This window comes from Felis catus, chromosome X (assembly GCF_018350175.1).
Source record: "Felis catus isolate Fca126 chromosome X, F.catus_Fca126_mat1.0, whole genome shotgun sequence".
In the NCBI taxonomy this organism is placed as follows: domain Eukaryota; kingdom Metazoa; phylum Chordata; class Mammalia; order Carnivora; family Felidae; genus Felis; species Felis catus.
This window is the reverse complement of record NC_058386.1, coordinates 109452764-109517832: the sequence shown is the minus strand read 5'-3', so window position 1 is coordinate 109517832 and position 65069 is coordinate 109452764. Positions and strand designations below refer to the sequence as shown.

The 65069-nt window shown below is 44.9% G+C and overlaps 1 non-coding gene and 1 pseudogene across 1 annotated transcript; both read right to left on the bottom strand.

The window, feature by feature from the left end:
* Window positions 1-4577: 4577 nt before the first annotated feature.
* LOC111558683 lies at window positions 4578-33151 on the bottom strand (annotated as a pseudogene).
* Window positions 33152-37755: 4604 nt separating this feature from the next.
* Window positions 37756-37841, bottom strand: TRNAR-GCG. The gene has a single exon. It is a non-coding gene; the product is annotated as a tRNA-Arg (tRNA).
* Window positions 37842-65069: the final 27228 nt, after the last annotated feature.

The window sequence follows — 65069 nt, the reverse complement described above, 5'->3', positions numbered from 1 at the left end:
TCCTTGATGATTGATTGCCCTCTACAATAGTCCTGCCATGTGGTTGCCCGAGCACTGCTTGGACACGTCCAGTGACAGGGATCTCACTACCTCCGGTAGTGTTCTATCTCCGGGCATCTCTAAATGTTAGGACAGGTTTTCTGCCAACTCCAAAGTGTACGCACGTGGACTGTTTGCTCAGTGATTAGGTGGCAGAGCCTTTGAAGTTGCTGTCAGTGTTTCCACTGGAAATGGAAGTTTTCAGACGTTTCTAACTAAAATTTCCTTGCAGTTTCATACATGTTGCCAAGAGATACTTTAGAAAATAAACAACCAAATAACTCCGGGAAAATTTTGGCTTGTCTGCGTTCAGATTTTTAGATATTTTTCATAATTCAAACCCATTTTTGGTTTGAATGGTTTAAATTTTAACAAGAGATTAGACCATGGCATAACCTAATAACTAACATTTTGGGGGGAAATGTTTTTAAGGAAATGCCTTGCAGTACTAGCCTTAAACGCAGTTGTTGTATGTAGGACCCACGTGGGTCCTTCCCCATTTCGACTGGAGAACCCTAGCTGAGCTCCTGGTTGTCCTCACGGGAGGAGGGGATGATTTCCCTTGGTGTCACCTCGCGACGAGAGTTAGGATGGTGTATTTGGTGTGATCACACGAATCCAGATGAATGCGGAATAACAACAGCTTCCACCTTGGCCAAGACAGAGGAGGGGCTTGGTAGCATTCACTGCAGAGTTTCAGCAGGTGGGGATTAGAGGCAGTGTCCAAGGGAGCGCCAAGGGACCATCTGTGCCCCAGTGACTCTATTCTTCTCTGACTATATGGATCACCCCTGCCTGACCAGACCAGAGGGAGTTGCCTGGGTTCACCAGCGTCCTGCATTCTCGTTGGTCGTCTTCAAATGTCAGTATGATGCTATGGAAATATTTTTTTTTCCATTTCCAGCAGGGAAGAGTCCCCTTCAGTATGCCTGCATGGTCAGAAGTGCAGAAAGTTTTTATTTCAAGGATGATTCCATCTATACTGCTACCCCCACTTTTCCCCACCCTCCTGATTCATGTTCCCTTTTCCCACCACCAACTCTGAAGCCACTATCCTCAAAGCAGCCTCTCCCCTCCTCCTCCTCCTCCCTTCTTTGGGCCCACCCGCCCCCCTCCCAGTCCAGACATGGCTTTGGATTTGGTTTTGGTTTTGTTAAAATACAGTTAATGCAGATTCATACTTCTTTAGCAGTGGCCGAGAGCTTGACATAGCCTGTGGAATCAACCTTGAGAAAACTGCTCCCACTCCCCAATAGTTACCCTTGACCTTTCTTCTTTAACAAGTGTGCCCTCATTTCTCCAACGGTGCCTGTGTAGGCTGATTCCTCAAAAGGTTAGCTGGTGCTCCTACAACCCACTAGAGAACATTGCTACACTACAGGAAAATCGGTGCTGCCAATAAACATTATCGTTCAATATCAACCAAAGTCTTTGGGGCATATCCCCTGCCACTGACGATGGATATAAGTTTTTTTTAATAGCCGGAAGTTAGTAAAGGCCACATCCGGAGCATTGGCCAGAGGGTTCCGTCACCAACCAGATCCGTTTGCATGTAAGACAAGTGCCAAGAAAGCCAAGTTCTCATGAGCTTCGCTCAGCCTCAAGGTCAATAATTTCGCTCAGAAACGAGATGTGGTTATGAAAGAAGGAGAGGGATTTTCTACATGGCTCAGAAACAGCGCGGAAGTCAGGTCCCGTGAACGGTGCTTCAAGTCACGTGAGTGTGACAATATGGCTGGAGCTAGTGGACAGCCTTCCAAGGAACCTCCGCACTTGGAAGGAGCCAGCACTCCTTGGAAGGGCAAGTTCTGCTCTTTTGTTAAAAGTCACGGACACACAGTGACTGATTCGAGGATGCATCAGGAAGTCCTAACAGCATGGTGGTAAGCCTCATCATGAGCTCTTATCCAGCTTCCTTAAACCCTGGGCTCTGTCCGCTTGTCCTCCATGATGCACTTCTGTGGCAGTCACTGCTGGCTTGGTCAGACCAATCAGAGATGGCATCTGTGAGATCTCTCACCGACAGATTCTGAAACGCTAGGAAAAAATGTGAGGGAAGCAAGCTTTGTCCCGGGTGCCCTCAGCCTCTCAGATATCAGCCTTTTCCTACCACCCACTCCCCAAACCCCAGAGGCTCTGATGGCCTGCTTTCCCTCCCGGAGCCTCTGCATTTTGACTGGGAGCAAAGTGTTCAGCTGAAGCAATGACATCGTCATTTAGGGATTTGAGGCAAGGGCGGACAGGAAGGTCAGGGCTCGGGAGGTTCCTTCCAAGTTTCCCAAATCACTCAGCTCTGAAGAACCCCAGCCGCTGGACTGTTTCACATCCTCAAGAGATCGTACCGCCAAGAAGGTCTCCAGAATCTTGTCACGACTGGCCAAAAGGAAGATGGTTTCCATTTAGTCTATACTTTCAGCTGTTTCCCGGTGGGAAGGCGCGGCTCGTCCCGTTCACTGCTTTAATAACCGGCCGGACCCCGTCTGGTGACGTGGCCAGACTTGTCGGGTGGCTATGTGCAGGGAGCACTCAGGGTTGAGGGCACCATGAGTGGATGCCGGCCAGACCACCATGGCCTAGGCAAGCTGATTATACAGGCGGATCCCTGCTCTGGGGACGGCTGGGCTGGTGGGGAATTGGAGGCTGGTGTCGCATTCGACCTAATTTGAGGCCTAAGTTAAAATGTGTGTTTGGTAATGGAGACACTCATATTGAAAACAGGTGGTGTTTGGGCTTTTGCCTACGCTCTAAAACGGTTTGTCTGAGGTCCATATGCTTTTCTGGTTCCAAAGTCTCAGGCTCCTCTGGGTTTGGATTTCCACTAAGGACAAGGCCTACTTGAGCCTCTGTTCTGAAGGGGGCTCCTTGAAAGTCGCCAAGGATGTGGAACTGTGGTTGAGCGGCGGCACTTGCCTAATGGTGAAGAGCAGGAAGAGAAATGAGGGGAAAGAAAGGAGGGCTGCCTGTATGGGCAGCAAAAAGCTGAAGTTCTGTCCTCTTGGTCGATACATGTGCCCTGAGATTGCTGGGGGCAAATTGGTAAAGCACCTGCGAGAGTTGAGCCCCAACCCTATGCCAGGTGCCATGTGGGCATATGAGATAAGGCCGGGCTTACCTGCTAATGGGAGACATCAGACGTCCAAAATACGATACCAGTAGAAGGTAACGCAACCACCAGCCAAGTAGTACTGAGTAGGGCTTTTTAGACTATTCTCCAGAAGGTTGCTCCAGTGCAATGAGATGTTTTGTAAGCAGAACCGATTCATTTGTGCATTCCTTGATACATTGATTCATTCATTCCATCAACTCTTCTTCCGTGGAGAAAGATGTCAGTCAGATAAAACAGTATTGTTGTTTTTTTAACTGAGGGCTGGTTATGATTTATTTTAACATGTTTATTTATTTTGAGAGAGAGTGAGAAGGGGAGGGGCAGAGAGACAGGGAGAGAGAGAGTCCCAAGCAGGCTCCACACTGTCAGCATGAGGGCTGGCTATTATTTAAATAACGCATTCCTTTCTTTGCAAACCATAGTCTCATCTTTACCCAGTAGTGTGTTCACTTTCAAGTGCAGTCAAGAATAAGAAAGTGATCTGTCCAAGTGCTACTACCCATAACGTTTATTTCATTTGTATGCCCAATAAGCCACAATACCCTTTGCTAGCCAAGGTGACCTAATAATTTTTTAATATTTGATCATTTCTTAAAAAGAGAAAAAACCACTCATCATTGTGTATGGGTTACAACTGGCCAATGGAGGGTAGGTAAGTCTTGGGTGTTTGGAACACGATATCTAAAGTTTCTACCTACTGTAAATTTCGGTGATTTAAAGACAACTCAATGGGGGCGCCTGGGTGGCGCAGTCGGTTAAGCGTCCGACTTCAGCCAGGTCACGATCTCGCGGTCCGTGAGTTCGAGCCCCGCGTCGGGCTCTGGGCTGATGGCTCAGAGCCTGGAGCCTGTTTCCGATTCTGTGTCTCCCTCTCTCTCTGCCCCTCCCCCGTTCATGCTCTGTCTCTCTCTGTCCCCAAAATAAATAAACGTTGAAAAAAAAAATTTAAAGACAACTCAATGGATTACACTGAGTTCTACATAGTTGGGAGAGAGAAGCCAGGGGCTCAAGAGTAGCCCTTAAGTGTTGACATAACTTTTGATCGTGGCTTATTTCAAACGGCTTTGAATACGATGAAGAAAATGAATTTACCATGAGACTTTCCAGTGTGTCGGGCCACAAATAGCTATCTGTTGGGAGGAATGGGATTACTGGGAAAATTACTTGCGAGATTTTACATTGTTCTGGCGTCAGATGCTTCCTGTAAAAATCGGGACCCACGTGGTGTGGCTTTCTGGTTCCCATCAACATGCCCTGCAGCCTTTCTGCCTCTCCGCAGTCTGCGGCTCTGAGCCTGAAGCTGGGTAGCTGTGTAGCCTGAGGGGAGCTGAGATTGGAGGCCGGTTAGTTGATGACCATTTGGGGGTCTTAAACACTCCTGTAACTGAATGGGTCTGGTTAACTTTGTTGCTGAGCTCGTTGGGTAATTGCCTCAAATTCCGTTTTGTTCTGGAGGACTGTACTCGATTTTCTCACTTGAATCCGATAAAGGTGCGCGCCGCAGTGTCTCCCCGGGGGACCATTCTTCGGCCATGTTCTCTGACACCTGGTAAACAACTGAAGAGTCCTGTTCCTGATCAGGGACTGAGGAGGAGGGGATTTTGATCACTGTCGTGAAGTTTTCGAGACTCTCCTGGGAAGCCTGCCCAAACTGGTTTCTGGAGGACACCTCCTTGTTAAGGGGGGACCGAAGCTCTGAAGGTAGCCATGCTGTATGTGAGCAGAGGGAGGAAAAATGGGTGAGAGGTGCTTCGTATCACTTTTGGGAAGATTTCTCTCTGCCCGTATGTGTGTGTAAAACTACACATTGCGGGGGCGCCTGGGTGGCTCAGTCGGTTAAGCGTCCGACTTCAGCTCAGGCACGATCTCACAGTCTGTGGGTTCGAGCCCCGTGTCAGGCTCTGTGCTGACAGCTCAGAGGCTGGAGCCTGCTTCGGCTTCTGTGTCTCCTTCTATCTCTGCCCCTCCCCAGCTCACATTCTGTCTCTCTCTCTCAAGAATAAAAAAGCATTAAAAAATTAAAAAAAAAATACACATTGTGGGGGCATCTGGGTGGCTCAGTTGGTTGAGTGTCTGGTTTTCTATTTCGGCTCAGGTCAGGATCTCATGGTTTGTGAGTTCGAGCTCTGCTGACAGCAGGGAGCCTGCTTGGGATTTTCTCCCACCCTCTCTCTCTCTCTGCCCCTCCCCTGCTCTCACTCTCTCAAAACCTAAAAAAAAAAAAAAAAAAAAAAAAATACACATTGTGGATCAGCCTTCTCTAGCATGAATTCACCAAAGTCACCTAAGAAATGAACTAAATAGAGACCATTTGAGACCTTTTCTGGTTTCTTTATGCTTTGTTGAAATCCCCATGTCATTCGCCACTCATTTCTGGACCCAGGAGAAATTCGTCATATGTGTAAAAACAAAGAGTAAAGAGAAAAGGTAGACTAAAATCAGGTACAGGCACAGTACATGGATTTCCATTTCGTTTTCCTGAGACTCTGAAAAGGGAAATAGTTTTGCATCTACCAAGTTTATTAGGTTTTCTGATTTCGGAACAAGATAAACTGGGTTTTTCCTTCCCAACTGTAAGCTAGAATTTAACTTGAGGCCAACCTCATCTTCCTGGACTTAGAAAGTATTTTCTGGGCAGAGTATTTTAAAGCACAACTTTCCTTGTAACTGATCAGTATCTACAAAAATGTTGGAACAAACGCCTTCTTCATTCCGTGGCAAATAAGGTGCTGATAAGATACAGGAATAAAAATATAACCACCTGCTCAATAAGGAGTTCCAGAGGGAAGATACAGAGGAGGAGACTATGTGTGTTTCTGCATCCTCAACCCAAGGGCTTTCCCACTCCAAATGACCTAAGTTACAAAAGGAAAGTTGGCGAGTCCCATCCAGTATATTCGTAAACTTTCTTGCTTTCCTCGCAAGAGGTTGCAAGCAAACAGTGGGCAATTCTCCTTGGCCTGGGTGGGCATTGTTCATGTATTCGTAAAGTAAAGTGAAGGAAGTAAAGTGAAGGCGCTGCTTGAATGTTCTTTGAAGAGGGCTGAGTCAGCCAAAGCTTCGAGGAGATTTATCAAAGTCATCAAAGTCGCTTCTAAAACAAAGGAGGGGGGATGTAATTTCTAAATTGTATAAACCTCAGGCACTTGGGCTGGAATTGAGGCCGCTCCAGAGAAGCCAGCATTTTGCATTCAGGTGCCCTTTGTCCTCCTTCTCCTACCTTCTCGGTAATAGATTTGGCAATGACAGGACTGACCTAAAGAATCTCCTGAGAGCAGTGCCTTGTGATTGGACAAATAATTATAGTTAAGAATGTTAAGATTTGTGCCCACATTGTATTTGGTTACACCGACTTCCTTCAGACCGAAAGGCACAACGGTGCGTACAGCTTTAACATGAAATGATCCCTACGCAGAATTTCATTTTCCCAGGCTCTTTGAATGAAACGGATACCTGTCCGCTTTTGTTTTCTCCCAGGGCTTACCTGGAGGGAGAACAGAGGCTCTATAGAAGTGTGTGCTCTTTCTTTGGAGGAGAGATCGAGCAGATAAGAGCGAGGGATCTGCAACCAGCAGGGACTGCACCTCAGAGCAGGAATGTGAGTAGGGTCAATTAATTCTTCCAGCTCTTGATATCCCAATGTCTCAGGTTAAGGGTTTGGGGTAGGAGTTTGCGCGTATGCACGCGTAGAGAATTGGGCAAGTCTCAGCTTGGAGTCACGAACAAATTTGATCAAGAGACTCTTTTTGTTTGCATCTTTCCTTGACAAAGTATGTTCACCAACACAGGGCTGGGATTCTGGAGTATCCACTCTTCCCTCCAGCCTGACACGGCCATCAATCAACTCCCAGGTCGATAAACGTTATCAGCCAGCCCACACTTCACCATTTTACCGATGAGACTATCGTGGAAGACAACACACAGTAGATCCACAGAACTTAGAATATACAAGTTAGAGGCACCTGGCTGGCTCAGTCTGTGGAACGTGTGACTCTTGATCTCAGGGTCAAGAGTTCAAGCCCCATGTTGGGCATACAGCTTACTTTAAAAATGTATGCAAGTTAAAAAGGGGTACCTATTGGACCAGAAAATCTGGAGAGGGGACTTCACTGTTTTGTAAGGGAGGAAGGAGTTATAGTCAGTTTCAGAAACCCGCTATCTGTTTATACTATATACTATGGTTTATACCGTAAACTATTCTAGGTTGTTGTTTGTATTTTTTACATATATTTGTTGCAAAACATAATCCATGCCATAGGTTCAGTCATGCTCCATCCTCCCCATTTTCTTCGTGACGTCCTGTATTTAAAACCTCCTCCAGGTCAACGTTGTCACAGAAACAGCCCCGCTGGCCTGGCGTGGCCCTTTCTGCTCCTTCCCATCATCAAACATCGCTCCTTTGCCTGGAGCTGCTCCGAGGTTTCCTCTTTAACCTTTTCAAGCCCGATCGTGTGTGGGCTCCACATTCTTTTCTAAATATGCAAAAGCCACCTGTTTGATAATGTGGTTCAGAATCTTGCTGGGGCTCAGTGTCAGGTTCACCGCCTTGCAGTTTCTGGAATCCACCCATATGTGCGTCTATATTTAGTTGCCACCATCAACATTTTCCATCTCTTACATGTTTAGCCAACTTTTGTGTGGGCTGTTGCTTTGACCTTGCAGTGAGGCTCTAAGCATGCATGGGGCCCAAAATAAATAATTAAAAGATCACCTGTTCACGGCAGTCAGCAACCTCTCCAACCTATTTCATGTCAGCTATGGTGTTGGGACCCAAGCAGGGCATACTAGAGAGAGAAACAGCTCCTCCCCCAAATGTCCAATGGGCAGCCGGTAAGCCAGTGGCTTTTGGGTGGCTGAGGGTCCTATACCTGCACTTTAGGTCCTTGGCCCCCAGCAGAACTGCTCCCCTACAGATGCACAGAAGCACCCTATTCTCAATAGGTGGGGTACAGGCTGCGGGGATGGGGACTGTCACAGACGCCAGGGCCGGAGCATTCTAGAAAAGCCCGACACTTTAGCTGCTTGAGTGGGACAGATCGGTGACAGGGGTTATTCCTGGGAGATCCAGAAGGGGAAGGAAATGACACTGTATAGATTCCTCTTGTTTAATAATTTCTTCCATAGCATCTGCTTAAAATGAATATCAAGGGCACATTAGCAGGGAGAGAGGATGTTCCAAAAGGTGAGGCGTTAGGGGCAGGGGAGCATAGTGAGAAGGACCTGAGGATAACCCCATGGCCATGGAATTCCTGGATTATTTAGTGAGCTCTGTGTATGGACGGCCCTAGACTGTGAACTGCACCAGGGCAGAGCCCACGTCTCTCGCGATTGTAGTCCCAGGGTCTAGAACAACGCCTGACACACAGGAGGAGACCAAAAGGGAGACCATGCCGAGAAATAGGATGTTGCTTAAAGAACAAAACAAGAACAAGACAATAAACTCATTGATCCCTTGTGAAGATGGCAGGCAACTAACTCATTTCAAAAGTGGTAAGTGAAGAGAAAGAATCAAGCCTTTATCTTCCCTCCCGGCATAAACCCTACCCCAGAGGGGAACCAAATTTTCATGAGGGGAAGATTCATTTTATAGAAAGCATTGCAGCTAATAAAGGCAGAGAGAGTGACAGGGTTGGGATGTCAACAGTTTGCATCCACTAATCCATCAGCGGGTCTTAGGCATTGATTGCCAATTGCATGATAGCCTCATAGGAAGAGTGACAAGCAGACAATGTGTGCTTCCTGGTGACCCGCACAACACTGTCTATGAAGTAGCTCGGCTCAAATAATCACACCTGAACCTGATCAAGCTTCTAATTCCAACTTGCTATTGACAGGAAATCTAGGAGCAAAGGAGTATCTGGCAGTTGGTAAAATCCAACCTGGGAAAGCAGACCAGACACACACAAGAGGGAAGAGGGGAGAGAGAGGAAACGGGGACCTTACGGATTTTCAGTCTTAAGAAACGTGCTGACTAATTACAATTAATGAATTTGAGTTTGATCCCGATTGGAACAGGTACATTCTTTTAATATATATCTTTTAAGATTTTTTGAGAGGCAGAGAGACAGAGTGTGAGCAGGGGAAGGGCACAGAGCGAGGGAGACACAGAATCCAAAGCAGGCTCCAGGCTCTGAACTGTCAGCACAGAGCCCAAAGTGGGGCTCGAACTCACAAACCACCGGATCAGAACCTGAGCTGAAATCGGCGCCCCTACATTATTTTAAAATGTAAAAAAAAAAAAAAAAAGATAAATATTTGTTGACAAATGAATGGTGGAAAGGTGAAGGGGGAGACCCGTAGCTTGACAAGTGAGCCTGTGCTCAGGGACTGGCCCGAGCCACAGGGAAGCTGCCCTAATTTTAGTTTCCACCTGCTGGTGGAACCAGGGCTCCAAATACTCTGCCAGGCTTGATTGGAATTAGTATCTGCTCCATTTCAATGCTGCAAAAAAACAAACAAACAAACAAAAAAAAAAACCAATAGATGGGAAGCTTCGAGTGAGAGCAGAGACCACATCTACCTTATTTGCTGCTGTCTTCCAGTGCCTAGAAAAAACACGAGGCGCATAGTAAGTGACCTAAAAGGTTTGCTGAGCCAGGAGAACTGGATTCCCGCCCCACCCATGCCACTAATTTGCTGTGAGATAGGCAAATTATTGCTCTTTCTGTGAGCTTCATTTCTTCACAGAAGCCATGAAGGGGCCGGTCCTGTAGCTGGCAGAAACTCTTTCCAGTTGACCTAGGCTTGTGATTAGAGAGGAGGCACTCCATTTTCAAGAAATCTGACCAAGCTTACGCACAGATCGATCCACGGGAATTATTCAAGTGACAGCGAACACTGTGATGCTTCCTGTCTTACACCATTAAACGTCCTGCTTGACTGCAGAAGAAAGACAACTGCCTTTGTCCAATTATTGTGCACTGATGGGACTTGGGTCTTCTTGTCAATTTCAAGTTTGCTTTCTGTTAACGGGAAAGGGACCACACTGACCCAGAGGCATTTCAGTTTGTTTCCCCCCAGGGAGCCAGCTGAGCGAATGTGGAACTCCTACCTGCTGGGGCACCGTAAGCTGGCAGGAGCTCATTAAACCACGGGGCGAACCTTTAGAGTTTCCAGAACTGCTCAACAGCTGAGTGAGTTTGTTCTGACTCATGGAGCATGCTTACAGGGGTTTCCTTATCGGAGCTTCAAGGTAGGTCCGACTCTGTACCCAGAAGCAGCTCTCTGGGTCTCAGATCAGAGGCATTCCCAAGGAAGAGGGAGGATCACAAAGCCCTGTGACGTAGACAGGGCAAGCAGTCCCGGTTTTCCCCTTTCTGGAAACAACGGCAAGCCTCCCACCCTGCTCCCCAGCCAGGCACCGGCTCCCAGCTCCTGTTTGTTCGTGGGCTGGGAATGGGATGAGGCACAGGGATTTCTCAGTAGACCCCCTGAGGGAACAAGGACCTGTTGGTGATGGTGGTTTAGCTGCGCCCCACCTAGAGGCTTATTTCAAGGCCAGTCATCAGGTCACCCAGAAAAAATATATATTTATAACTTCCAAGGGTTCTGTTCGAGAATGCGTTGTGGGATGGATCCCTCTACACCAAATGTTACAGAGGCTGCAGCATGACGAGTGGCCCAGAACCGGGCACCGTTGGCATCTTTGAGAGTCAAGGGCAGTCAGAATTGATAGTCTAAAAGGGAAGGTTAAAATGGAAAAAAGGCGTCAACACGAAGCGTCCAGGGTCACTGGAAAGCTCATACAGGGTTAGGAGAGAGAAAATGAGGAATTTGCCCAGCAAGTGATCACTCCTGACTCACCCCACCCATTGGGGTGCACCTTTCGGAAGGGTTACCTTCCAGTTTGGTGAGGGAACGTCACATGATGGTCTGAATCGCGCTGGTTCCTAACTGATTTCTCACTTCGTCTGCTGATTTGTCATTTGGTTTCGACCCCATCCGCGTCCCCCAGAGGATTGGAGGCGGCTTTCTTCCCTAGTTAATTTTCAAAGCAGAACCAGTTTGAAAGACCTTTTCACACTGCTGGCAGCAGCAGGAGCCGGGCCCCCTTTCTGGTTACTGAACTATTCAACATGACGAGTATTTGTGGGGCACCTGTGTGCATAGCTCTGGGGGGCTACAAAAGATAGAGAAAGGCCGCCTCTGTCCTTTCTACTTGGCCCAATCTACGCCCGGGGGCCTCGGGAACTTTAAGGGGTGGGGAGCAAAGGTGAGAACCTGAGAACAAAAGGGGACATGTGGCAATTAGGAACTCAGGAGTTTCCTATAGAAACTGAAAGACGGAGGGGCCCTTTTAGAGCTCACCACCTGTGTTTCCCAAACTGAGGTCGGTGGACCCCCAGGACTCGAACACAGTGTGCCGGGGTGCGGTGGGGCTTGAAAGACAGGCGAAACTTTATGTCTTCTTACTGAAAGATATTGATTGGTGAGTGGAGGCAGGGAGAGAACTCTTTTTCTTTCTTTTAGACCTGTCGTTTTTATATTAAAACACGCACATATCCATCTTAAAACAGAAAAGAGGAGATTTCAAAGACACCCCCTGCTTTTAGCAGACTGCTTCGTATTATGCTCAGAGCCTGCCTCCCCCACCCGCATTCAGCGGTACTTGTATGAGCTTTTGGTGATATTTCAATGGGAAAATTTAAGAAGCTCCAAGACGATTGTGCAACCCAGCGCCGTCCAGTAGAAATACAATGCGTGCCAGATGCACAATTTAAATTTTCTAGTAGCCACGGTAAAAAGAAAAAAAACAACAACAGGGGAACTTGGTTTCAGTGGTATATGTGCTTTAACCTGCTATAACCAACATATTATCATTTCAACACGTAATCAGTATTTTTGGACTTATTAATGAGATAGCTCCCGCTCTTTTTTTTTTTTTTTTTTCATACTAAGTGTCTGAAAGCCAGTGGGTATGTTACACTTACCGTACAGCTCACTCCAGACCAGCCACATTTCCGGTGCTCCACGACCCGACTGGACAGTGCTGGCCTCACCTGTTCATTTTCCAAAGGAGGAAATAAGGCCAGGCCCTGAGGTTACAGTATCCGGGCTGCCTTCCTGAACTTTCCCTACAAAACTTGGAATTCTTCTCCCAGCCCTTCTCTCTTCCTTGACGGTGTGACGGGTCCCAGGCTCTGAAATCAATGGGTTCGCGCATGAAACCCACTCCCCTACCCCAACTCACTCCACACACGCTCATGCATTTTAAAAGGGGCCTTCCGGAAGTCAGACCCTTATCCCAACCCTCGGCCGTGGGAACTCTTCCGCACGAGGACTGCAGTGTGGCTTTTAAGGGTGGAGTTGTTAAGCGCTCTTACGCTAGCAGGCACGTCATTGTTAAATGAGAAAGTAGAGTGAATATAAGGAAGAAAAGGAAACTCACCCACAATCCCTCTCCCCAAACATAATCACAGCTCATAGCATTTCCTTCCTGCAGGAGGCCTTTTGATGGACCTCATCCACTTACACGGAGGCCCGGTGGTGACCGGTGACCGGGACCGTGGTGGCAGTCACGCGCCCTCGTGCATTTCCCACAGCACGGGCTGCTGGCAAGGGCTTCTTAAGGAAGTGTAACCCTCCCGGCCCCTTCCCACAGGGCTCCCCTCCTTCAAATCATGAACTAAGATTGAGACTCTCCCCCTCGGCTTCCTCGCTGGCTCCAGGGCTGGCTGAGGCCGCCCGGTCCTCGGCAGGCCGGGAGCCCCTCTCGCGGGGGCAGCTGTGCACATTCGAGCCCGAGCTGCTGAAGCAGGAAGCGCTGTGGCGGGGGCTTGCATTGTCAGCCTCCTCCAGGCAGGGGCGGCCTGTGGAGGTTCCTTGACCTCAGTGGCCCCGGGCTGACCCCCTGCCAGAGGAGAGGAGCCCGACTGCCAAGAATGCAGTGGAATCCCGCTGAGGCTGGAGCCGTGGCCGAGAAAATGTGCGGAATGCCATTTGTTAAGACACACTGGCCTTTGCACAGAAAAGCTCTTTGGGCTCCAACAAAGGTGGGATGCATTGTTCCAGGACTAAGGGTCTGATCCAAGTTCACTTCGGCCTGTCTCAAAAGGAGGACGCCTGCTCATTAAACACAGAGCAAAGTAGCTGCAGCGATGAGTTGAACTTGACAAAGTTCCCACCCGGTCTCAACGTTGAGCCTGATGTCACATCTCATGTTAAAAAATAACAGCGAAAACCCTCGGGCTGTTCACAAAAGGGGTATTCTTCCACGAATCAGTCCCCTGTAATATACAGTGTCAGGAAAAGATTCAGAAATTACTATAATGTATAGAAGTTTTATTTCTGCTGAGATATTATTAATTTTCATCACCTTGAGGCATTCCCGTTTTGGTGGCGGGGGAGGGTGGGTGCCGGGGAGAGGCACCTGGTGGAATCAAATCATAGCTAGGACTGAAAATGCGTGACATTTGCTTAACGCTTTCCAGCGTTTCTGAACATTTTTCAATAAAATGGCTTTTCCGTACATTTAAAAAATTTTTTTTTCAACGTTTATTTATTTTTGGGACAGAGAGAGACAGAGCATGAACGGGGAGGGGCAGAGAGAGAGGGAGACACAGAATCGGAAACAGGCTCCAGGCTCTGAGCCATCAGCCCAGAGCCTGACGCGGGGCTCGAACTCCCGGACCGCGAGATCGTGACCTGGCTGAAGTCGGACGCTTAACCGACTGCGCCACCCAGGCGCCCCACATTTAAATAAGGTGTAACCCTGGAAATTTTGGTGACATGGGAAACTGAGGCCACTAGGAGGTGAAGGGGACAGGCCCGTGCTGACAAGGCTTAGGGAGGAAAGATACTGTTAATGGCACACTCATCACCATCACATGCCTCCTTCCTGCCAGAGAGCGTTCTAAGGGCTTTGAACGACTTTTCTCATCGGACTAACCACAGTCCTACCAGGGAAGGTGTCAATACCCTTCCCATTTTATAAATGAGGAAGAGGCAGCACAGGGATGTTGGGTACCTTGCCTGAAGTCACATAGTGAATATGTGTCAGGACGTGGATTGGAACCCCCGGCCCTCTGCAACTCCTAATTTTGGTTCCTATCACCTTTTCTCCTCAGCAGAATGGAAAGAGCGTCTGAGAGCTATGCAGACTGTTCCCCTGCAGTGCTCTCACTGTGCTGTTTGACCCCAATACGTATTCCTTCTTGCAGCATTTATTGAGTGACTACTATATGTATGGCTGTGTGTGTGTGTGTGTGTGTGTGTGTGTAGGGGAGGTGGTGGTGGTGGTGAGAAGTGAAAGAGAAGAGATCTTCAAGAAATGTACTTATTTTCTGGGGCACCTGGGCGGCTCAGTCGGTTGAGCCTCTGATTTTGACTCAAGCCATGAGCTCATGGTGCATGAATTCGAGCTCACTGCTGTCAGCGCGGAGCGCGCTTCAGATCCTCTGTCCTCCTCTCTCTCTGCCCCTCCCCAGCTCCTGCTCTCTCTCTCTCTCTCTCTCTCTCAATCCAAAGTAAGTAAAACAAACCCCCCACTGCATCCTGAAAAAAAAAATGTACTTATTTCCTTATTATAAGTGTATTTATTTTTTGCTCCCGTCCTCACTGTGTTGATGCGTTAGGGTGATAGACAAAATGCGTGAACACCTAGTGAGGTGGAATGAGGAAGGGCTCCAGGGAGTTACTGGTAACCTACTGGGGGAGCCAGTGCCTCAGCTAGATGCGAGAAGGGAAGGAGGGAAGAAGCCCTCCCCTCCCCGGAATCAGCCTCAGCGACAAGGTGGTGGGCGCAGGACCACACAGAACAAGACAAGGGCACAGGAGGAAGCTCCATGTGTGGAAGCTCGAAACAGTGAAAGGCGAGTCCAGAAAGGCAAGTTAGGGCCAGAGGTTTGAGGGCAATGCTGAGTAATTGAACTTTTATCCTGTAGGTGATAAGGAACCATTGAATGAGTTTGTGGAAGAGGATCGGAGACACAGGGCTGCATTCTTTCCGGAAGCTTCACCAGAGAATCTGTTTCCTTCCCTTTTCCAGCTTCTAGAAGATGCCCGCAGGTCTTCTTAGTAAACGGTCCTTCCCTCCACCTTCAAAGCCGCAAGCATAGCACTTTCAAATCTCTCTCTGACCTCTGCTTCCAAGGCCATATCTGCTTCTCTGACTCTGACCCTCCTGCCTCCCTCTTTTTTTTCAGAATTTTCCTTTCTTCCCCCCAAGGTTTATCCACTTATTTTGAGAGAGATTGAGAGAGACAGAGAGGGAGAGAAAGAATCCCAAGCAGGCTCTGTGCAGCCAGATGTGGGACTCACAAACCGGGAGATCATGACCTGAGCTGAAATCAAGAGTCAGATGCTTAACCAACTGAGCCATCAGCCGCCACCCTCCCCCGCCTACCACTTATTGGGACCTGGTGATGACATCAGATCCACCACAATAATCTGGGATAATCCCCCAACTCCAGAACCTTAATTTAATCACTTCTGAAGAGGCCCTTTTGCCATAGAAGGTAAGAGATTCTGGGGACTAGGATGTGGGCATCTTTGGGGGGCATTGCTTACCCGCCATGCCTAGGCTCCCTGAAAACACATATTTCTCAAGTAACCGACAGAAGAATGGGTGCCCATTGGCTGTAATTATTTAGGTTTTCTCTCTGGCACTTGGTGAAACTCTGCTGGAGACATCATATGGGACAATAGTGGTACTCTCCATGACTGTCCCCTGCCACTTATGGAAGTTTCTGACAGTGAGACATGTTGTCACTGACCTCAGAAATAAGCCACATGGGGCACCTGACTGGGGTACTGCTGAGATCTGAATTAGGAATTTGAGAATTAAGGGAACCTCAAAAGAGCTTAATTCAAAGACATTAACTGAGGTACTATTGTTTTTCTCTTCTTTCTTTCTTTCTTTCTTTCTTTCTTCTTTTTGGCCAAGGACTTTGCCAACTGCTAGAGATATAACCATGAATAAGACCTGACCCCGTTCTCAAGATGCTCCCAATCCAACGCGGAAGGCCGATAAACAACACAACACCATGTGACAAGTGTGCCCATGGCTGCAAAGCCTCCAGAAACTTGAAGCCTCCACGAAGCCCTTGGGGAGGCCTGGATGGGCTAAGCTGACCGGATGGAAGGAGGAACTAATAAAGAACTAACGTACATTGAGAGCTTTAAGATTAACCTAAGCGCTTTGTATATGTGAGCTCACTTACTCCTCACAACGATCATTATGCCCATTTTACAGATGTGGCACAGAGAACTTAAGTGACTTGTCCAAGGCCACAAGGTCGCAGAGCTGCGACCCAGGCCGACTGGCTTCAAGGACCGTGTTTTTAACAACAATGTTGTATGCTTCCTGAATGAAGATGTTCTGCTTGGGTTGGCTCCCGGGGGTCTGGAACGACTGGGGTAGATCTCCAAAGTAGAGCTACCGTGACTTCAGAGTCTCTGACAACTTTGTTCTTGGAAACAACCTTGCGCTGTTGTTCCTTTGCCAGCCCCAGAGACGTGGGAGACAGCCAGGAGCGCACGGGGTGCCTGTGAGCAATCGTCGTTATGACCGGCCCCCCGGCGATGCTGGCCTTGGACCCCAGCTATTCTCATCTGTGACACTAGCCCCTGAGGGGCTCTGGGAGTGCAATATGGTTTTCTTGTTCCACCTACAGAAAACAGAACAAGAAAGGCAAATGTAATGCCGAAAAGAAAAATTCCTTGGCCATACCCCCGAAAGCACTTTCAGTATTCCGTGTGAATGCTTCTCCTGTCCTTAGCGAGGGTAACAAAGAGTTGACTAGATAAATATCTTGACGGGACGCTGGACTCTTGAATTTAAACCCCGTCCGTTTGGCTTTGAGACAGGGGTTCATTCTAGCTATGAATGAATGGTTGGTGGAGCACATTAATGGTGTATACCCAAACGCCTGGGCGAATTAAAGAGAACAAAAGTCTCAACACCACCCCCTCCCCGGCACGGCTGATGTATACTTGACATAAAAAAATAACATGCTGGTTAAAAATCATTCTTCATCATTCAGCGGCCCCTCCAAGGACTTATATGTAATCGTTTTGTTAGGCTGAACCTGATGACTGTATGAAAATAACCTTGGAACAAGCTCTTGGGGTCTGGCCCGGCCCACCTCTGCTTTAGATCACTTTGTGTACGTATAATAAGCCTTAAGGCTTTAGCATTCCTTGATATTTAGTTCAGTTATCTCATCAACTATCTTCAGAGGGGTCTTTCAAAGACTTCTTCCCGCCTCCTGTTTCGTGGCTTTATTTGAGCTCAGTGCGTTTGAATATATTGTTTCGAATATATTGCAGCTGAGCCTGTAGAAAGGCAGCAGAAGGTTTTGAACGTGAGCCAAAGTTGGATGACTGAACCACCCAGGTGCCCCAAAGCCTTGGCTTCTATTGACATACCATATCTTATGAGTTTCCAGGGTACATCATAGTGATTTGATATTTTTATACATTACAAAATGATCCCCACGATAAGTCTAGTTACCACCCGTCACCATACAAAGTAGTGACAATATTTCTGACTCTATTGTCTATGCTGTACTTTTCATCCCTGTGCCTCATTCATTTTATAACTGGAAATCTGGTCCTCTTAATTCCCTTCATCTATGTTACCCTCCCTACCCCCAGTAACCACCAGTTTGTTCTCTGTATCTATGAGTCTGTTTCTGTTTCCTTTTCCTTTTAAAATTTTTTAATGATTTTATTTTTGAGAGAAAGACAGGGCGTGAGTGGGGGAGGGGCAGAGAGAGAGAGGGAGACACAGAATCCGAAACAGGCTCCAGGCTCCGAGCTGTCAGCACGGAGCCTGACGTGGGGCTCGAACTCACAGACCGCGAGATCATGACCTGAGCCAAAGTCGGACGTTTGACCAACTGAGCCACCCAGGTGCCCCTGATTCGTTTTGTTTTTAAGATTCCACATATAAGTGAAACCACATTTTGTCTTTGTCTGACATATTTCACTTAGCATAATACCTTCCAAGTCCATCCATGTTGCTGCAAATGGCAAGACTTCATTATTTTTATGGCGAGTAATATTTCATTGTGCATATATATACCACATCTTCTTTATCCATTCATCTGTCGATGGGCACTTAGCTTTTAACAAATATTTTAATTATATAATACCTGAAAACAGTTTCATTATAACAAAAATAGAGATAAAACGGTATTTCTTCTTCATTCCCATATTCCTTTTTCCCTCCATATCCATCCAAATCCTTCTGTTTTGTTTTAAATTTAAATTTTATTTTTAATTGTGGTTATAAGGACATGACATAAAATTTACCATCTCAATCACTTTAAGTACAATTGATTTGAACAATACAGGGGCTAGGAGCACTGACCTTCCGTGCAGTCAAAAATCTGCATATAATTTTTGAATCTCCCAAGACTTTACTAATAGCCTACTGTTCACTGGAAGCCTTACAGATAGCATAAGCAGTCGATTAACACATATTTCGTATGCTGTGTATATTATATACTGTATGACAATAAAGTAAGCTAGAGAAAAGAAAATGTTAAGAAAATCACAAGGAAGAGAAAACTACATTTACAGTACTGTACCATATTTATGGGAAAATATTCGCATATAAGCAGACCTTTAGAGTTCAAACTTGTGTTTATCGTTTACAGTTCAAACCTGTGATGTTCAAGGGTCAACTGCATATAGTTCAGTAAGTATATTTACATTGTTGCACAGCGGATCCCTAGAACATGTTGTTCTTGCAAAACTGAAACTCTATGCCCATCAAGCACTATCTCCCACCTCTCCCACCCTTGGCAACCACCTTTCTACTTTCTGTCTCTGACTTTCACTACTCTATGTATCTCATAAATCTGGTCATACAATATTTACCCTTTTGTGATTGGCTTAGTTCATTTAGCATAATGACTTCAAGGTAATCCATGTTGTAGCACAAGTGAAAATTTCATTCCTTTTTAAAATTGAATAATATTCCATTATATGGATATACCACATTGGCTTATCCGTTCATCCATCAGTGGACTTTTGAGCTGTTTCCATTTCTTGGCTATTGTGAATAATGCAGCAATGAACACGGGTGTACAAATATCTCTTTGAAATCCTGCATATAAATTCTTTTGTGTATCTACCCAGAAGTGGGGTTATTGGATCCTATGATAATTCTATTTTTAATTTTTTGAGGAACTGTGTACTGTTTTCCATAGCAGCTGCACCATTTTGCATTCCCACCGACAATGCACGACGGTTCTGATTTCTCTGCATCCTTGCCAACACTTGTTTCCTGTTTTTTTTTGATAGTGCCCATCCTAATGAGTGCGAGGTGATGTCTCATTGCAGTTTTGATTTGTGTTTCTTAATGATTACTGATGTTGAGCATCTTTTCATATGCTTGTTGGCTATTTCCGTATCTTCTTTAGAGAATTGTGTGTTGAAGTCCTTTGCTTATTTTTAATTTGCTTATTTTGTTGTTGAGTTGTATCAGAAATATGATTTGCAAATATTTTCTCCCACGGCATAGGCTGTTTTTCATTCTGTTGATTATTTCCTTGGATGCACAAAAGTTTTTAAATTTGGTGTCCCATTTATCTATTTTTGCTTTTGTTGCCTGTGCTTTTGGCATCATATCCAAACAATCATTACCCAATCCAATGTGCTGAACCATTTCCTCTATGCTTTCTTCTGGGCTTTTAGAGTTTTCGTTCTTTAAAATTTTTTTTAACGTTTATTCATTTTTGAGAGACAGAGACAGAGACAGATCACAAGCGGGAGGGGGCAGAGAGAGAGGGAGACACAGAATCCAAAGTAGCTCCAAGCTCCGAGCCATCAGCACAGAGCCCGACGCGGGGCTCGAACTCACGAACCACGAGATCATGACCTGAGCTGAAGCTGGAAGCTCAACCGACTGAGCCACCCAGGCACCCCCGTTCTTTATTTTTTCAAGACTATTTTGGTTGAGGTCCCTTGAGATTCCATATGAATTTTACCTTTTTTTTTTTTTTTCTATTTCTATAAAAAATGCCATTGGCATTTTGGTAAGGATTGTACTGGATCTGTAGATCCCTTTGGGTAGTGTGGACATTTTAACATTGTGTCTTCCAATCCATATACATAGGATGTCATCCATTTATTTGTAATAAATAAATCCATTTTCTTTGATTTCTTCTAGAATTCTTTTTTTTTTTTTTTTTAGTTTTTACTGTACAAGTCTCTTGCCTCTTTGATTAAGTTTATTCCTAAGCATTTTATTCTTTTTGATGCAAATGAGATTGTCTTCTTAATTTCATTTTCAGATTGGTCATGTTTAGTTTATCGAAATTCAATTGACTTTTATGTGTTAAGTTTGTTTCTTGCGACTTTGCAGAAATTGCTTATTAGTTTTAACAATTATTTAATGTGGAATCTTTAGGACTTTTTTTAACATATAAGATCATGTGATTTGTGAACAGAAGATTTTACCTCTTTCTAATTTGGAGGCCTTTTATTTCTTTTTCTTGCCTAATTGCTCTAGCTAAGACTTCCAGTACTATGTTGAACAGAAGTGGAAAGAGTAGGCATCTTTACCTTTAACCATATCTTAGAGGAAAAGTGTTCAGTCTTTCACTGCTGAATATGATGTTAGCTATAGCCTTTATTATACTGAGGTCATTTCCTTCTGTTCCTAGATTATTGATTGTTTTTATCATGAAAGGGTGTTGAATTTTGTCAAATGCTTTTTCTGCTTCAACTCAGATGATCTTGCAGATTTTTGGTCCTTCATTCTGTGAATGTGGTGTATTATGTCGATTGTTTTTCATATGCTGAACTATTCTTGCATTCTAAGTATCAACCCGGTCTGGCCATAGTGTATAATCTTTTTCACGTGCTGTTGAATTCAGTTTGCTAGTATTTTGTCGAGGAATTTTGCATCAAAATTCATCAGGGATATTGGTTTGCAGGGTTTTTGTAGCATCTTTGTCTGACTTTAGTATCAGGGTAATGCTGACCTCATAGAATGAGTTTACAAGTGTTCCCTCCTCTGTACCCAGATCTTCTTCATGCACTTACAGAGGTGTATACATGTACAGAAATCTATAGTTTTGTTTAGAATTTTTTCTTTTTAAAAAATATTTACTTATTTATTTTGAGAGGAAAAGAGTGTGGGAGGGGCAGAGAGAGAGAGAAAGAGAATCCCAAGCAGGCTCTGCACTGTCAGCACAGAGCCTGATGCGGGGCTGGACCCCATGAACTGCAAGACCATGACCTGAGCTGAGACCAAGAGCCAGACACCGAACTGACTGAGCCACAGAGGCACCCTTAGAATGTTGTCTTAAGAATGAGAGTCAACATGACAGAGAAGTAGGGGGACCTGAAGTTCTCTCATCCCTCAAACACAGCAGTATGGAGGCCAGAAGTCTTGGAATTCCAGGAATCTGGGCTACAGAGTAACAGAAACATCTTCAGGGGCCTACGGGGACAACGTGGTGGGCCATGGGGATACTTCAATGAACAAATCAAAGCATACTTGGTGGAAGGTCCAAACCACCACTATGAGTAGGGAGATAAAGCAACCAGAGTCACAACAGAGAGCATGAAACACACTCTGAAAACATCCCCTGAAGGGCCAGGCCCTGGACAGTGTATGACCCCTTTTTAATATAGTAGTGCTCAGGGGCACCTGGGTGGCGCAGTCGGTTAAGCGTCCGACTTCAGCCAGGTCATGATCTCGCGGTCTGTGAGTTCGAGCCCCGCGTCGGGCTCTGGGCTGATGGCTCAGAGCCTGGAGCCTGTTTCCGATTCTGTGTCTCCCTCTCTCTCTGCCCCTCCCCCGTTCATGCTCTGTCTCTCTCTGTCCCAAAAATAAATAAACGTTGAAAAAAAAATTAATATAGTAGTGCTCAGAGGTGCAGGACTCATAACAAGCCGTTAAAACACATAAGGGTCAGCAAACTAGCCAATATGATAAAATGGAAGCATTCTCCTCAAAAGAAATTCCAGGAAGAAATGACAGTGAGAATTGCTCAAAACAGATATAAACAATATAACTGAGAATAATAGTCATAAGATTAATTGCTGGGCTTGAAAAAAGCATAGAAGACAGGAGAGAATCTATTGTTGCAGAGATCAAGGGACTAAGAAATAGTCACGATGAATTCAGAAATGTTGTAAAGAGGTGAAAAATAAACTAGATGCAGTGACAGCAAGGATGGAGGAGACAGAGGGGAGAATAAGTGAAATAGGATAAAGCCAAGAAAAAGAGAGGTAAGAAAATACTAGACCATGAGGGGAGAATTAGAGAACTAAGTGCTTCAATGAAACGGAATAATATCCATATCATAGGAATTCCAGAAGAAGAAGAGAGAAAGGAAGGTTTACTTGAACAAATTATAGCTGAGAACTTCCCTAATCTGGGGAAGGAAACGGACATCCAAATCCAGGAGGCACAGAGAACTCCCTTAAGATTTAATAAGAATATATCTTCTCCATGGTATATCACAGTGAAACCGGCAAAATACAAAGGTAAAGAGAGAATTCTGAAAGCAGCTAGGGACCCATGGGCCTTAACCTACAAGGGTAGACACACAAGGGTAGTGGCAGACTTATCCACTGAAACTTGGCAGGCCAGAAGGGAGTGGCAGGAAATATTCAATGTGCTGAATAGGAAAAATATGCAGCCAAGAATCTTTTATCCAGCAAGGCTGTCATTTAGGATGGAAGGAGACATAAAGGCTTTCCCAGACAAACAAAAGCTGAAGCAGTACATGGCCACTAAACCCACCCTGCAAGAGATCCTAAGGGGGACTCTGTGAATGGAATGCTGCAAAGACTACAAAGGACCAGAGACCTCACCACAAACATGAAACTCACAGATAACACAATGACACTAAATCCATATCTTTCAATAATCACTCTGAATGTAAATGGACTAAAATGCACCAATCAAAAGACATAGGGTATCAAAATGGATAAAATAAAAAAAAAACAAGATCCATCTATATGCTATCTACTAGAGACTCATTTTAGACCTGAGGACACCTTCAGATTGAAAGTGAGGGGATGGAGAACCATCTATCATGGTACTGGAAGTCAAAAGAAAGCTGGAGTAGCCATACTTATATCAAACAAACTAGACTTTAAATTAAAGGCTGTGACAAGAGATGAAGAAGGGCATTATACAATAATCACAGGGTCTATCCATCAGGAAGAGCTAACAATTATAGATACTTATGCTCCCAACTTGCAAGCACACAAATACAAAGATCAATTAATTTCAAACATAAGCAATCTTATTGATAAGAATACTGTAATTGCAGGGGACTTTAATACTCCACTTACAACAATGGACAGATAAATCATCTAGGCAGAAAATCAGTAAAGAAACAATGACCTTGAATGATACACTGGCCCAGATGGACTTGACAGACATATTCAGAACTTCTTATCCAAAAGCAGCAGAATACACGTTCTTTTCAAGTTCACGTGGAACATTCTCCAAGATAGATCACATACTGGGTCACAAAACAGCCCTCAATAAATATAAATGAATTGGGATCATTCCATGCATATTTTCTGATCACAACGTTATGAAACTTGAAATCAACCACAAGAAAAAGTTTGGAAAGCCTCCAAATACATTGATGCTAAAGAACATCATACTGAAGAATGACTGGGTGAACCAGGCAGCTAAAGAAGAAATTAAAAAATATATGGAATCAAATGAAAATGAAAACATGACAGTCCAAACCCTTTGGGATACAGCAAAGGCAGTCATAAGAGGAAAATACATTGCAATCCAGGCCTATCATCTCAAGAAACAAGAAAAATCCCAAATACAAAATCTAACAGCACACCTAAAGGAACTAGAAGCAGAACAGCAAAAAAAAAAAAAAAATAAAATAAAATAAAATAAAAAAAACACAACAAAACACACAAAAAACCCAAAAAACAAAACAAAACAAAAACAAAGCCAGCAGAATAAGAGAAATAATAAAGATAAGAGGAGAAATAAACAATACAGAATCCAAAAAAACAGTACAACAGATCAATGCATCTAAAAGCTGGTTTTTTTGAAAGAAAAAACAAAATTGATAACTCCCCTAGCTAGACTTCTCAAAAAGAGAGAGAGGACCCAAACAGATAAAATCACAAGTGAAAGAGGACAGATCACAGCCAACACCACAGATATACAAAGAATTAGCAGAGAATATTATGAAAAATTGTATGCCAACAAATTGGACAATCTGGAGGAAATGGACAAATTCCTAGACACTCACACACTATCAAAACTCAAACGGGAAGAAATAGAAAATTTGAACAGACCTATAACCAGTGAAGAAATTGCATCAGTTATCAGAAACCTCCCAACAATAAAGAGTCCTGGGCCAGATGGCTTCCCTAGGGAATTCTACCAGACATTTAAAGCAGAGTTAATACTTGGGGCGCCTGGGTGGCTCAGTCGGTGAAGCATCCGACTTCGGCTCAGGTCATGATCTCACGGTCTGTGATTTCGAGCCCCGCGTCAGGCTCTGTGCTGACAGCTCAGAGCCTGGAGCCTGCTTCAGATTCTGTGTCTCCCTCTCTCTCTGACCCTCCCCCATTCATGCTCTGTCTCTGTCTCAAAAATAAATAAAACATTAAAAAAAAATTTTTTTTAAAAAGCAGAGTTAATACCTATCCCTCTCAACCTGTTCCAAAAAATACAAATGAAAGGAAAGCTTCTGGATTCATTTTATGAAGCCAGCATTACCTTAATTCCCAAACCAGACAGAGACCCCACTAAATAGGAGAATTACAGGCCAATATCCTTGATGAACATGGATGCAAAAATTCTCAACAAGATACTAGCAAATCAAATTCAACAGTATATGAAAAGAATTATTCACAATCAAGTGGGTGCCTTTCCTGGGCTGCAGGGCTGGTTCAATGCTTGCAAATCAATCACATTAATAGAAGAAAGGCTAAGAACAATATGATCCTGTCAATAGATGCAGAAAAAACATTTGACAAAATATAGCATCCTTTCTGAATAAAAACCCTCAAGAAAGTCAGGATAGAAGGAACATACCTCAGCATCATAAAAGCCATATATGAAAAGCCCACAGCTAATATCATCTTCAATGGGGGAAAGCTGAGAGCTTTCCCCCTGAGATCAGAAACATGGCGAAGATGCCCACTCTCACTACTGTTGTTTACCATGGTGTTGGAAGTCATAGCCTCAGCAGTCAGACAACAAAATGAAATAAAAGGCATCCAAATTGCTAAGGAAGAAGTCAAACTTTCACTTTTCGCAGATGACATGATTCTCTACATGGAAAACCTGAAGACTCCACCAAAAAGCTGTTAGAAGTGATACATGAATTCAGCAACTCACAGGATACAAAATCAATGTACACAAATCAGTTGCATTTCTATACATCAATAATGAAGCAACAGAAAGAGAAATCAAGATCTTGATCCCATTTACAATTGCACCAAGTACCATAAAATACTTAGCAATAAACCTAACCAAAGATGTAAAAGATCTGTATGCTGAAAACTATAGAAAACTTATGAAGGAAATCGCAGAAGACACAAATAAATGGAAAAACATTCCATGCTCATTGATTGGAAAAACAAATATTGTTAAAATCTCATTATTACCCAAAGCAATCTACACATTCAATGCAATCCCAATCAAAATTGCGCTGACATTCTTCTGAAAGCTAGAACATACAATCCTAAAATTTGTATGGAACCACAAAAGACCCTGAATAGCCAAAGTTATGTTAAAAAAAAAAAAGCGGGAGGCATCACAATCCTGGACTTTAGCCTCTACTACAAAGCTGTAATCATCAAGACAGTATGGTATTGGCACAAGAACAGACACATAGACCAATGGAATAGAATAGAGAACCCAGAATTGGACCTACAAATGTATGGCCAACTAATCTTTGACAAAGCAGGAAAGAGTATCCAATGGAATAAAGACAGTCTCTTTAGCAAATGGCGCTGGGAGAACTGGACAGCAACATGCAGAAGAATGAAAGTGGATCACTTTCTTACACCATACACAAAAATAAACTCAAAATGGATGAAAGACCTAAACGTGACACAGGAAACCATCAAAACTCCAGAGGAGAACACAGGCAACAACCTCTTTGAGCTCAGCCACAGCAATTTCATGCTCAACATGTTTCTGAAGCAAGGGAAATAAAAGCAAAAATGAACTATTGGGACCTCATCAAGTTAAAAAGCTTCTGCACTGCAAAGGAAATAATCAACAAAACTAAAAGGTAACTGACAGAATGGAAAAAGATACTTGCAAATGACCTATCAGATAAAGGGTTAGTATCCAAAATCTATAAAGAACTTACCAAACTGAACACCCAAAAAACAAATAATCCAGCGAAGAAATGGGCAGAAGACATGAATAGGCACTTTTCCAAAGAAGACATCCAGATGGCCAACAGACACATGAAAAGATGCTCAACGTCACTCATCATCAGGGAAATACAAATCAAAACCACATTGAGATACCATCTCACACGGGTCAGAGCGGCTAAAATTAACAACTCAGGAAACAACAGATGTTGGTAAGGATATGGAGAAATGGGAACCGTCTTGCACTGTTGGGGGGAATGCAAACTGGTGCAGCCACTCTGGAAAACAGTGTGGAGGGTCCTCAAAAAGTTAAAAATAGAACTACCCTATGACCCAGCAATAGCGCTACTAGGAATTTATCCAAAGGATAGAGGAGTGCTGATTCATAGGGGCACATGTACCCCAATGTTTATAGCACCACTTTCAACAATAGCCAAATTACAGAAAGAGCCCAAATGTCCATCAACTGATGAATGGATAAAGAAGATGTGGCTTATATATACAATGGAATACTACTTGGCAATGAGAAAGAATGAAATCCTGGCATTTGAAACAACGTGGATGGAACTGGAGGGTATTATGCTAAGTGAAATAAGTCTGTCAGAGAAAGACAGATATCATATGTTTTCACTCATATGTGGAACTTGAGCAACTTAACAGAAGACCATGGGGGAAGGGAAGGGGAAAAAATAGTTTCAAGTGGAGAGGGAGACAAACCATAAGAGACTCTTAAATACAGAGAACAAACTTAGAGTTGATGGGGGCATGGGGGAGGGAGAGGAAATGGACGATGGGCATTGAGGAGGGCACTTGTGGGGATGAGCACTGGGTGTTGTATGGAAGGGATGAATCACGGGAATCTACCCCCAAAACTAAGAGCACACTGTACACACTGTATATTAGCTAACTTGACAATAAATTATATATTAGAAAAAGAATGTTTTCTTAAAATTTAAATGATATCAGACCAGGCAGATTTGTTTTGTTTTGTTTTATTTTGTTTTGTTTTGTTTTGTTTTTCATGTGACGGTCTGGCTCGGAGAGCTTTTCATGGTGGTGCATATTGAGTCCTCCCCATTCTTTCAAGTGGCTACATGGCCTTCAATTGGTATTTAATTGTCTCCTACATCTCAGGCACTGTGCCAACCACTAGGTATCAGTGGGGGAAACATAGGTGCTCGGATACACCTGTGAACAAGACGAGCAATACCTCTGCTCTCAAAGAGCCTACAGTGTAGTTGCAAGAGAAAGACAGCAACCCACTTTGTAAGTTAATTTCTTATTATGGTAAATGCTATGATTGAAAAGAAAAGGGTCATGTGATGACAGGCCTGGATGTTGAAGGGTTCTTGAGTTGGTCAGGGAAGGCTTCAAGGAGCCATCCCTGTGACATGTAAATGTTTGCTGAATGAATGAATGAATGAATACATAAAACAAATACTGACAGAATGAATAAATAGCAGTGAGTTGGTTTGTATTGTAGGAACATATGTTTATCATTCCATAATGTATATAGCCCTGTGTAGCTTATAGCTCTCTATAGAGAGTTAACAGTCTGCCAAGATAGGTCATGGGATGGGTAAGACCAGATCTCCCAAGGTTAGATGCTGTTCTAACTCAAGAAGGAACTATATGAGTCAATTTTGGAGACCAAGATTTTTGCTACCGGGTAATTTTCAGCTTTGAAGTTCACAAGCAGATGGCCTTCTCCTAAGGGGAAGGTTTAAGAGATTTGGTTCCACCAGCTTAGTGTAGATAAAGTCACCTGCACCCCACCACCTGCCAGAGACAATTATAGGATGTGTACCTGCAGGGAAGGTTAAACTTGAGAAAAAGGGATGAGTTGAAGAGTACAGGAAAAAATAGCTGGGTGGCATCAGACCTTCCCAGAACAGGGCCACCACTGGAGATCATGGTGTCAGCTCCCTCTTTTTATCCAAGGCTGACAAAGAGTGAGAAAGCCCCTATTAAGCCTCCATTTCCTTCCTCACTAAGAGGGACACAGATAGGAACAGCTCTGGCAGGAAGCAGGAAAGCTACGGGAGCCATGGAGACAGCTGATGGCAGAGCCAGAGACACCATTCTTAGCGACATTGTCGCCATTTTGGCTCTGTGTAGACAGAAGTGGCTGTGGACTGAGTGGCCAGCCCGGAGAATATCCTGGGGTTTTACCCCTAGGAGTGTGCCACTAGCAACTTTTGGCCAGAGATGAAACCTCTCACTTGCTGAGGTCTTGTGGAACAGGGCCCGTGGGGATTTGGCTGGGTTTTCACGAATCACTAACATGATGGGGAGTTCTGATGTTTCTCTTTGGATCCCAAATGGAAGATATATATTTTCTCTGAAAGCTCATTGCATGACTGTGGCCTGTTAAACATATTCCCCCATAATCAGGCATGGATTCAAACCATACTTGAAGTATGGTGTCACTCAAAAGCCTGGAATAGGGGCGCCTGGCTGGCTGAGTCAGTGGAGCACCTGACTCTTGATCTCAGAGTCATGAGTTTGAGCCTCACGTTGGGGTAAGGCTTACTTAAAAACAAACCAAAACAAAACCATGATATGGGAGCTGGGAGTCCTGGCTCTCAGCCTGTGACGTTTCATATGCCTCCCAACCTCTCTGGACGGCAGCTTCCTCACCGATAACATGATGACGCTGGGCTAGCTGATTTGAACTGCTCTTTTCAGCTTGAGATTCCATGATCAGATGACTTTTGAAAACATAGATAGTCCCCCGGGGCCCGTGGTAATTTCATGAAAACCAGAGGTCGAATAGGTCCAAGCCTCTTGGGTTTGGAGGAGGAAATGTAGTACATTATTTACAACATTTGCTAGATCCTGGAGTAGTTGGCTTGGTCAAATATACGGCGAAAAAGGAAATTAGAAACCCAAGATTAAACACGAAGGGACAAGAAGAAAAGATCAAAGACTTGGTGCTTTATTCCCCAGTTGCAAAGTGCAGCTGTTGGGGACTTGCCCCCAACGCTCTGCCCCGCCCTACCCCCACTCCCCTCCAGCGGGAGACAGTACTTGGGCGCCATTGTTAATACAGGCCGTAGAGCCGGGGCCCTATTCAATGGCATTTCTCTACCCTTTAGGGACTGTGCTAGCGGTCAGTTGGACGCGGGGGCCAAGAGAGCCTCTCATCTTATTGCCCCCTTTCCTTTGTTTCTGGCTCTGGAGAACCAGGCGTCGTTCCAGGCAGAACCCCACAGGATAGGTCAGTGACGCTGGTGGCAAACGTTTGGGACAGCTCACGTTTTTCCAGTTCGGGACTAGGTTGCTCCCAATGGTGTGAAAATCTACTTTCAAGGAAGTTTTCCCCAATGTTTGGTAGTCATAAGTGATGGCTGTGGAGTTGGATCTCGTTCTCTGCACTCCAGATGAGTCTCTGGTAACATTAAATTAAACTGTGTGTTAACGCAACGGAGGAGAGAAATTAAAGGGGCCTACGTCTCTCACCCCGGCCAAAGAAGTTAAGTGCAGGGAGGGGAAGTTTGGGAAGCTGGTTTTTAATCTTTGCAGCAATTACTGTTTTTTTTTTAATGTTTACTTTTTATTTTTAATTTTGTTTACATTTATTTATTTTTGAGAGACAGAGTGCAAATAGGGGAGGGGCAGAGAGAGAGGGAGACACAGAATCCGAAGCAGGCTCCGGGCTCCGAGCTGTCGGCACAGAGCCCGACGCCGGGCTCCAACTCATAAACTGTGACATCATGACCTGAGCCAGAGTTGGAGGCTTAACTGACTGAGACTCCTAGGCATCCTTTAATGTTTAGTTTTGAGAGAGAGAGAGACAGAGTGTAAGTGGGGGAGAGACCGAGAGACAGAGACACAGAATCCAAAGCAGGCTCCAGGGTCCGAGCTGTCTGCACAGAGTCCTATAGGGGGCTCGAACTCACGAACTGTGAGATCATGACCTGAGTGGAAGTCAGACGCTTAACCAACTGAGCCACCCTGGTGCCCCTCTTTGCAGTAATTATTTATTTCTTTATTTATTGTGGTAATTAAAAACTTTTTCTGTTGGAGAGAGAGAGAGAGAGAGAGAGAGCAAGCTAGGAGAGGGGCAGAGGGAAAGACAGAATCTTAAGCAGGCTCTATGCTTGGCATGGACCCCGATGTGGGGCTCAATTCCAGGACCCTGGGATCATGACCTGAACTGAAATCAAGAGTCAGATGCTGAACTGACTGAGCCACCCAGGCACTCCACAGTATTTTTTTTTTAAAGAATAACAGTTTGGAATATTCTGCTTTTTATTTTGATGTCACTTAGTCTAGAGTAGGCAGCCAATGGTGGGGGCCCTCAGGGGGACCTGCATTCCAAACAGGCCACGGAGTCTCCACTGTGAAATGGAGGAGGGGGTGCCAAAAACCCTGGGGTGTGGAGCTGCAAACCTTGTGCCTGCCGAAGTGGGAGGCCCGGACCCCAAGCCCCCCACCGACAACACTGTGGCTGAAAAGACTGGGTCCTGCCACAGCCACCTGCACTCACCAGAGTAAGCTTTCTTTAGGGGAGGGCTTGCAGTCTGAGGCACGGTGGCCACAGGAAAGGTGAGGCCAAGGGGAAGGATGTGGGTCCAGGCATACCTTGGATATAACGCGAGTTCAGTTCCAGACCATCACAATAAAGTGAGTCGAATGAATTTTTCAGTTTCCCAAGTGCATAGAAAAATTATGCTTACACCATTCTGTAGTCTATTAAGTATGCGAAGAGCATTATGTCTAAAATAACAATGTACACACCTTGATTTAAAAATAATCTGTTGCTAAGCAATGCTAACCGTCATCTGAGCTTCTGGCGGGTCGTGATCTTTTTGCTGGTGGAGGGTCTTGCCTCAAGGTGGAGGGCTGCTGACTGATCGGGGTGGTGGTTGCTGAAGGTTGGGGTATCTGGCAGTTTCTCAGAATAAGACAGCAATGAAGTTTGCTGCATCAGTGACTCCCTCCTTTCACAAATGATTTCTCTGGAGCTTGCAGTGCTGGCTGGTAGCATTTTACCCGCAGTAGAACTTTCAAAATTGGAGTCCACTCTCTCAAACCCTGCTGCTGTCTTATCAACTAAGTTTATATAATATTTTAAATCCTTTGTTGTCATTTCAACAATCATCACAGCATCGCCACCGGTAGTTTCCAGCTCAAGAAACCACTTTCTTTGTTCATCCATCAGAAGCAACTTCTCATCTGTTCAAGTTTTATCTGGAATCGGTGCAATTCAGTCCCATCTTCCGGTTCCATTTCTAACTCTGGTTCCCTTGCCGTTTCGACCACATCTGTAGTGACTTCCTCCACTGAAGTTTTGAACCCCTCAAAGTGATCCATGAGGGTTGGAATCTGTTTCTTCCAAACTTTTAATGTTGATATTTTGACCTCTTCCCATGAATCACGAATGTTCTTAATGGCATCTAGAATGGTGAATCCTTTCCAGAAGGTTTTCCATTTACTTTGCCCACATCCATCAGAGGAATCACTATCTATGGCAACTGTAGCTTTACAAAGTGTTTTTTTTTTTTAAGAGAGAGAGAGAGTGCACACACACACAAGCAGGGGAGAGGGGCAGAGAGAGAGGGAGAGAGAATCTCAAGCAAGCTCCACACTCAGCGCAGAGCCTAATGTGGGGCTTGATCCCATAACCCTGGGATCATGATCTGAGCCAAAATCAACAGTTGGACGCTCAACCGATTGAGCTACACAGGTGTCCCCAAAATGTATTTCTTAAATAAGACTTAAGAGTTGAAATTACTCCTTGATCCATGGGCTGCAGAGTGGATACTGTGTTAGCAAGCAGGAAAACAATATGAATCTCACTGTCTATCTCCATCAGAGCTCTTGGGTGACCAGGTACATTGTCAGTGAGCAGTAACATTTTGAAAGAAATTGAGTAGTAATAGTTCTCAACAGTGGGCTTAAAATGTTCGGTAAACCATGCTGCTTGTAAACAGATGTGATGTTATCCAGGCTTTGTTGTTCCGTTTATAGACCACAGAGTAGATTTAGCATAACTCTTAAGGGCCCTAGGATGTTTGAAATGGTAAATGAGCATTGGCTTCAACTGAAAGTCATCCGCTGTATGAGCCCCTAACAAGAGAGCCAGCCCGTCCTTGGAAGCTTTGAAGCCAAGCATTGACTTCTCCCGTGTAGCTATAAAAGTCCTAGATGGCATCTTCTCCCCAAATAAGGCTACTTTGTCTACATAGAAAATCTGTTGGCCAGCGTAGCCTCCTTCATTCATGACTGTAGCTAGATCTTTTGGATAACTTGCTGCTTTACCTTACACGTCTATGTTAGGGAAATGGCTACTTTCCTTAAATGTCATGAACCAACCCCTGCCAGCTTCCAACTTTTCTTCTACAGCTTCCTCACCTCTCTCAGCTCTCAAGGAGTTGAAGGCAGTTTGGACTTTGTCCTGGATTAGGCTGTGGCTTAAGGGAATGTGGTGGCTGGTGTGCTCTTCAACCCAGACCACTAAAACCTTCTCCATATCACCAATCAGGCTGTTTGGCTTTCTTATCATTCGTGGGTTTACTGAAGCAACACTTTAAATTTCCTTCGAGAACTTTTCCTTTGCATTCACTCCCTGGCTGTCTGGTACAAGAGGTCTATCTTTAGGCCTGTCGCAGCCTTGGCCTTCTCTTCCTCACTGAGTTTAATCATTTCCAGCTTTTGATTTAAAGTGTGAGACACGTGACTCTCCCTTTCACTTGAACACTTAGAGGCCATTGTAGGGTTATTAATTGGCTTACCATCAATATCCTCGTGTCAGGGAACAGGGAGGCCCGAGGAGAGGGAGAGAGACCGGAGAGAGACCGGTGAATGGCTGCTCATTGGAGCAGTGAGAACACATACAACATTTGTCAATAAAGGTTGCCATCTTATATGGGCATGGTTCATGGCACCCCCAAATAATCACCATAGTAACATCAAAGGTCACCGATTACCGATGGCCGTTACAAATATAACAACAATAATGAAAACGTTTGAAATACTGCAAGAATTACCGAAATGTGACACAGAAACACGAAGTGAGCGGATGCTGTTGGAAAAATGGCATCTATAGACTTGCTCGATGCTGGGGCACCACCAACCTTCAGTGTGTAAAAAACACAGTTCTGTGAAGGCCAATGAAGTGAAGTGCAATAGAACGAGGTATGCCTGTGGTCTCAAGAAGCAGCTGAGGGGGTCAAGGGCCCGGGCCCACCCCACCCCAGGGTAATAAAAGAGTGGCGACTGGAACCCGCATGGATCAGAAGGTGTGTGGGGAGGTACGCGAATGATACGACAGCCGGGGAGAAAGGGCAAGAAAAGGATTCACAAGGAGAGAAAGAGAGACACAGGTGGTGGGGATGTGGCTCCAAGAAATGGAAATATTTAAAGCCTCAGATTGGGCTGGGGAGATTTGATGGGGGTGTGGCTTGAAGGCCTGGCTGCACTGGCCTCCTTCCCCATCTTGCCTGGGCCCATCCTGCTCCTGAGGCTTTAGTCGGAGAGTGTCTCTCATTTCTGACCTGTTGCTCTGGTGGCCTGTGTGTCCTTCCTCTGCCCCCCGCCCCTCCACTTCTGGTGCCTCCTGCCATTCATCCTTTTCTCCTCTCTCTCTCTTTGGCTTTCCCCAAAACTTTGCGAGCACCTCTTCCCCCTGAGCTGGCCTAAAACCTCCCATTTTTAGCACCTCCAGCAAAACTGAAGATTAGGCGGCGACGAAGGGCTCCAAGTTACGGTGACAAACTTCCAATTAAGGACACTGAATATGCTGTGTGGTCAACAGGAATGTTGGTTTTTCTCTGCAGAACCGACAAGCAATCCAGAGCCTGTGGAGTTCACCAAACGTAGCTCTCACTTCCTGGTGATATCCTCCGGGGACTTGCATGGAGACACTTCTGACCATTGGCTCCCTGTCTCACTGGATTTTAAGAAGGATGGATGCTTCTTAATGCTTCTTAAGAAGGATGGATTTTAAGAAGGTCGTGCTAATGGTATTTTGTGTGCTGCGGTAAGATTTGTAGACTGCCCAAGTCGGCCAACCCAGGGGGAAAAACCCCCAAACCAAATTAAGATCCACCTCATGTTTACTAGCCCAGAGTGAATGTGCTTTACAGACTCCAAACGTGTAAATCAAAGTCGCCAAGTCTTTATGCCTCCAGCCGACTTCCCAAGCCCTGACCCCATCAGCAACCCGTGGCCCGTCGGGCCCCTGCGGGAAGTGACAATTATGAGTAAGTTTGCCAAAGGATGGTAGGAACGGTACGGTACCTTATGAGACTTCAGCCCTAAAGAGATGGTGAGCGTATTTCCGAGCAAACCCGTCCAAGAAAAAATCAGGACCCGCAACGTGACCAGGCTGAGTGTGCTTACGTGAACGGCAAGGGGAAATATTTTAAATCGGGGCTGTTGTATAAAATACAGGACATGTGTTTGCCAGAATTATGACAACCACTACTTTGTGTAAACCCAGAGAAGGGCCTCTGCAGAATCGCCAGGGCCCCTTCGGAAACCTGGTCTTATTCCTATAGTTCTGCGTCCCGCCCCCACACCCCTCCAGTCGTCACTCAGCTTTTGGTAGCATTTAGAAGGCCTTGGTAATCATCGAAGGCAAATGATAGAACACAGATTTTGAAAAGGACGGCTTTGCTGTTGCCAACATCATGGCCATTGTTTGTTAGCGTTTATTGGTTTTGGACGGGGATAGGAAGAAGGAGGAGGAATTTGATCAAGCCCTTCCAGCTAGAACTCTGTGAGCCGCAAGACCTGGATTCCGCTGGGCCAGCATCTGCCAGATCTAAAGCAGGCCCTTTGTTTCTTGGCCTTTCTCTGCCCACTGTTTCCTGGTGTTCGTTTTCTCTGCCCATACAGAGGCAAACAGAGAGATTCTGAATGGTTCTGGGGCCCCTCCTGGGTTTCTTGCCATGCAGCTTAGATACTTCAAAAGAAAAAAAAATCAAGAGCAAAGCTGAAGTTCCAGAGAAGTTATTGTTCGACACGGTATTGTGGACAAGGGTTTTCTGGTACAACAGTGGGTTGGGCATAGACTAAAGGTCTAGAAAGTCTCTTCCACTGTGACCATCCTAGGATTCTTTGATGCCAGTGTCTCCTACAGAAGAAAAAACAAACAAACCAATGTTTTCTTTAGGGAGAAGAAAGCCGTCATTTTATTAACGTTGAATTGTGAAGTTATGAAGATTAGTGGAAACTCTTCATCCAGTTGGGATGTCACACATAGCACGTCTATGGACGTATGTGTAACTGAGCTGCAACGTGCATGTGAAATCTTGCACAGGACTGGGGGTACTTCCTAAGAATCTGGTATTTCTTCAGATAAACACTAGGTGGCATGGAGAACTTGATAAATAGAAAACACTAATATCACAAATGGGAAAACAGAGGCTGAGCCTCTCCTTCAGTCTGCAGCAATCGTAAAAATCTCCCTGTCGAAGTTCAACAGAAAAAAAAAAAAAACCCATCAGCAAGAGGGTGGCTGCTGCTTATTGACACATTCCCAAGGAGAACTGGGCTGAAGGAATTTGTTCACAAAATCTCCTCGTATAATCTTTTCTTGAGTATCGTTTTATAAACATGATGATAAATTCAAAAATATAATTGTTACCATGACCAGATTCCTTAATAGAAAACAGTCTATTTCTGTCAATGTGGACGTGTTTTTCATTTGAGCAATCCGGACAGACTTTTCTCCTCCCTCTTTTCCTTTATGAAATCAGCCAAGGGAGCAGGGGGGTGGGGGTGGGGTGGGGGTGGGGGGACAAAGCAGACTCTGATCACTCTCCTCCACACATCCCTGCCATGTTCATTTCCTTGTGCTCAGGGCTGAAAGGGGCGTCTCTTCCCCACAATGCCGAGTGCGAACACATGGGGCAGGTGTCCTAACTGTATAGTTCACTTGAAAGTCCTAAAACACACACTGTTCACAGCCGTGTAGCCACGCCACGGGCTCGCCCTTGCCAGCCAGACGGCAGGCTAGAGTCAGAGGACCTGGGGTGGACAACCAAGACTGTCAGGTCTGGTCTTCATAGAGACAGCAGTCAGGTGCCCGCCAGTGGGAGTCTGTGGCTCAGCTCCACCCTCGACCAGCTCTGTGACCTCTCACATGCTCACTGAACCTCTGAGTCCCCATCTGTGCAACGGGAATTATAAAAGGGTCGTATGGAGAAGATCAGATGTGAAGGCACTTTGTAGGCCGGGCCATACCACAGTATCATTTTTCCAAGCAGCAGAGGGGGAATCCAGATGGCACGTCTCATGTCTTCTGAGTCTGAGCAGAAGCAGCAAAGCCTGATGGTCCAATGATGCGGCCTGATTCCAGTAGCGTGAACCAAAACGACCGTCCTACGTTTAGAAGGTGTCTCCCTAAATTTCTGCATTTTGGAAGTCTCTCCCTCTCGTTCTCTCATAAAGGAAATTCTGCACGCAAAATCTCTTTCCAACCCGCTAATTTTTTTTCATTTTATTTATTTTAAAGAGAGAGAATGTGAATGGGGGGAGATAGGCAGAGGGAGAGAGAGAATGCTAAGCAGGCTTCACGCTCAGTGCAGGAGCCCGACACCGGGCTTGATCCCACGACTCCGGGATCATGACCTGAGCTGAAATCAAGAATTAGGTGCTCCACCGACTGAGCTACCCAGGCGCCCCCCCAGCCCACTTTAAAGTGCAGATTTGTATCTGTCCACTTTTTGTTAAATACATCTTGTTAATTTCTACATAAGTGAACTAAACATACACACACACACACACACACACACGCAGAATTTAACAGGCATTTCAAACTGAAGGAATATTTTCCTTCTTGAGGGTTTTTGGGACATTGTATTAAAAAGCATTATAATCTGGGCATCTGTGGGTGGCTCAGTCGATTAAGCGTCCTCCTTCAGCTCAGGTCATGATCTTGCGGTTCGTGAGTTCGAGTCCCACGTCACGCTCTGCGCTCAGAGCCTGGAGCCTGCTTCGGATTCTGTGTCTCCCTCTCTCTGCCCCTCCCCCGTTCACCCTCTGTCTGTCTCTCTCAAAAATAAATAAGCATTAAAAAATTTTTTTACAAAAGCATTATAATCTGGTTGTATTTTGTATGCAACTTTGGACATGTCTGTTTTTCATGTTTCCTCTCTCCCTGGGAATGAAGAGTCGGCTAACACTTTCAGCAAGGATTATACCCACTTCATTAGTGTACTGCCTTCCTCAGAAGGAATGGCCTTGTTTAAAAAAATTTTTTAATGTTTATTTATTTCTGAGACAGAGAGAGACAGAGCATGAGTAGGGGAGGGGCAGAGAGAGAGGGAGACCCAGAATCGGAAGCAGGCTCCAGGCTCCGAGCCATCAGCCCAGAGCCCGGGCTCGAACTCAGGGACCGCGAGATCGCGACCTGAGCCGCAGTCGGACGCTCAACCGACTGAGCCACCCAGGCGCCCCAAGGGATGGCCTTGTTTAAGAAATTAAACAGGTAAATCTTTTTCTATAAAAACTACCGCCTCCTAAAGGATCAGGTTTGCAAACGCAAGAGTACGTTTTTGTCACCTATCGATGGATCCAACCACCCCTCTGCCATCCACTAATTCATCTGATTTTCTTGCACAAATGTGGACTAGGACCAGTTGAATTTGCTCAAAATGGTAGCCATCCGTGGGGACTCTTGCTTAGCGTTCACTCTTTTCCTACTTACTTAAAAAGAAACATCGACGTTCACACGAAGACTTCATTTCCCGCGATGACCTGGCTCTGCATACGGACAAATCCAGGGCCCTCGTGCCGGCCCGGTCACAGGATGAAGCGAGCCTGTGCGGATGGACGGTCAGCCATGGCCCCGTGAGCGCGAGGTATGACTGTCCCAACTCTGTGCTGTGTCTGTGGCTCAGACTAAATGAAGAGCCTTCCAGGGCTCTAGTGGCTGAGATCACCACCTAGGTAACCCCGTGAGTGACCGGGTGCCAGCGTGTGCGGAATGTTCCCGGCTCCCCCGCCACTCCATTCTCCTTGAAGCCAGACTCATCCTCAGTTTCAACATCATTTCTCCGGGGTTGCCATGGCCACCTACAGCTTGCACGCCCCAAACGTCAGGCTTGTGGTATTTCCACTGGCCTACAAGGACAGTTGGCATCCTACCTATCCTGGGTTTTTGCCTTTCATTCTCTACGTTTATACTGTGATCTGGGTTTTTAGTGTCCCTTCTTTATCTTACCCACAGAAAAGGTATTATGCCCCCTCTATCTGTTCAGAGCTACCCTTCCCCACAGCACTCTAAAAGGATTCTCAAAAGCTCTAAAGGTACTTCTCATCTTCATAAAAATTTTCATTGTCACATTGTAATAGATCTCAGGAGAGCAGGAGTGAGGATTAACTAAAGACATTTATACTACGATGTGAGTGGCCGATAGACTCTTACCTTCCCAGAGATGAATTGCATCTTAAAGGAGAGGTACTTATCCAGCTCAAAGGGATCTTGAAGTGGTCGTGTATGTGGGATGTCGGGATGCGGCTCCTTCCAGTGACCCTTGCCTACCTGCAGACCTGTGCTCCCTCAGTTCCTCTCACCCCTGTGTGCACAGAACAAGAATGTGTTATGTCTGACTCTCTTCAGAGGATTTGCCAATCCTTGCTCCAGAGCGTCAGCACAAAAGGCATACTTCTCCCTTTGATTTGGGTTTGCTTCCTGGGCCACTGCCTTCAGTAAATAACATCTTAAAGTGTCTTAGGTGGTTTCTGGAAAGTTTAGGAGTTTTCTAAACATGGAACAGATGCACAGAACATCTGGATGATAGGCTCTTGGCAATGCTTCAAGGGTCCCACTGTCACTGACAGATGGGGCCCATCTGCCAGGATGGGCATTTGGAAGCTCCTAAAGTTAAAACGTCTCTCTGTTAATGGCTTATCTCAAATCAAATTTGGGGGGTATAGATCCCAATGTAGTGCTCAAACTTCCTGTGCAAATTTCCCAATCTTCACAGTACACCAAATGCTTGCTTTTCTTTTAAAAAATGTTATTTCTGTATTAGAACGTTTTATTCAGGTTTCATCACCAACAGAACCACAACATACCCTACAAAACCAAAATAATTACAATAATCTCTTGCACTTGTTATAATATATGATTTTCAAAGTACTTCTATGTATATTATTTGATACTCAGAGCAGTGGATGAGAAAATGGAGGCCCCTAGAATTGAAATGACTTGCTCAGGGTAGGGGCACTTGGGTGGCTCAGTCGGTTGAGCGTCCGACTTCAGCTCAGGTCACGATCTCGCAGTTCATGGGTTCCGGCCCCGCATAAGGGCTCACCGCTGTCAGTGGGGAGCCCGCTTTGGATCCTCTGTCTCCCCCTCTCTCTACTCCCCCACTCACGCTGTCTCTCAAAAATAAACATTGAAAAAAGAGAGAAATGACTTGCTCAGGGTCACATAGCTACTGAGTATCAGAATTCAATTTCAGATCTTCTAACTCCTGTGTTATAGGACCACACTAATTCATTTGATAAGGAAAGCCAAGTCTGAGAGTATTGCTCATATAAAACAAAGATTTCAGTCAGAGACAGTTGGTATATGGTCTCTAAGATTGAGGTTGGAAGGTGGCCTGTCCAGTCTTCTTCAAGAACTGGGCTTAATAATTATTTGAACTCGGTAGAATACTTTAGCTAAGAATTACTACAGAAAGAGTATGTTGAGCTGCAGGGCCAGCGTGTTATATGAGGCCTGGGTGGAATCTTTGTGCTGTCCACTCCTACAAAACAGGATTAATCACATTCCAGCAGATGACTCATTACCACACATCTTAAGACAGCGTGGATTAACAGCGATCCAAGCCACTTGGCCAGAGTAATCCTCAACTTGGGACACCTTGCGAACCTCTCAGACCGATCACTCTACCCTCCTTAGCAGGCCTGAGTGCTCCCAGGTCCACATTCTTTCTATCTTCTCTACAAATACGTGCCAACTCTGATCAGCGGCAGAAGTCGGATGCTGAGAAGAAACTGGGGAAGTGCCAATTTCCAGAGTCTTCTCTGAAGACCCTATTGCATCTTGTTTTCCCAAGAGCTTCTCACTGATGTTCAAGCCAAACATTATAGATTGGGGGCCTATTGCAACACTGTGTTTGCTGTGATTTCAAAGAGAACTTTAAAACCAAACCCAATCTCTTGTTGATGACCTTTGAACCATTCTCTACTGTTGGGTAATGGAAGTGGAACAAATACAAGTATTATTGTTTATCTGTAGGCTGGATCTACTTGTCATCAAAATAATTGGTTGAAAAGTAAAAAGCGTAACTAAAGCAGTTTTGTGTGTGGTGTGTGTGTGTGTGTGTGTGTGTGTGTGTGAACTAGCCAAAAATGCACTGAAGCAGTCTGTACTTACACACAGAATTGGGAAACTGGTTTGTATCCAAAGATGCAGCCCAGTTTTACATGCCTCGTCCATCAAATAGGATAGTTAAAAGGAAGTCACTTTTCAGGGGTGGGTCGGACACAAATGATAGATGAAACTGGAGGAAGACTTCCTTTTAAAGAAATGGAATTATCAGAGATAATCAAAGGAAGAGATTTAGGTATCATGCTCAACCCTGAAACCCAACTCCGGCCACTCTGCATCAGGATCTGTCTTTGATGCTGAAAGTCTTACATGATCAGAGCCGATCTGTGTCTCAGCATTTAGTGGTGGCCACCAAGTCAACCTGTGATCCAAATCATTCAGATACCGTGCAAGAAACCAGTCATGGAAAGCTTAATTCTTTTTTCATCCAAAAATTTCTCAACCTCATTTGGACAGAAATGGAAAATGACATTTCAAACTTTAATCCCTTAATATGTAGTCTGGTTCTTTCCAAAGGTTGCAAGGTTTCCAAGTTCTGGAATTCATAACTAACTAACCATATGGAAACAGAATGTTCTACATATCTTGGCTTCCCGAATATTGTCAGAGAATGAGTGACGCTCGTTGACACGGTGCAGGATCGTGCACGCAGGCAGTCATACGGGCAGCCTCACTCCTTGCCGGAGCTAACTCTTTCCTCCCTTAAGACTGGTGTCCTTACTAGGCCAAGTCCATTGAATGTTAAATTTCTATCACCAAACCTTTGCCCTTGTTGCTCCCCACCTCCCCACCTGATGATGCCTTCCTTGCTTGTCTTTCAAGATCCAACTCAGATTCCAGCTTCCTATGAAACTTTCCTTGTCTACTCCAGACAATAGGGATCTCTCCAATGCCCTTTAGCTCATGGGATTCATTACATCACACAAGTTGAGACTCTTTCTTGGTCTCGCCGTCCCCACCCACCCTGCTCCAGCCCATTTCTAATTACATCACAACTGCCACAGCTCAATTCCCAAACTAGTCTGTCAGAGAACAAGAGTGGGCTGGAAAGCCAGATGGTCGTATCTTCCATTTGGGGCCGTCTGCTTTCTAGAATAGTTTAAAGGCCTCTGAGAGCTTCCCTCAGTTTCTTCACCTCACAGGAACAATGGTGTCTCTTTCAAAGGGTAGTGAGAGAACATTTGCAATGTGCCAACAGTGCAAAGCCTGGCATATAATAAGCAGGTAATCGATGGTAGATATGTATGTACTTCTCCCCAGTATCTACTCCATGTGGGTCACTCACTTGACTAATGGATCGTGCCTTGATTATTGGACACATTTTTAATGCAGTGTTCCTGAGAAAGGGACAATAAAATAATAATTCTAGGGTTATACGACTGGGTAAGGTCATAAGAAGTCATCTTACTATGATGTATTTATTGATATGGAAATATGTTCACTATCTATTGTAAGTCAAAAAGGCAGTTTCTTAAATAGGATGTTTAGGGTCTGTATGGATGTGTGTGTGTGTGTGTGTGTGTGTGTGTCTGTAGTTGTTTTAATTAAGAAGTATGCACCAAAATGTTAAGAGTGGTTATGTCTGACTGGTAGGATTATAAACAATTTAAATTTTCATTTTGCTTATCTACAGTAATGTTGCTATTATGAATATATACTAAAAAGGCATAATTATTTTAAAACATCATACATGGATGTCTTTACAGTATGAATGTAGATCAGGGTGGTTGGTGGGAAAAACGCAAAAATGAAAAAAATTTGGGATCAGGGGACACGAAATTTGTTCTGTTATTGCTTCACTACCTTTACCATAGAGTTTTTAGTTTCTAGAACTCATGTTCTAAACGATTCCCAGGTTTTTGTGCTGGTCATTCATTTCTGGTCAATTAATGATTAGGTTGTTCTTGCCAGGCAGTGTTCTGAGAAGGGAATCTTTTTCAGCTTCTAGAATTACTTAAATATACAGAAGGTTGCCCTTCTGTAAGGCTAGATGCACAGTACCCTCCAAGGCTGCAAGTGCCCTTAGGATACAGACCGTCCTTTTTCTCCATCATCTGCTCTCCCGGCAAATTTCCTGTACTAGACAGTGCCTCATCGTGTGGGTCAGCTCAGGACAGGCATGTGGGGACTTTAACTAAAATCCCCTGTGGTCATACAACCTGGATTTGTAGCAGAGGTAGAGAAGTAAGTGAGGCCAAGACCGGGAAACACAGGGTAGGGTTGGAGGAGTCTTATTTCTTTCTCCACTGGCTTTAGGAAGAGCTGAGCATATGCTTACAGCCATCACCTGGATTTGACATTCATAATTGCTTTCCAACTGATAACAAGGAAGAGGCCATTTAAGAGGGCTGCAGAGAATTGAGGCTCCCCTCTCCAAGAGCTTGCGCACAGACTCACTTGCCCTGGGACCCAGCACAGAAGCTGCGGTTTGAAAGCACCTAGACCACAAGTGGAGGCAATTCATTTGTTATTTGTCCTTTTTTAAAAAATGTTTATTTATTTTTGAGAGAGAGACAGAGTGTGAGTAGGGGAGGAGCAGAGAGAGAGGGAGACACGGAATCTGAAGCAGGCTCCAGGCTCTGAGCTGTCAGCACAGACCCCGATGCGGGGCTCGAACCCAGGAACCGCGAGATCATGACCCGAGCTGAAGTCCGATGCCCACTGACTGAGCCACCCAGGTGCCTCTGTTTTTCCTTTTTTATGTTTATGGATTTATTGAGAGAGAGAGAGAGAGAGTGAGAGCTCATATGTGCATGCATGAGGGAGCAGGGAGGGGCAGAGAGAGGGAGAGAAAGAGAATCCAAAAACAGGCTCTGCGCTGTCAGCGCAGAGCCCAATGCAGGGCTTGATCTCATGAAATGTGAGATCATGACCTGAACCGAAATCAAGAGTTGGACATTTAACCGACCGAGTCACCCAGGCGCCCGCATTTGTTATTCTTAAGCATCTGCAGGAAGGGGAAGAGCCTGTTGGGACTCTTTCCAAGAAGGAGACACTAGCAGGTGCAATTTTTTGCATTCTCTCTCTACCCTGCTAGTGCCAGTGGGTGTGTTATCCGCCCCCCCCCCGTGTAAATCATATATCCAACAAGGGGTTGCTATGCGAAATATCTAAAGAATTCATACAACTCAACACCAATTTAATTAAAAAATGGGCAGAGGATCGAAATAGACATTTTCCCGAAGAAGACATCTAGAAGGCCAACAGACACATGAAAAGATGCTCAACATCACTCATCATCAGGGAAAGGCAAATCGAAACAACAGTGAGATATCACCTCAAACCTGTCGGATGGCTAGTATCAAAAAGAGAAGAAAGAAGTGTGAGGATGTAGAGAAAAGGGAATCCTCATATACTCATACACTTTTTGTGCGAATGTAAATTGCCACAGCTACTGTGGAAAACAGAATGGAGGTTCCTTAAACAATTTAAAATTAATCTAGCAATTCCGCTTCTGGGTATTGATCCAAAGAAAACAAAATCACTAACTCAAAAAGATATCTGCACCCCTATGTTCATTGCAGTCATATTTGTAATAGTCAAGATATGGAAACAACCTAAATGTCCATAGATGGATGAGTGGATAAAGAAGATGTCACACACACACACACACACACACACACACACACACTCAGTGGAATACTACTCAGCTATAAAAAATGAAATATTGCCATTTGTAACAGCATGGATGGTCCTGGAAAGTATTATGCTAAGTGAAGTAAGTCAGACAGAGAAAGACAAATACCATATGATTTTACTTATATCCGGAATCTAAACAATAAAGCAAGTGAACCGACAAAACAAAACTCACAGATACAGGGAACAGATTGGTGGTTGCCAGATGGGAGGTGGGTTAGGGGGTGGGTAATATAGGTGAGGGGGATCAAGAGGTATGAACTTCCAGTTATAAAATAAGAAGTCATGGGGATGCGATGTACAACATGAGAAATTTAGTCAATAATATTGTATTGGAAATTCAGAAGTTGCCAACAAAGTAAATCTTAGAAGTTCTCATTGTAAGAAAAAATAATGTTGTAAACGTGCATGGTGACAGATGGTGAAATCATTGCACTGTATACCTTAAAGTGACAGAATGTTGTGTTGCAATTCTATTTTAGTAAAAAAGGAAAACAAAAATAACATGAAGTATTTATTGAGTGCTTACTATGTGTAAGACACTTATCAATATAATGGAGCTAACGAGTGAACAAACTTGCTTCCCTCATGGACTTTACATACTCAAACCCGATGATGTTTTTCCAATTCCGATCAAAGAAGAAAATTAGGGGCACCTGGGTGGCTCAGTCGGTTAAATGACTGACTCTTGATTTTGGCTTAAGTCATGATCTCATGGTCGTGAGATCAAGCCCTGCAGTAGGGCTCTGTGCTGACAGTGGGGAGCCTGCTTGGGATTCTCTCTCTCTCTCTTTCTCTCTCTCTCTCACCCATGCTCTTTCTCTCTCTCAAAATAATTTTTTTAAAAAGAAGATAAGGCAGATGAACTCTGGATCAAGAACCAACTGACTACGCTCCACGTTCCTTAGCGGAGTGGCAGATCTCTGTGGCCTTATCTTCTTGTTTCATTCAGGTTGTGTTCCTGCCAGGAAATCAACATTTTCATTATGAACACTTGCTTTCATCTACTGTGCATAATCACTTCAGAAAATAGCTCCAGAGGCCAAGATTTCAGCTTTTGGAATAAGGGTGAGCACTGGAGGTAGAGAAGACAAACTTTCTGACTTCCCTGCCAGGTAGATGAACCTGTAAGCCATCTTGTTTACAGGTATACTGCAGGAGTACAATTTTTCTAATAACAGTAAAGACGGGTGCCACAGAAGAAGATATATTGCCTACTAAGGAAGAAATATCTGATAGAAAATGTAAGTGACTATGTTACAACATGATTCTTACACAACGTTCTGATTATATTTATACATTAGTTTTTAAAGACCACTAAAGAGTGTGGTAGTTTTGGTGGTGATTCAACTAAGATGCCCATATTTAACCAAGGTCATTCACAGTCTGGCTTGGAAAATGACGTATCAAAAGGTACAGGTTCATGTATTGGTCGGTTTTCTTCGGTGAGGGTGTGTGTGTGTGCGTGTGTGCACGCACGTGTGCGTGTCCGTGTATGGGTGGGGGAAAGAGAGAGATCAGAGGATATGGAGAGTCATCTTGTTCAGAGAACTTGGCCTGAAGCTTATAACAATGTCTTAACGAATCTCTTGGCATTGGAATCCAAGCATCGATTTTTATTAAACTTTGGAGGTTTTACAATTCTCACTGAGCTGAGGTCAGAGCTGGCGGACTGCGGCCCAGCTTCATGCCCTAATAACCACAGCCTCTTAGTATATGGTCTTAATAGCTAGTGGAACCTCCTCCTCTTCTTCCCCACCGTGACTGTCATTGCTTCAGAAATGCCCCAAAATGGCACTAAATCATGTGCAAACACACCAGATGGATTGCTAATCTCTTTTCAAGGCTTCCTTAATGGTGCATTCATAGCCCCTTGGAGCAAACTCAATTTCTCTCTGTGCACTCTATTTCCACTTTTACAATTCTGGAAGAAATCATTTTGGCAAACGCATTTGGTGACTTGGATGAAAGGTAATTTATACAATTGCTTACCTACTATGACAACAAGCAGCAACTCGAGTCACAGGAGGATGGATGGCTATTCATCAGTCACAGCTAAGACACATAAATGGGCCTGGAGCCTTTTGTGAAGCTTGAAGCCGTGAACTTGAGCTACTTCAGGCAAATCTTCTTTCTTTGGAGGGGGGCAGGGAATAGGAAAAAAAGTCAGCTCTTTGGATCTTCACCCTTACAAGGATCCCCAGATCTTAAGGGAGGCTGAAATGAGCCCAGCAGAGGGGACGGAGCTTGGATGGTACCAACGACAAATGCCACGGCGCTAAGGGGGGGCACTGCCATGCTCCAGAGGGAGCCTGTGCCACGCCCAACAGAATTCCGGCTCTACTCAGAGATGTTGCTCTGCACGTCAGGCCCAGTAGGGAGCTGGACATTTACGAAACATATTTATATTTGCAATTAATCATATTTAACGTATTTTAAAGTAGTTAATTATATATGTTAAGTGTCGTTAATGTTATATATTAAATATGATTTCTATAATGTGTATATATAAATAATACGTGCACATAAATATTTCAATACACACATACAACCTTGAGTAGAGTAGCTGTTTTCTAGGGGGACGGCGTGGGTTTGTTCTAAGCCGATGGTTCACAACTATGGCTGTACAGCCGGGAAGCTTTTGAAACTCCTGAATGTCCAGGCCTACCCCAGACCAACTGAATTACAGTTGCTGGGTGAGACCCAGGAGCTAGTATTTTTCTGAGCTCCCTAGGCGATTCTGATACGTATCTCGGGCTGAGAACCACTGCTTTAACCAGTTAAGGCTGACAAAGGCACTGGGTCGCTAACTTTGATGCATACTGCAATCACCTGGGAAATTGTTCAGATGCAGATTCAGTAGGTTTGGCTTTGGGGCCTGAGATTCTGCATCCTTAAAAAGTTCCCAGGGACACCTGGGTGACTGAGTCGGTTGTGCAACAGACTTTGCCTCAGGCCATGACTTCATGGTTGGTGAGTTCGAGCCCCACATCAGGCTCCCGGATCTCAGTGCAGAGCCTGCTTTGGATCCTCTCTCCCCCTCTTTCTTTTCTCATCCCCCAGTCGCGCGGGTGTTCGCTCTCTCTCAAAAATAAATAAACATAAAAAAAAAAAGATTCCCTAGGTGATTCACACGCTGGTGATCCATGGACCACATGTTGGGAACCCTGGCTAAAGAATTCCACCCTGGGGGCTCCTGGCTGGCTTACTCAGAAGAGTATGCAACTCTTGATCTCAGGGCCCTGAGTTCGAGCCCCACGTTGTGTGTAGAGTTTACTTAGGACACACACACACACACACACACACACACACACACACACACAAGAATTCCATCCTGGAGTTTGCATGTTTCCCATGCTCTTTTAATTGTTTAATTTCATAATGGTCCTCTCCTCTCATACATCTCCCTCTTCTACCAGTGCCTATGTGGGAGATTATTGTATATGGGGATAATCAGGCTGGTAAATTCAGACACTTCACCTTGTCATCTCCAGAAGAACTGAGACAATAGATCGAAGGGGGGCTGAGTGACAGAGTGGCGGGTGGAGGTGGATAGAACACAAACTGGGGAAGAGGGTTGGCTTTAGTCTAGTAGGTGCTGGAAAGGGAACCCAGATTTGGAGTTAAGAAGTCAGTCTCTTAGAAAGCCAGAGTAAGAAATGTGAAAGTTAATAAAGGGAAACCTTATTTAGAATAGATTTGGGAAGCCCTGAAGGGAAGCTCTCCTATAGGAACTTTCCGTCACAGCTTACTTCACATTCCTGGACAGGAAGAAGTTCCCTTTACTTCCCTGGCAGGAGAAAGGAAGATTTTTCTCCTAGCTCAGCAAGAGCCGAACCAATGAGAAGCAACTCACTCAGCCAATGAGAAACCATCATCATCCAGAACTCTTGCTTTTCTCCCATAGACTTTCACTCAAAGCAGCCCCTCCCAACTTTCTTTCTTCTCTATGAAGCAACGTTCCTCTCCTTTGTTCTCTGGACTTGCCTATGGTTGCCATAGCTTGCACGTCCCAAATTGCAACCCCTCTCTTCACCCAATAAACTCCTTTTGCTGGTAAAATAACTGGCTCTTTTATTTCGAAGGTTAACAGAGGATCCGCCTACAGCACACCCCTTAAATGGTAGGATAGACCGAGGATTCCTAAATAAGCCTCCTGAGCTGTATCCAGGTCTGTCCCAAGCACCTCTCTCCCGTACAGCCCCTACAGCATTGTTTTCTTGCCCAACCTTACGTTTTGCTGGCCTCCAGGAGAAAAATCTGAGTGTTGCTGCCACTGAGTTACTATAAGGTAAGGGCAAAGGGATGGAGTGGAGAGGAGTGTAGCCACGAGAAAGATCCCAAGGGGATCTCCTAGTTGCCTGTGCTCAGTTAGATAGGTGTTAGGATTTAGAGGATTAGTGCCGGTGGTCGGTCAGCAACCACCTAGTTCAGGTGTTGGGGCTCGACATGAACAGTAGCCCAGAAAAAGCTGGTACAAATGAAGATTTCTGAAATGATAAAGAGGGTTTTTCCATATCAGAGCCCCTTTTGGACAACACGCAACAATATGATGGACTTGGGATGTACTTTCTCATATCATGTCCCATCATCACTGATATGTAGTTAAAACATTAGTTGTTACCCCTGAGGATAGAAGACGCGTTGAATTAAAGGGGAATCATATTACTACACAGGATATTATAAGGAGGGCTGAGAGGGCACACGTGAGTGGCGGGAGCAAGAGGTTAGTATGTGCTGTGTGTGGGTTTGGTGGGCCATTAGGTGTTATCACGTAGATAAAAGGCTCACTCACTAGTCAGGTGAACACAGAGGCTTGAATTAAGGCTACAGCAAATTCGAGGATAGTCAGTAGGATGACAGTAATGAAGGTAATCAGGGCTATGGTGGGGCTGATGTTTATCAAGGCCGAGGATGCTCCTCTGATTAAGTGAATGAGTAGGTGGCCGTTCCGCGTACTTTACTGCTCCTTCCACACACTCGGCTCATTTGGAATTGGAGTGTATAGGCTCTCATGTCAGGTTAATAAGCAAATTGTTACATGGGAAAGAGCATGGATTCTGCCATTAAACTAGGGTTCTCAATCCCACCTCTGCCACTTAAGGACAGTGTGCCCTCCCCTCATCCCCCATTCTATAGTTATGCTTCTACTGGTCACCCTGCTGGGGGTGGGGGTGCATGAAATTAGGGAAGGCTTCAGAGAGCATATGTCTGGGCCTTGATGGATGGGACAGGATTTCCACAGGCAGAGATGGAAGGAAAGAATTTTCTAGAAGGAGGCAATGATATGCAAAAAACTGGCAAGGGTAGTCCTGTATTGTTTGAAGCTGCTGCTGGGATCCAACCTGTTGGCTACTGTGTTACTTTGCTTATCAAGTTTGTTCTCCACTTGTAGTTTGCATTTGGTTTCCTCCGACCAATCAAGAGACAGGAATGGGTTACTTTACTGTTTACCTTGAACTTTCCAGAATTTCTGCAACCTCAACACAAGTGCAGACTTCCAAGTACAAGCCTTGTGGTCTTCCCACCAGGTCCAGCCCAGTGCTCCCTGATGCCCGAGCCCCCAACACTCTCCTGCACCCCGGCTCTGCTGTTTTCCCATATTCCCTACCAGAGCAACGAGAGAGAACCTATTGCCTGTGGGAGTAGGAAGGGGAGGCTTCATGCAGGAGGCTGCATTTGAGCTGGGCCCTGAGGGGTGGGCATTGGACGGAAAGGACATTCCAGGAAGAGGCAACCACACAAAAGGTGTGATTAGTCTCCTACAAATAGTCTCCTAAACTGTGGACATTGGCGCTAGAGGGCTAAGAATTCAAAGTCCAGTCAGGCCGTTTCCTAGTTATTCTTGGGTTTTTTGTTTGTTTGTTTTTTGGGGTTTTGCTTTGTTTTGGTTTGGATTTTTGAGATAGAGACAGAGAAAGCGCAGGTGCATGAGCAGGGGAGGGGCACAGGTTAAGGGGGAGATAGAATGCTAAGCTGAGCGCGGAGCCTGACACAGGTTTTGATCCCATGACTGTGAGGTCATGACCTGAGCCGAAATCAAGAGTCAAATGCTTATCTAACTGAGCCACCCAAGTGCTCCCTCCTGGTTCTTTTTATGATCCCATCCTTCAGGCCTCTCTCCCCCTACACCCAAATGCTCTCCTAATGGGCGATGCACAGTTACGTAGTTGCCCATTCTGTGTATCTGGTCTTCAGTGGCTGCACAACCTCCTTCCCCCATTCTGCTTAGAGTGCATGGATATGAAAAGTACTCCCTTATAGGGTTGTTGTAGGGATTCAATAAAATGCCATGTCTAAAATTCTTTGCATCAGGCTTAGGACAAAGTCTTAACATATTAACTCACTGTATTATAGCTTCTGCTATTGAATTTTTACAATAGAAGATGAATAAAAGTTGGCATTACTCTGTGAATAAGAATTACAAAAAGAATTTTGAATCCTTTAAATGCACTTAGAGAGCAGTTTTGAGGACTCCAAGGGTCCACACTTCTTATAACTAAGTTCTCACTCCATTCATCCATTCTACAAATATTTACTGAGCACCTATAGCATGCCAGGGATCGTGCTAATTGCTGGAAGCATGGCAAACAAGACAAAGTGCCACCCTCTGCCCACATGGAGCTTACCTTCTAAGAGAGAGAGAGAAAGTCCATAAACAAATGGATACATGTACAATTAAGTCAAGTGGCAGCAAGGGCTAAGGCAAAACTCAAGCAGAGTGGGTGACTTTTCGGTGAAGGGCGGTGAGTGGTCAGGGAAGGACTGTCACCAAGAAGTCCATCTGAGCAGAGACCTGAAAGCACGAGAGGATGAGTCACGGGGATATTAAATGAAAGGGCTTTCTGGAAAGAGGGAAGAACAAGTTCAAAGCCCCTGAGGTTTCATGTGTCTGAGGAACAGCAAGGAGGCCTATTAGTTGGATAAACGCAGTGTTTGCTTAAAGGGACACACAACTGTCAATATCTTTATGTTTATTTCAAAGTCCTGAATACTAGAAGTCCTAGAGAGAGCCAATTGTGAAGCCTGATGATTCTTGTGGATTCTCTAGTCCCTGGTACGCCGCTCCTTTCCTGTGCCATGGACCTTTGGGTGACACCTGCCTTTGCGTGTATGCAGTTGGCCTAGAGTACCCAGGGAAGTGAGGGAAGACTTACTTTGGTTCTCACTAGAAGGCTAAGGACCCAAATTAATGTATTGGGTTTTTATGGGTCAATGCCTCATCCTTTTATTCATTCCTCCACTCAACAAGCATTTACGACTTACTTTCTTTAGGTATAACTATGCTAATTTCTGTGAAAGACACAAATAATTCTAAGACAATAAGTCCATCGATCTTGAGGCCTTTTTGGAAACATTTGCAATAAATTATAATATTTTAGAACTATGAAATCCGAGTCTTTAAGGGCTAAATGGGGTGAGAAGACATACATACGTGAACAGCTAATGAAATAGTGATTAGCGATAATATCAGCCCTAGACAATTGTAGCAGAAACAGCACAATGCAGCAAATGATGATAAATCTTAGATACGTTGTTCAGATAATGAAGACTATAACAGTTCGTCCAGAGAGGCTTCCTGGAAGTAGAAGTTCGGGCCTTGAAGTACATGTAAAGGTAGAGAGGGAGGGAGAAGGAACAAGGGTACAAAATGGCAACCCTTTGAGATGATCACTCCTGAGAAAAATGGATGCTAAATCAGTCATGCTAGCCAGCCCCGCCCTCTCTGCCATTATGACCCATGGTCTCGAGCTGTCATAACCTTTCTAACACTTCCATCCTTTAAAATCTTAAGGGTTTATGCACCCCATGTAATATGTGAACTCTAACCTGCAAGATAATAGTATCCCCAGTTTCGCAAGAACCCGGGCCTAAGGGAACAATTGACCTCAATCCTAATTTGCTTCCAGTTTCTATAAATGACTCCCAATTGCCATAAGAAGATGGATGGCCTTTTCCAGCTTGAATAGGCTTTGAATGCAGAGGTGACTAAGGCATCTTTTTCACGTTTGAGCAGAAAAATATCTAGAAAGACCCAGAAATACCTAGGCCAAATGGTTTTGGGTGGCTTGATGAAGTTGTTTCTCTTGCAGGCCTCCAAGCTGAGTGGGTACAGTGGCTGTGTCTGGTTAGCTCAGCTTTGGCCACTTTTCCGCAAAGAACACTGCATTCCAGTCTGTTGGACTAGGCTGGATCTTTGCTTTTAATTACAACAGCATACTGAGAATGGACAGGAGTCTTACTTTTGTTCTTATGTTAACTCATACCATTCCTTTCGTTTCCATCCTAGTTCTTTTCCCTAGAAGATACTTTTGGAAATCCAAGTTCTCAAGATGGCACCCAGGATAATGAAGTCCAAAGAGTGGCGGGTGTGTGTGTGTGTGTGTGTGTACCTCATCCGTATTAGTACTGTTAGTATTTGTGCGCATTGGATTTTAGCTACTCAAGCTGGACAAGGAAGCCAGAATCTATCAATGACTACTGAAGATAGAAGTCATAAAGCCTGGTGGTGGAGAGTTTGGTCATATTAATAACATATTAATATAATAGATGCCATTTATTGAATTCCTTACATGGCACCAGGCTATCTGCTAATCTAATCTTTCCAGAAACTCTGGAAAGCAGGTACCCTTTGTATCCCCTTTTTGTAGATGGGAAAACTGAAGGTCAGGGAGGCTACGTGACTTCCCAAGTCTTTTTTTTTTTTTTTAAACCAAGATGTCTCTTTTTTTAGTGTTTATTTTTGAGAGAGACAGCGCGAGTGGGGGAAGGGCAGAGAATGAGGCGGAAAGAGGATCTCAAGCAGGCTCCTCGGTGACAGCACAGAGCCTGATGAGGAACTTGTGAACCAGGAGATCATGACCTGAGCCAAAGTTGGATGCTCAACTGACTGAGCCACCCGGACACCCCTAAGTTGTTTTTTAAAACTTTATTTATTTATTTATTTATTTATTTATGTATTTATTTACTACTTACTTACTTCTTTACTTATTTTAGTAATCTCTACACCCAACGTGGAGCTCGAACTCACGACCCCAAGATCAAGAGTTGCATCCTCTTCCAAGTGAGCCAGCCAGGGGCCCCATTGCCCAAGTTTTTATAGCTGACTTCTAGCTAAAGTTCTAATAAGCAGCAGTCCTTCTGGTGGCTGGTCAGACTGGGGGGGTCTGAGTCTTAGCTTGATCTTTCTAATTTATGTAACAGCTTTTCCCCTTTTTCTGTAACATTGTGTGCTGCAGCCCCTGCCTCATAAAGTGTCTACGAAGATGGAATTAGAGGTTTGAAGGTTTGACAAACCTCCTGGGGCCTGGCATATACAATAAGTGCATTAGTAAAAGGTAGCTGCTCTTAGTAACAACCTGATCCCCAGGTCTGGGAACCATCGTGCTGTGACTGTGTTCGTGCTAGACCGCATGCAGGTTTCACCGAGCGGCCAGAGTGCACATCTGTATCTCCTTCATCTGATCGAGCAGTGCGCATGCTCCAGTGCAAACACTGGCGTGTGTGCCAATTCTATTAGCTTGGGTAAATTGGGCAGGGAGCTCTTGGCAATCGAAGGCATTCATGTAATATTCCTATTGGAATTTGTTGTGCGTTTGCGAATTGGTCCTATGGGAACGTGGTTTCTTCAGAAATCCAGCGGTTGATACAAAAGACACTGGGCTCTTCAGTGCATTGGGTGAGTCAGATCGCAGGGGAGACTGTGTCCCTTGCAATGAGACATAACTGTCTTTCTGCGTAACAAGTTTGGTTACTTTGATGGGCCGCTCCTGGCTGCCCGTAGCATTAAGGCTTATGTCTCACTCCGTCAGGAAAAACCTGTTATGTGGCATATGGCACGTGGCTCCAGATCCACACGCATCAATGGGGAGCTAATGCAAAATCGAGTACGTGGAAAGCTGAACAAAGACTCACAGTCACACGTTTTCCTCCGGCATGGAGATTGCACGTGATGAAAATCACGGGAGTGACGCGTCACGCTGCGCAAAGCGAGCGAACCCTTAAAACCCGCCACGCTGGCCTCCTCCTCCTCCTCCTCCTCACTTTCTCCTCTTCACCAGTCTTTCCTTTATGTTAGGTACATCTTTCTGAGACACTTTATGTACCAAGTCACTCTTCTCTTCAAGAGCTTTCAGTGGCTCCCTATTGCCTCCGGCACCAAGTGCAAACACCTCAGCCTGTCTCTTTTCCACAACTGCACTCCCCGCTTTACCAACTCATTCAGTGTCTTTTTTTTTCATCCTGTACATATTTATCGTGCACCTCCTGTGTCCCCGGCACTCGGCTAGGTACTGGGGACATGTCTGTGAACCAGTCAGATGCCCTCACAGACCTGCTGCTGCTTTAATCAAACTCTTCTGGGTCTCACCCTTCACCCCGTACCTGCGCCTTCTGCTGGTGCGTCTGCACACACTGTTGGTCTTCTATGGAAATGGCTTCCCTTCTCTCTTCTGCGGGTGTATGCTTTTCACCATGTCTAAAACCTCTATTAAAATGTAAGCCTCCCCCACAGGCCCCACACCTAGAAGTAGCAAGCAGGAGCCCAGGAGGGCCTGCCTTGCGCAGAAGGCTGGAAGATCTGTAGTCAGAAACCATCTGCCTAAAGCCTTTGTATGCAAGTAAAGGGAAAAAAAACAACTCCCAAAGACTTTACATGTGCTAATTCATTTCATTAAGGCTCATTAAGTAGGGACGGGAAATGCAGTTCCAGGCTAGAACAATCCCTGAAGGTGACAGACAGAGAATACAGTAGAGCTTTTGTTATCATGGATTTTGTACGCGTCTTGGGGTGGCGATGAGACTATGCAGGTCGCATTGATTAACCCAAACTTTAGCCATCCTTGGTATGCCATATTAGTGACACGGATTGCTCTGGAGCAAGCGGCTAGGACTTACTAATGCAATCACAGCTAGAGTCAGTGATAGAAATGTAAATCTGAAATGAAAATAGCACAGCCCCGTGATAGTCATTCAGCTAATTATGTACTGAGTCGCTACTAGAAGTTGGCCAAGCCTGCCCCTGACATATGTGGGGCCCAGGACAAATGTACAAAGGGAGTCCCGCCTACCATATGTCTAAAGACTTACAACTTACAGATTAAGCTAACACTGTTTAATGGAAAGTGTTCGGTCTTCCTACCTCCAGCAAATAAATATAGCGTAACTTCATAGCGATCTGGAAGCTCAGGTTCAAGTTTAACATCCTCGGATTCAGTAGCATTCCATGCTGAACATGACAGCGCACATGGGTCAGTGGTCGGCCCCCAGTCCCCAGCCTGACCTGCTGACCTCCTTCTCTTCCTTCTCATCTCTGGCCCTCCCCGTGCAAGGTTTTGGCACATTGGTGTTGTGTTCCACCCTTACAAGGATGGGCCGGGGAAAGAGGCCTGCACAGGCCCTAAAAGCAGGCGCAAGGCCATCTAGGCAGGAAATTCCTGGGCCCTGGGTATCTATGGTATGGACTAGAAGGAAGGGCATGAACTCTCATTGGGCATGTTCCTTTGGTCCAGAGGATTCCTGCTTCTGCGAGGAGCGCAGCCAAAGGAGGGCCGTGTACCGGGGATAAGATGATTCAAATGTGCTCCCTCTCCTCCAGAAACTTACAACTCGATGAAACAGACGTACAGGTAGGTAACCCGCTCTAATGTCGTGGGATTATAAATGCTCTCCTGGCTGAAGCCCAGAACACAGACAAGGATACAGTGAGAGATGATGGATCTGAGGAATGGCAGGTAGAGGAAGAGCCAGAGAGTGAGATTTCAAATGCCACGCCTTTCATTCCTTTTCTTGTTTTAATGTTTAACTTTGTGTTCATCGAGGTACAATTAACATGCAGTCAAGTGCTCAAATTTCACTTTACAGCTCCGTGAATTGTTACAATTCCGGCGAATCACAGGCCCTCACCAGTCTACATCCCCTGCCCAAAGGTAACCACCCTTCTGACCTCTGTGGCAGTAAATTAGTTCTGCCTCTTTTTGAAGCTCATATAAATGCAATCATACAATATGTATCTTTGTCTGGTTTCTTCCAATCCACACGATGTCTATGAAATCCATTCATGCTGTTGTGTAGCATTTTATGTTCTTAAAATATGACATTTTATTTATCCGTTTTGCCTTTGGTAGACATTTGGGTTGTTTTCAATTTGGGACTGTTATGAATAGTGCTGCTATGAGCTTTTCTTATTCATGTATTTTGGTGAACATTTATATCATCCTTTAAATTTCTTTTATTTTGAAATAATTTTAGACTTAAAAGACAGACTGTAATTTCCTCCAAGCACTTAAGGCTCTTTAATTTCTTTTTTGTTTTCTCTTATAGAGATGTAAGCAAAATATATACTCAGCCAGTGATCTGTATTTATTCTTTGAATCACAAGATACGGACATGCCTTAGATTTGCATTTATATCTAGTGCCTTTTAAAATCTGGGGTTCTTAATTTCCAACTGCTTTTCTGTTTTTCAGAAAAAACTGTAGCTCCTTACATTTCTAATCAAATTTTCTTATTGAAATTCCTTTCATTCCTCCTGGGTTCTCAAAGCCAGTCTGCTTTCTGCCCCTTTGAAATGTAGGAGAAAGTACCTGATTTTTCCCAAGCCTGCTTCTGCTCAGCCAGGGCCATCAGAGGCATTCTGGATTCGGGTCTTCACGAGTCTCTTTCCAAGTGAGCGAATGGTAAGTCTGACAGTGTGGCTACAAAACCCACAACTCGTGGTTGGTAAAGGGCTGTGTTTATAAACATTCATTGCCAGCTGATCAAAGAACACACACATGCACTCAGACACACAGACACACACCCGTACATGGATGGGTAGATACTAAGACTGAACCTGAACTTTTGAGGCCTCCAATGCAGGCACGTGATCGCTTCAGGTAACTCTAATGCAAAAATGGACAATTCACAGAATTCGACTAATATCAAGCCAATTAATGGCAAGTTCCTCCTGTCCATATGTTTTATGTATTTCCCACACTCGCCCTTCCCACCCCAACCCTATGGTGTAATACTCAGTGTGCACAATGGAAGTTTCCTCCATTTCGCAGAAGACGGTGGAATTCACAGGGAATGCTTTGGCCCAGTGATGCTCCTCATAGTTGCATGTCCCCAGAACACAGGATATTTTCTTCTTCTTCGGAATCATAGGACTATCTCACTGAAAACCTACTCATTTCTGGCCTGGTTTTGAACTGCCACCCAACGCAACAGGTGCTGGGAAATCTGTAGACCCCTACTATAGACTTCTTGCTTGATGGCAGCAAAATATCTAGGCAAAGGAGAAGACAGAACAGACTATCCATCCCCTGGAAATCCTTGCTGCCCCATTATTCTAAGATTCTGTCATTGCTTGCCAATCCAACAGCATCACCAGCTTTTTGTACATTTTATCCGTATGTTTCTGAGGCATGTATGTTCAAATTACTAAAAGGCAGATTTAGAAAAGCAACTCATTGTCAAAGATCCCTTAGGATCCATCTTATTTAACTACGAACCAGATGTCTCATTTTCCCAGTAGGAAATAGACTTTGAACTTGGAAAGTTCACATTCTGTTTTCTACTCATCTCAACGCAGTGAGAGGATTTGCAAATTGGTCAAGCGAGCCTCTTCTATCCCAAAGCAGTGGAGCGTGTTTGCATTGTGTGGGCTATCACCGGAGTCGGGCTCTGAGTCAGGAAACCTACGTTCTGCTTCAAATTCCCCTACACGTTCAGGATGACCTCTGGGAAGTCACAACTTTTGCGGGCCTTTGTTCCACCGTCAGGTAGAGAATCACGCCTTGACTACAATGTTGGATGATAGAAAAGAGACGTGCAAGATGTTTTCGGGCTGCTGAGGGAAAGATAACCACGTAACCCCAAAAAGGCATGCTATCACAGTAAACAGATTTTTAAAAAATATTTATTTACTTACTTAAGTAATCTCTACATACAAAGTGGGGCTCAAACTCACCACCCCAGGATCAAGAGTTGCAGCTTTACCAACTGAGCCAGCCAGGTACCCCTAGATTTTTTTTTTATTTTTTCTAAAGTGAGCCTACTCAAATCTGATTGTGTCACATGCATTCATAGAGATTCCTATGGTATTAGAAGGAAACCATAGGAGAGACCTTTAGAGAAACCATCTATCCCAATCGTCCATCTGGCCAATAAACTTTTCAGTAGCATTGTAACAGACTCTGCTTGAATGCTACCTGCCCAGAGAGTTGACTACGGCCTGAGCAGCCCTTTTCTTTGTTGAACCACTTTTGCCATTAGCATGGTCTTTTTATTTTATTTTTTTTTAGTTTTTATTTATTTATTTTTGAGAGAAATAGAGAAAAAGCGTGTGTGCATGTGCAGGAGGGGTGGAGAGAGAGAGAAAGAGAGAGGAAGAGAGGGAGAGAGGGAGAGAGAGAGAGAGAGAGAGAGAGAGAGAATTCCATGTAGGCTCCATGCTGTCAGTGCAGAGCCCAATGCAGGGCTTGATCTCATGAACTGTGAGATCAAGACCTGAGCCCAAATCAAGAGTTGAACACAAAACCGACTAAGCCACCCAGGTGCCCCTAGCACTTTCTTCTTTTTAATGTTTATTTATTTATTTTGAGAGACAGAGAGAGAGAGAGAAAGAGAGAGCAAGCAGGGAAAGGGCAGAGAGGGAGAGGGAGAGAGAGAATCCCAAGCAGGCTCTACACCGTGAGTACAGAGCCCAATGTGGGGCTCAAACTCACGGACCATGAGATGATGACCTGAGCTGTAATTAAGAGCCAGATGCTTACCAACTGAGCCACCCAGGCGCCCCTAGCGCTATCTTTCTTAAATTAATCTGGAAGCCATGTCTGTGAGACTTCTGTCTGCTGATTCTTTCCTCTGGACCCACTAAGCTCAGGTTTGTGCTTCCTTCCACAGGATGGCTCTTCAGATATTGGATATCATCCTGTCTCTCCTTCTGCAGAAAAAAGTTATTTTCCTTAGCATCAAATTCACCCCATCCCAGAAACTTGCTGAGACGATAATGATGATAAGGCTCGGGGACCCTGGGCATACTGCTGGATATTCCCCAAGGAGAGCTCGGAAATCTCATTCAGACAATGCCGCATATACAGTCCTGAGCCAAGGGGACCAGAGAGTAAGACTCCCAGCAGACCCTGCTTCAGCTATTTCTCCTGCACCCTGAAGGGCCAAGAGGGTTTTATTTTGACAATCCTCTTTGAATCCGGTGGATTCCTGGGAGGTCTTGAAGTTCTTCTGAGGAGAAATTGTTAATAGAATAGGAGGCATTAAACAAAAGAGATGTGAAAGTGATAAGCAAGTGATGGCCAATCTCTTTCATACAAATGAAGGGGTGGATATTTGTGGAGCACCTGCAAGGCTCAACATTTTGTCAATGAAGACACCAAGGCATGGGGAGATTCAGTGACTTTTCTCAAGTCACAGAGCAAGAACTTGGCATCCGTCTGCTTGTAAGACCCCCATCTGTTCCACTAGGCCAAGCTGCCTCCCCTTTTATGGGGGAGGTCAGGAAATATCTTTTCTTAATGCGGTCCTTCTTCCTGTAGGTGATCTGAGGTGGCTTTGTTCTGTGGAAGGACTGGATGCACTTGCATTTTCCTGAGCCCTGAGACAGACTCCTGGATCTTTCCAGTCACCTGCACCTGTATCACCCACCTCAATAATGGCTCCGCTGAGATAGGAGGTGTGAGCAAGGGCTGGAAAGCTTTATTTATATCCTAATCAAAACAAACTCGTAGGGACCAGAATCTCTTGGGACAGTGTGAGTATCGACCAAAACTTTAAAAACCATTCACGAGGTCCAGGGCTCCTATAGGTCCTTGCACTCAGAAAGGCCCAGCACTAGTTTTGATGCTCTGCTTATCACCACTTTACAATTCTTGAAAATTTTTTGAGTAAGGGACTCCACATTTTTATTTTGCATAAACCCCACAAATTATGTGACCGGTCCTGATAAGGCCTCTCCTCCACTGATACCTGGGCAAGAAGGGCCTCTGTCCTCTGCCTTAGACTTTAAAAGCCGCCATCTATCCAGTGGTGCGCAGATAAATGTTTAATAAATGTCTGTGCTGGGGGGTGGGGGGGGGCAGTGGGCAAGAGAAAGGCTTGGTTTGCAGTGTTTGGTGAGGTGTAACTAGTTCCACCACAGCTGATGTCACCAAACCCACATTTGGGAAGAGATGTCCCCAACGGGTTTCCCCAAGCGGGTACAAGCCAGTTCCGGGATGCTGCCGTGACATATCTCAAATGCCAAACGAATGAGTGAGTGAATGAATGAGTGAATGAATATAAGAACACATGGATGTTTCTGTAACCTCAGTATCCATGATTCTAAACAACTATTCTTATGAATTACTCTATTCATATTCCAGGGAAACTCTTCTTCATTTCTTGCTCTATTTCCTGATCCAACAACAATAGCAACAACAAAACATGTCTGCATATCATGAAGACTTCTGGGTTGTATAGCTGTCCAGAGATGGCTACTACTTCGGAGTCCAGAAGGGATTTGAGTGCTAAGGTTAAAGAAAAAGACGAATTGGGGCACCTGGGTGGCTCAGTCAGTTAAGCATCTGACCCTTGATTTTGACTCGGTCATGATCTCACCATTCATGAGTCTGAGCCCCACATCAGGCTCTGTGCTGACAGTGTGGAGCTTGCTTGGGATTCTCTCTCTCTTCACCCCCCCCCCCGCCCCTCTTTTGCTCACACCATCTCTCTCAAAAGAAATAAACTTAAAAAATACAAATAAATTTCTAAAATCCTCATTATCTGATAGCATAAACACAATGGATTCTTGCCTAAAAAATTGCTTCCTTGGGTTCACCTTGTGGTTCTGAAGGGATTCACACATTAGCATTGAATTCACAACACTTGCACTTGGTGGCTGAGAGGCATTTTGCAATATTAAATAATTCACATCACTCTTAAATTTGTGAACATGTAGGTCTAGGTGCAACGTGTATAGGATGATTCCAATGGACATTATTAGACTTTTTAAAATTTTTTTAATGTTCATTTATTTTTGAGAGAGAAAGAGAGAGAGTGCAAGCAGGGGAGGGACAGAGAGAGGGGGAGACATGGAATCCGAAGCAGGCTCTAGGCTCCAGGCTGTCAACACAGAGCCTGACGTGAGGCTTGAACCCACGAACTGTGGGATCATGACCTGAGCTGAAGCTGGACGCCCAACTGACTGAGCCGCCCAGGCACTCTGATTCCAATGGACATTAAATACTAGAGTTGCAGATACTTTTATTTTTATAAACATACGTAGTAAGATTGAATCAAATGACAGCTCTAGTAAGATAATTTAATTATGATTTAACTATTATTAATTATTATTTAATTTAATTAAAAAATTCAATATTATTTACCATTTATACTTTGCCTTTTTAAAAAGTTTGAATACTTGAGAAAAATGCCTATTTTGAAAACATGAAAATATTTTAAAGAATTTTTACCTGCATTTTACCTTTTGATTAAAATGTGTTTAAATTTTAAATAAACATTTGAAAAGGTGGGGGGGGGGTTGCACCTGGATGGCTCAGTCAGTTAAGTGTCCGACTTCAACTCAGGTCATGATCTCGCGGTTATTAGCGCGCTTGGTGGGTGGGGGCAGCCGCGTGTAGAGGTGGGAGGTAGGCTGGTACCGAGCCTCCGCGACTACTAGGCTTTGTCTCCTGTCTCTAGTTTTCTCTCTCACTGGCAATGTGCGCAGCCTCCGGAGTGAGATGTAGATCGTGGCCTTAGTCTATTGATTGTCCGACAGCCATCTCTCCGGGAAGTCTTAGGACAGGTATTTGGACAGAGAGAGGAAAACTGGATTCCTCCGTGGCAAGTTTGACCAGAAGATGAAGAGAAAATCCTTGCAGGAGCCCTGATCCGGCTTTTCCTTGTGGAACAACGGTTGGGAAGAAATGATAGGTGGGCCAACGGGAGCAAACATATCTGCTTCTCGTCAGTCCCTGTTGGGTGGCTGGAGGCTCCTGGCTCACAATCAGGGCGTATCTACCCAGCAACCATCTGCTGCCTAGAAGCAAGCTGAGTGTGTCTGATTATTTTCAAAGTAGTAGGAGAGAACAGTGATGGAGCCTACGTGGATTCATGGTGAGGTGGGAAGAAACTGGGTCAGAGCCTAGGCGGGGAGACCTTGGCTCATTGACAGGAGAAGTATGGCGGTGGGGGGCAGCACCAGGAGCTGTGGGCACAGTCTCTCCAAGAAACATCTTCCCAACCATAGGTTGGCCCGTCTGCAGTTAAAACCTCGAGAGGACACTAGAGGAACCCATGTGAGAGGGAGGTGCGTTTTTCACATGCCATGACAGCCCTCGGCTGGTTTCTCTCGATGTTAGAACCTGCCCAAACCTCTGAGTTGGACCCGGAGTGCAGTCACCTGTGGAGCGTTTTTAAAGGCTTTGTTATTTTTAAAGGCATTGTCATTTTTAAATAACAATGATTATGAAATCAGAATCTCTGGAGTTGGGTCCCTGGGCACGGATCTTTTGAAAGGCTGTGTAGGCGATTCTCATGTGCAGCCAGGGTGGGGAACCTCTGCTTTAGATTGTGTCTGCAGACCCCTGTGACTCAAATTTCTACTTTTTTTTTTTTTTGGTGGTAAAATACATTTGACATAAAAGTCACTGTTTAAACCATTTTATTTTTTAAGTTTTTTAAAAAGAGTTCTCTTAATTCTTTTTTTTTTTAGGTCTACTCATTTATTTTGAGACAGAGACAGAGAGCGTGTGCACGCAAGCGAGGAGAGGGACAGGAGAGAGTAGAGAGAGAATCCCAAGCTGGCTCCACACTGTCAGCATGAGCCCTGATGCAGGGCTCAAACCCACTAACCACGAGATCGTGACCCGAGCCGAAATCAAGAGTTGGATGCTTAACCGACCGAGCCACCCAGGCACCTCTAAACCATTAATTTTTTTAACGTTTATTTATTTTGAGAGAGAGAGAGAGAGAGAGGAGAAAGCTCAAGCAGGGAAGGGGCAGAGAGAGAGAGGGAGAGAGAATACCAAGCAGGCCTGTGCACTGTCAGCACAGAGCCCCATGTGGGGATCGAACTTACAGACTGTGAGGTCATGACCTGAGCCAAAGTCAAGAATCAGATACTTAAACAACTGAGCCACCCAGGCACCCCTAAACCATTTTAAAATACGATTCAGTGACACAGAGTACATTTATGATGTTTGAAGCCATCACCTCTTTCTAGTTCTAGAACTTTTCCATTACCTCAGAAGGGGACTGGACACCCATTAGAAGTTACTCCCCATTCACCCCTCCCCACCCCCAGTCTTTGGCAACCACCATTCTACTTTCTGTCTTTATCAAATTTGCCTGTGCTAGATATTTCATATACGTGGAATGATATCGTGTCTATCCTTTTGTATCTGGCTGATTTCACTCAGCATAATGTTTTCAGGGTTCATCCGCACTGTAGCACATATCAGTGCTGTATGGATGGATATTCCACTGCATGGATAGACCACATTTTGTGAATCCATTCATCTATTGATGGACACGTGGGTTGCTTCTGCCTATTGGCTATTGGGAATAATTGCTGTGAACACGGGTGTACAAGTATCTGTTCAGGTCTCTGCTTTCAATTCTCTTGAATTGAAATTCAAATTGCCGGCTCACATAGCAACTCTATGTTAAACCTTTTGAAGAACCACCATTTTACATTCTCACCAGTAACGTAGGAGGGGTCTAAGAGATGGCTTCTGTTAGTCCTAGGAGGAGGGAAGACACTACCAAGGTCACCTGTGCATAGGGAAGCCGCTGGATGGTACTCATTTTTGAGCCGGTTCCCTTCGTGTCCTGTCTTTATCCTTTTTTAAAATCATGCTGAAAAATAAATCCTATCCTCTTTTTAAACTAAGTTAAAAAAAAATTTTTTTTAAAGAAAAAAGAGGCACCTGGGTGGCTCAGTCGGTTAAGCGTCATACTTCGGCTCAGGTCATGATCTCACGGCTTGTGAGTTCAAGTCCTGCTTCGGGCTCTGTGCTGACAGCTCAGAGCCTGGAGCCTATTCAGATTCTGTGTCTCCCTCTCACTCTACCCCTCCTCCCCCCCCCCCCCCCTCAAAAATAAATACACATTAAAAGAAAATGCTAAACCAGGTCTTACCATGGCAGTCCCACTTTGGAAGTCTTTCAATCCCTAAAAGAACTTTGAGGAAACTCATGGCACTGAGAAGGCTGCCTGGCACCTCCTGGGATCATGTCACACAACTCCACTTGCCCTGCTTGCTAGGCTTGGACTCAAGGAAAGGGCGGGCGCTGCCCTAGTGTTCAGCCTTCTTGCCCAGCTTCCCTTTGGCACTGGCACCTTGAGCGTCTGCATGAGCCGTCTCCTAAGGCCTGGAGCAAAGCCTTCGCAGCCAAGAGCAGCCAGGCAGCACAGACACCTCCTCCTGCCTTCTGGCCTCCCAATATGCTTTGCATTAAAATACCCATTTTGGCTTTGCCTTTGAGTCAGTTCTCAGGGGAGCAATAAAAGATGAGCCATTAACATATGGCCCACGGAAATGTGGAGGATGGAGAAATGACTACAATTCATTCAATATAGGCCTCTTCGGCCCTTTTCCCACATGCCAGCATTGCCTGCAGTGATATGCGTCTTAATCCCTTCCCTCGCTTGGGCTCAGTTTCCCTATCTGCTAAATAACCAAGGAATCTCCAAGGAGCACTTCCAACTCAACGTATTC